General features: G+C 41.9%; 1 protein-coding gene across 4 annotated transcripts; it reads right to left on the reverse strand.

The window, feature by feature from the left end:
• Positions 1-34702: 34702 nt before the first annotated feature.
• On the reverse strand, positions 34703-54872 carry LOC129823018 (polyadenylate-binding protein 2-like). Of its 4 annotated transcripts, none has more exons than XM_055881679.1 (7): positions 54358-54872; positions 52649-52757; positions 52368-52435; positions 50605-50711; positions 41379-41466; positions 40731-40885; positions 34703-35314 (listed from the first exon to the last, which is right to left on the reverse strand). In XM_055881679.1, the coding sequence occupies exons 1-7, from the start codon at positions 54502-54504 to the stop codon at positions 35134-35136; spliced, it is 855 nt and encodes a 284-aa protein (XP_055737654.1). In that variant the 5' UTR covers positions 54505-54872; the 3' UTR covers positions 34703-35133. The 4 variants fall into 4 exon arrangements, 3 of the variants coding, with proteins under 3 accessions (XP_055737654.1, XP_055737655.1, XP_055737656.1); XM_055881680.1 differs by lacking the exon at positions 54358-54872 and adding an exon at positions 53956-54061; XR_008754555.1 differs by having other exon boundaries at positions 35230-35314; positions 38855-40885; positions 54358-54871.
• Positions 54873-55307: the final 435 nt, after the last annotated feature.

Genomic DNA, 55307 nt, shown 5'->3' on the forward strand with positions numbered 1-55307 from the left:
GCGGTAAAGTTGGTAATACTCGCTGTTTACTCATGGAATTTGTAGTTCAGATCAAAAGATGAATATGACAGGCAAATATTTAGACAGCAAACTGTTTTAGGATATTTTCTAACCCAGAAACAACAACTATACATTTGCCTCATATTAATCCTTTGATCTGAAATACAAATTAGCCTACATGAGTATACTGTAAAAATGACCTACTTTACTTCACTGTCGCAATACTTATGACACTACCTGTGATGTGGAGAGAGAAAAAATATACCATTGAACTCGGCTTGGAAAAGCAGCTGATCATTTTAACCTTGACTGCTGCTTTTCTTTGCTGAGGCAGCCTCTTCAGTGTTGGCACCAGGCTCATGGCAAAGAGGGTCTCTTCATCCTCCTTCCTGTGAGCATCAGGTTGGGCTGCATCCCTCTCGACGGCTTGGAGGAGCCTCTGCTGAAATGAGTTGAGTGGATCTAGGGGCTGGTACCTCCGATGACGCCTTGTTCCTCTTCATTTCTCTCTCTGTTTCTCTCCACGGCCACATCCTGTTCAACGAGGTCCTCAGTGGTCACTTCCGTGAGGTTCATAATAATCTCAGGTGGTCCTAGATCCAGAGGTGCTTCCTCCATTTCATCATCTTCCATGGCTGCACCGGTGGTGGTCATACTCGTGGATGATGTAGACGTTGTAGAGGGTCTCGCTGCACCGGTGGAGGCGATGGTCACACTTGTAGGTGACGTTGAGGGTCTTGATGCACCGGTGGCGACAACACTTGTGGATGACGTAGTTGAGGGTCTGACTGTAAAATGGACACTCGTTGCCATAGGCACAAGACATGGATCCAGAAAAGACAGAATGTAGCAGAAGCACCAAGGCTGCTGGCCTGAAGCTGCTGACCCAGACCTCTTCTCTTTCTCTGCCCTTCTCTCTCTAATACCTGTCCCTGAGTCCTCTCCACTTCCTCCTACAGTCTTCTTCTACATAGACATGAACATGATAAGCCAAACCATTACCTAGCATAACTAGAGTTATTAGATAGATATCATGAACATGCCACCTACTGTACACAAAGACACACAGTTATCTGACCAAATTATCAGGGGTACAGTAATATCTACCAATTCTATTTATCTGACATTCACACTCTTTCAAACATGATTATTTGGTAAAGTTATCAGGGGTAGTAACTAGCATAATTTATAGGACTATTTATTTCACACACACACACACACACACCTCATCGGCTAGGTTAGCTAGCTAGCTAACGTTAACTAGCCACGTCTAGCACAAGCTCACTACTAAACTGACGTGGCAATCCTACTATCGTAAACACTTGTCTCCGAGCAGCATTTTTTGTGTTTATGTCCCTGTAGCTGTCAGCAGTTGTGTCAAAAAGACACGGTTTTGAGGATACTGCGAAAATGATTTCTCCTCCATGTGTCCAACCCCATGCGATCATCTGCAAAAGATACCTGCATCAGTATAGTTGCCTAGCTGCGCAAAGCGTTAGGGGAAGGTTTCGCTGGCCGGGATTTCCTTGTACCATCGCGCTCTAGTGACTCCTTGTGGCGGGCCGGGTGCCTGCAAGCTGACAGCGGTTGCCAGCTGGACGGAGTTTCCTCCAACACATTGGTGCGGCTTCCGGGTTAAACGAGCACTGTGTCAAGAAGCAGTGCGGCTTGGCAGGGTTGTGTTTCAGACGCATGGCTCCCGAGTCCGTAGGTGAGTTGCAGCGATAGGACAAGACAGTAACTACCAATTGGGGAGAAATAGGGGTAAAAGTAAAAAAATGAAAACTGAATTAAATAAGTACTTACTGGGATGTAGCCTACTATGTCAGTCCGCAATGGAAATTTATGAATGCCCACCGTTTGTAAAACAGGCCATTAGTCCTGATTCCTGTGACTAATCAATTTGGCTATTTAAGTTCTGAATATCAGCTACCCAACTATATCAGGAGTTATATCGAGTCTACTTGCAATGTGTTTACAGAGTGGGAAATGCAGAAGTATTTATTTTTCACTATGATCAGCTTGTCAAAAATTGACAGATACAAACTTGAAACCACTGATCATGAAAATAGGGTGAAACTCCTGAACAACAATTGTGATTGTCCATTTCACTTTGTCCTGTCCTGTTTTTAGGATATGTTGTTTGTTAACATGACAGCGCATTTCTTATTTGATTTAGCGCCATTTAGGTTAGGCTATTTGATTGGAGAAAGCTGCATGGTGTAAAAAGTGTCCGTCTCATTACATTGTCATACATGTTATCTCCAGCCTGTAGGCTACAGAAAAGGCCACATACTCTTTCTATCATATACTCTCTGCTACATGATTTATGTTAGATTATTTTTCTGATGGAATGTTGGTGGAGGGCTGCAGAGATGCGTCTCTCCAACAGCACGCTGGAGAGGCACGCTGGGAATGGACAAGTAAAATATTTTGTGGGCCTGCCTTTGACAAAGTGGGCACTGCTTATCAAAGGGCATTATCAGCGCTCACCAAAAATGCCCATATGCCACTGGTTGAGAGAAATTGTCATTGTTTTGGGTAGATTTACAGTGCATTCGGAAAGTATTCAGACCCCTTCCATATTTCCACATTTTGTTACGTTACAGCCTTATTCAAAAATTATTTTTTGCCCTAATCAATCTAAACAATATCCCATAATGACAAAGCGAAAACAGTTTAAAAAAAAACAGAAATACCTTTTTTACAGAACTATTCAGACCCTTTGCTTGAGGCTCGAAATTGAGCTCAGGTGCGTCCTGTTTCCATTGATCATCCTTGAGATGTTTCTACAACTTCATTGGACATGATTTGAAAAGGCATACACCTGTCTATAAAATGTCCCACAGTTGACAGTGCGTGTCAGAGCAAAAACCATGCCATGAGGTCGAAGGAATTGTCCGTAGAGCTCCGAGACAGGATTGTGTCGAGACACAGATCTGGGGAAGGGTACCAAAATATTTCTGCAGCATTGAAGGTCCCCAAGAACACAGTGGCCGCCATCATCATGAGTCATGATGGCGCCGGAGGGGAGGGCTGCCTTCTTATTGGCTCTCAACCAACCATGCTATTTTGATTGTTTTTTCGCGTTGTTCGTAACTTGTTTTGTACATAATGTTGCTGCTACCGTCTTTTACGACCGAAAAGAGCTTCTGGACATCAGAACTGCGTTTGCTCACCTCAAACTGGACGAAGAGTTCTTCTTCAATGAGTTGGATGGGAGGGATATAATACAGACACCCGACCAGGCCCAGATCCCTGTGATTCGCTGGAGAAGGAAACTGAGATTTAGTGGAAAAAGATCCGGGTGCCTTGTGAGGATCAGGCAATGAGTGGATAATCTGCCCTTGCCTTCCGTCCTGTTCATACGCTGAAAAATAAATAGGACGAGCTGAAAGCACGTATATCCTACCAACGGGACATTAAAAACTGTAATATCTTATGTTTCACAGAGTCGTGGCTGAACGACGACATTAAGAACATACAGCTGGCGGGTTATACACTCCATCGGCAGGACAGAACAGCAGCCTCTGGTAAGACACGGGGCGAGGGCCTATGCATATATGTGAACAACAGCTGGTGCACGATATCTAAGGAAGTCTTGAGGTTTTGCTTCGCTGAGGTAGAGTATCTCACGATAAGATGTAGACCACACTATCTACCTAGAGAGTTTTCATCTGTATTTTTCGTAGCTGTCTACATACCACCACAGACCGATGCTGGCACTAAAACCACGCTCAATGAGCTGTAAACCGCCATAATCAATCAATCAAATTTATTTATGAAGCCCTTTTTCCATCAGCCGATGTCACAAAGTGCTATACAGAAACCCAGCCTAAAACCCCAAACAGCAAGCAATGCAGATGTAGAAGCATGGTGGCTAGGAAAAACTCCCTAGAAAGGCCAGAACCTAGGAAGAAACCTAGAGAGGAACCAGGCTCTGAGGGGTGGCCAGTCCTCTTCTAGCTGTGCCGGGTGGAGATTATAACAGTACATGGCCAAGATGTTCAAATGTTCATAGATGACCAGCAGGGTCAAATAATAATAATCGCAGTGGTTGTAGAGGGTGGAACAGGTCAGCACCTCAAGAGTAAATGTCAGTTGGCTTTTCATAGCCGATCATTCAGAGTTAGAGACAGCAGGTGCAGTAGAGAGAGGGAGAGTCGAAAACATTAGGGCCGGGACAAGGTAGCACATCCGGGGAACAGGTCAGGGTTCCATAGCCGCAGGCAGAACAGTTGAAACTGGAGCAGCAGAACGGCCAGGTGGACTGGGGACCGCAAGGAGTCATCAGGCCAGGTAGTCCTGAGGCATGGTCCTAGGGCTCAGGTCCTCCGAGAGAAGAGAAAAGAGAGAGAGAGAGCGAGAGAGAGAGAGAGAGTTGGAGGGAGCATACTTAAATTCACACAGGACACCAGATAAGACAGGATAAATACTCCAGATATAACAGACTGATCCTAGCCCCCTGACACAAACTATTGCAGCATAAATACTGGAGGCTGAGACAGACAGGAGGGGTTGGGATACACTGTGACCCCGTCTGACGGGGATTGAGGAGTACACCACATAGGTCACTGGCTTCATCAACAAGTGCATTGAGGACATCGTCCCCACAGTGACTGTACACACACACCCCGAGCAGAAGCTATGGATTACAGGCAACATTCACACTGAAAGGGTAGAGCTGCCACTTTCAAGTAGCGGGACTCTAACCCGGAAGCGTATAAGAAATCCCACTATGCCCTCCGACGAACCATCAAACAGGCAAAGCATCAATACAGGACTAAGATCGAATTGTACTACACCGGCTCCGACGCTCGTCGGATGTGGCAGGGCTTGCAAACTATTACAGACTACAAAGGGAAGCACAGCCGAGATCTTCCCATTGACACGAGCTTACCAGACGAGCTAAATAACTTCTATGCTTCAAGGCAAGTAACACTGAAACATGCATGAGAGCATCAGCTGTTCAAGACAACTGTGTGATCATGGAGGAAGGCCCTAAAAAATGTCAAAGACTCCAGTCACCCTAGTCATAGACTGTTCTCTCTACTACCGCACGGCAAGCGGCACCGAAGCACCAAGTCTTGGTCCAAGAGGCTCCTAAATAGCTTCTACCCCCAAGTCATAAGACTCCTGAACAGCTAATCAAATGACTACCCAGACTATTTGCATTCCCCCCCCCCCCCTTCTGGAATGCTGCTGCTACTTTCTGTTATTATCTATGCATAGTCGCTTGAAAAACTCTACCTACATGTACATATTACCTCAATTACCTTGACACTAGTGCCCCCGTACATTGACAGTGACTCTGTAGAGGTACCCCCTGTATATAGCCCCGCTATTATTATTTACTGCTGCTCTTGAATTATTTGTTATTCTTATCTCATACTTTTTGCGGGGGGGATTTTCTTAAAACTGCATTGTTGGTTCTGGGCTTGTAAGTAAGCATTTCACTGTAAGGTCTACACCTGTTGTATTCAGCGCTTTTTAAATTGAAGAAGATTGGAACCACCAAGAGGCTTCCTAGAGCTGGCCGCCCGGCCAAACTGAGCAATCGGGGGAGAAGAGCCTTGGTCAGAGAGGTGACCAAGAACCCGATGGTCACTCTGACAGAGATCCAGAGTTCCTCTGTGGAGATGGGAGAACCTTCCAGAAGGACTACCATCTCTGCAGCACTACACCAATCAGGCCTTTATGGTAGAGTGGCCAGAAGGAAGCCAATCCTCAGTAAAAGGCACATGACAGCCCGCTTGGAGTTTGCCAAAAGCCACCTAAAGGACTCTCAGACCATGAAAACAAGAATCTCTGGTCTGATGAAACCAAGATTGAACTCTTTAACCTGAAGGCCAAGCGTCACGTCTGGAGGAAACCTGGCACCATCCCTACGGTGAAGCATGGTAGTGGTAGCATCATGCTGTGGGGATGTTTTTCAATGGCAGGGGCTAGGAGACTAGTCAGGATCGAAGGAAAGATGAACGGAGCAAAGTACAGAGAGATCCTTGATGAAAACCTGCTCCAGAGCGCTCAGTACCTCATACTGGGGCAAAGGTTCACCTTCCAACAGGACCACGACCCTAAGCACACAGCCAAGACAATGCAGGAGTGGCTTTGGGACAAGTCTGTGAATGTTCCTGAGTGGCCCAACCAGAGCTGGAGAGACTTGAAATTAGCTGTGCAGCGATGCTCCCCATCCAACCTAACAGAGCTTGAGAGGATCTGCAGAGAAGAATGAGAGAAACTCCCCAAACACAGGTGTGCCAAGTTTTTAGTGTCATACCCAAGAAGAATCGAGGCTTTAATCAATGCCAAAGGTGCTTCAACATAGTTCTGAGTAAAGTATCTGAATACTTATTTTTTTTATTTTTTTTATTTCACCTTTATTTAACCAGGTAGGCTAGTTGAGAACAAGTTCTCATTTACAACTGCGCCCTGGCCAAGATAAAGCAAAGCAGTTCGACACATACAATAACACAGAGTTACACATGGAATAAACAAACATACAGTCAATAATACAAATGTGTAAATGTATAAATGTAAATGTGATGTTTATTTTTTAATACATTTGCAAAAATTTATACAAACCTGTTTTTGCTTTGTCATTATGTGGTATTGTGTGTAGATTGATGAGGGGGAAAAAACAAGTGAATACATTTTAGAATATGGGTGTAATGTAACAGAATGTGAAAAAAGTAAAGAGGTCTGAATACTTTACGAATGCACTGTAAATGTTGTGTTAGTAAAAATAAAAAATCCCTCTTTTTGTACCTTGATTTGAACTGTAAGTCATATGACACAGAATGTTGAGAAATAGCCATCAAAATACTTATTTAAAAGAAATTGAATTGCAAAATTACTTACTTACTTTTGCCTGATATCTACTAAATAATAACACGGTAACAAGGTTATTTCTGGAACTGGTCATTTCTTTCCTTCTAACAAAATTGGTGACAACAGCGTTACACATAGTGGTGACAACAGTCTTATACGTAGTGGTGACAACAGTCTTACACGTAGTGGTGACAACAGCCTTATACGTAGTGGTGACAACAGTCTTACACGTAGTGGTGACAACAGTCTTACACGTAGTGGTGACAACAGCCTTACACGTAGTGGTGACAACAGCCTTACACGTAGTGGTGACAACAGACTTACACGTAGTGGTGACAACAGTCTTACACGTAGTGGTGACAACAGCCTTACACGTAGTGGTGACAACAGCCTTACACGTAGTGGTGACAACAGACTTACACGTAGTGGTGACAACAGCATTATACGTAGTGGTGACAACAGACTTACACGTAGTGGTGACAACAGTCTTACACGTAGTGGTGACAACAGCCTTACACGTAGTGGTGACAACAGCCTTACACGTAGTGGTGACAACAGCCTTACACGTAGTGGTGACAACAGACTTACACGTAGTGGTGACAACAGCATTATACGTAGTGGTGACAACAGACTTACACGTAGTGGTGACAACAGTCTTACACGTAGTGGTGACAACAGTCTTACACGTAGTGGTGACAACAGCCTTACACGTAGTGGTGACAACAGTCTTACACGTAGTGGTGACAACAGCCTTACACGTAGTGGTGACAACAGTCTTACACGTAGTGGTGACAACAGCCTTACACGTAGTGGTGACAACAGTCTTACACGTAGTGGTGACAACAGCCTTATACGTAGTGGTGACAACAGCCTTACACGTAGTGGTGACAACAGTCTTACACGTAGTGGTGACAACAGCCTTATACGTAGTGGTGACAACAGTATTTTTTTCCCCTTTTTTTTCTTCTTTTTTTTCTTCTTTTTTTTGGGGGTGGATCAGCTTAATATTGCGGAAAGAATGTTGCTTCCAATGTAATTGTCTGCATCATTTCCAATCCCCCATATTTTTTTGGGTAAATATATATATCCATTCACGTATGCATACATATACACATATATACATACACATACCTACATAGACATACATACTTTTTTTTAAAGAGTATACCTTTATTTTTATTCCCCGCAAACCCTACCACCAATCCCCCAATTGGAGTAAACTGATAAACATTTCTGTTTTTACCTTCAATTTATACATCTTATACACATTTTACAGACACAGTCTACTTTATAATAGTTCTCTCTTGTTTGTTCTTAGTCCTTCCTCTATTTCTGTTGTCCATCCAGTTTGATTTCCACTTGTAACTGTGCTATTTCACAATAGCTCCGCACCTATACACATTTCACAGATCCCGTATGCCCTACATTGTTTATCTTGTTATTAGTCCCACCCTTCAGCTCCACTCAACCTTTCCCATCTATCTTCCAACATCATCCATTTCGGATTTTTATTTGCCATATATTTTTCAACTGTGCTGTGATGCTTCACAAAAGATTTGAATCTTCCTATTCTCATAGCTTCCACGGATTGTAAATTAAAAATAAACATTTTTGCTAAAATAATTATTATATTATTGATTGATTGACTATGGCTTTTCAAATCCCCCAGTATTGCTATCTGTAGCATTAGTTCTACGCAAATGTTGCAATTCTTCAACCATTCCTGGACCTGTGACCAAAAACGAGCTACATGCGGACAATACCAAAATAAATGGTCTAATGACTCTGCCTCCTCACAGCAGAATCTACAGAGCTGGGAAGATTGTATCCCCCATATATATAACATTCTATTAGTTACAAGAATTTTGTACAATAATTTAAATTGAAAAATTCGAAGTTTTGAATCCGGCGTTGTTTTGCGTATCAATTCATAAACCATGTGCCATGGAATGGGTACATCGAAAATTTTGCAATTTATATGGCACAGCTGTCAGTTTTTTGGTCCTTAAATGAAATTGGTATATGTTTTTATTTATCACACTTTTCTTTAACCATTTATGTTCTTTAATATAAGGCCGACATACAAGTTCCTTACTTTTATCCCCTTCCACCTGCCTCTTCCATTTTTGTGGTAATGCTGCAATTAATTGGTTGTAATTTTGGGTAGAGCAGACATTTCCATATGTCTGTGTTAGCTGCATGTGTGACATTACTCCACCAGTCCTATTTATGATATCATTCACAAAAATTATACCTTTTTTAAACATTTCTTCGATAAAAACAGTTTTTTTTATCTATTACTATATTTGAATTTAACCACAAGATTTGTTGTACTATTTGTTCCGTCCTTTCAGGTGGATTAAACTGAAATTGCAACCAACTTTCTAAGGCTTGTTTAAAAAATAAAGATATTTTGGAGATTATTTCCTTTTTAAGCAACCGAAAGTGAGCAGGTGTAATCTGAATAAAGGGAAAAAGGCCCTTCTTGAACATAGGATGAGACATTCGTACCAATCTACTAGAGAACCAGTTTGGATTTAAGTATAACTTTTGTATGACTGATGCCTTTAGTGAGAGGTCTAATGCTTTAATATTTAATAATTTCTGCCCTCCGAATTCATATTCGTTATATAAATAGGCCCTTTTAATTTTATCTGGCTTGCCGTTCCAAATAAAATTGAATATTTTTTGTTCATATAATTTAAAAAGCAGGTCACTAGGTGTAGGCAAAACCATAAGCAAATAGGTGAACTGTGATATGATTAAAGAGTTAATCAGGGTGATTTTCCCACAAATAGACAGGTATTTTCCTTTCCATGGTAGCAAGATCTTATCTATTTTTGCTAACTTTCTATAAAAATTTATTGGAGTGAGATCATTTCTTTCTTTTGGGATTTGTATACCGAGTATGTCCACATCACCGTCAGACCATTTAATTGGTAAACTACATGGCAATGTAAAATGTGTATTTTTTAGTGATCCAATACGTAATATGGTACATTTATCATAATTTGGTTTTAATCCAGAGAGGATAGCAAATGTATCTAGATCCTCTAAGAGGCCGTGGAGAGATTCTAGTTGTGGTTTTAAAAGAAAACATGAATCATCAGCGTACAATGACACCTTAGTTTTTAGGCCCTGGATTTCTAATCCCTTAACATTAATGTTTGATCTAATTTTAACAGCTAACATTTCGATGGCAATAATAAATAGATATGCCGATAGTGGACAACCTTGTTTTACTCCTCTAGATAGTTTAAAACTTTCTGAGATGTAGCCATTATTTACTATTTTACACCTAGGGTTACTATACATAATTTTTACCCATTTTATAAGAGATTCCCCAAAATTGAAATATTCTAGGCATTTATATATAAACTCCAGTCGTACTTTATCAAAAGCCTTTTCAAAATCAGCTATGAAAACCAGGCCTGGTGTCCCCGATATTTCATAGTGTTCTATTGTTTCCAGTACTTGCCTTATATTATCTCCAATGTATCGTCCATGTAAAAAACCTGTCTGATTAGGATGAATAATATCTGACAAAACTTTTTTTATTCTATGCGCCAAGCATTTTGCTAGGATTTTTGCATCACAACACTGAAGTGTAAGAGGTCTCCAATTTTTTAAATGGACTGGATCTTTATATATACCACTTGGGTCCTGTTTCAATAATAATGATATCACACCTTCTTGTTGCGTGTCTGATAATCTATCATTTATATAGGAGTGGTTAAAACAAGCTAATAATGGTCCTTTGAGTATATCAAAAAAATGTTTGTATACCTCCACTGGTATGCCATCCAGTCCTGGAGTTTTCCCATCCTTAAAGGCCCCAATTGCATCAAGTAGTTCCTCCTCTGTAATTAGGCCTTCACATGAGTCTTTCTGTACAGATGTTAATTTTACATTATTATTAGGGAAAAAATCCATACAATTAGTTTCAGTTAGTGGAGATGGAGGAGCCTGAAACTAAAATATATTCTTAAAGTACTTTACTTCCTCTTTCAAAATATCATTTGGTGAATCATGCGTGACTCCATCATTTGTAACAAGTTTTAATACGTTTTTTTTGGTAGCATTTCTATATTGAAGATTGAAAAAGAATTTGGTGCATTTTTCCCCATATTCCATCCAGTTCGCTTTATTTTTATAATATATTACACTGGATCTTTCTTGAATAAGTTCCTCCATTTCTTTTTGTTTTACCTCTAACTTATTCTGTGCCTCTATGGTACCGTTTTTATTGTTATCTAACTGTACTGTTAGTCCTTCAATTTCCTTTGTTAATATGGACTATTTTGATCTAAATTGCTTTTGTTTTATAGATGAGTACTGAATTGCATGGCCTCTAAAGGCACACTTAAAAGTGTCCCATACAATATGGGGATCTGCTGTACCTATGTTATGTCTAAAAAAGTCAGTTATAAATTCTTCTGTCCTAGTTCTAAACAATTTATCATCTAGTAGGCTTTGATTAAATTTCCAATATCCTCGCCCACGTGGAACTTCTGTAAGAGTAATATATATGCCAATTATGTGATGGTCCGACCGCATTCTGTCCCCTATCAAACACTTTTTAACTTTTGGTGCCAGAGAGAATGATATAAGAAAGTAGTCAAGGCGACTAGCTTGATTAAGCCTCCGCCATGTATATCTCACTAGGTCAGGGTATTTAAGTCTCCATATATCCACTAATTCCAATATATCCATGACATTCCTGATTTCCTTAAGTGCCTGAGGGTGATAGTTTGTAGTGTGATTTCCTTTCCGGTCCATAGAGGTATTTAAGACCGTATTAAAATCTCCCACTATAATAATAGAGTCTAGTGTTGCTTGTAGAGTTGATACATTCTTATATATATTGTCAAAGAAGCTTGGATCATCATTATTCGAACCGTATAGGTTAATAAGCCATATATGTTTTTTGTCCAATAACATATTTAAAATAATCCATCTACCTTGAGGATCTGTTTGGACAAGTTGCACATTTGGATCAAAGTTATTATTAATTAAAACCATCACCCCTTTTGAATTTCTTTGCCCATGGGAGAAATATATTTCGCCCCCCCCAGTTCTTTTTCCACAAAACTTCATCTAAAACTGTCGAATGGGTTTCCTGTAAACAGTAGATATTATAATCCTTCTCTTTTAGCCAGGTAAATACTGATCGTCTTTTCTTATTATCTGCTAAGCCATTACAATTGTAACTGGCTATACTTATTTCACCACTTACCATAATGAGACACACCTTTCAATTATTTTTATCAAAATATATGTTTTGTAAACGTCCTATTAAAAAGTAACATAATGATTGAGTGTCTATATAGTTGTACCATGACATTTGCATCTCCACTAAGCAAACCTCCAATTGGTCCCCACTATTCCACCCGTCAAAAGCCCCCATCTCGAGTTGGGTTGTCATCCCAATGCCCGGCAGACCACCCCCGACCCCCCGCATCGCACAGCCCCGGACCGACTGGGATCCATCCTTCGAAAAGTGCACACAGCGCCATCCACCGAACCGAAGCAGATCCATTGCCAAATGCATTTCCATCGCCCTCACCTCGATTTTTATTACATATTGCTGTGAATCATCCTCTATAGTCCCTAACATCTTTTACTTCTTCCTTCGCAACAGTTGTGGGATACACACATACACCCACACACATTCAGCCCTTACCCCCACACAACCATAAGCTCACCCTCTCAACAATTGCACCATCCCAGAGCCCAACTCAAGATGGGTCATGATTTACAAATGTACTTGCAGTTGCAGCTGCATGAGAAGGCCTGCAAGACCGCGCAAAAAATGAGCATAAATGTAGAGATTTATTTACCATTGTCACATCCTAGATGATGGAGGTCAAATGTACACCTTATTCCTGAAACACCCACAATACGGTCATCCATTTTGACCATGTTCCCAAGCATCTCCATGCAGTCCGATTGGTTTCGTGCCACCAGGGCCACAATAATATACCCCCTCTCTGAATGTCCGAGTGTGACCCCCTCCCCATGGGTTACTGCAGCTAGTGTTGCCAGCACTGCCACTGCCTGGGTGGGGGCACCCCACCGGAATCCCCACCGGCTAGGTACAAGGTCGTCAAGGTTCTCATTAGCAGCTTTGAGAATTTCCTTGTTTATTATGCTCTCCCTTTAGGGGGCTTTGGCTTTGCAGGAACAACCCTGCCAAGCAGGCTCAGAATCTTGAGGGGGCAGTGCTGCTCTTGGTCCCTGACCTCATTTTGGCTGCATACAGACCGCTTACAGCATGCACATAAAACAGTTAGGGACTTCTCCTTAGTATCTGGGCCATTCATGTGGGTGTCTAGGGTATAGGGCCATGGACCGTACCATTAAAATAGGATAATAAATAATTAGATATAATTTATTTTAAAAATGTAGTTCCCCATGATAGGACAATAAATAAATAAGACGTATAATTCATTATAAAAGTATATCCATCATCTGAACAACATTGAAAGCCCTCTCATACCCGGCTCACAGCAATACACTGGCTCTGGGATATGCAACTATTTCATTACTCACTCACTTAACTTTCCAAACATAACAAATAAAAATAAACACAAACCACACCATCCACACATACTGTGCCTTCTCTTTACTTAGTTTTTATCTTCACTATGTAGAAATAGTGCTTGTGTTCAATTAGTTATATGTGAAGATTTATAGAAAAGCTATATTTTGTATTGTATTGTTACAATCAGTAACCGGGCTTGAATTGTGTTTATTTTCCTCATCTATGAGAACTTTGTAATTTTTAAAATAACCATGGAGTAATCTTTGTGTCTCTGAACAACTGGTTATCAATATATAGTTTATCAACGACGAGAGCTACTCGTTTCGCTTTTAATCTATTTTCTTTGAAAATTGGATACAGAACTTTGCGCCGTTCTGCAATTTCTTTCGGAAACTGATCATTCATGACAATTTTGGTCCCAGCAAGTCTTTTACCCAGGCTTTTAACCATTATTTTATCTTACACGTAGTGGTGACAACAGTCTTACACGTAGTGGTGACAACAGCCTTACACGTAGTGGTGACAACAGTCTTATACGTAGTGGTGACAACAGTCTTACACGTAGTGGTGACAACAGTCTTATACGTAGTGGTGACAACAGTCTTACACGTAGTGGTGACAACAGCCTTATACGTAGTGGTGACAACAGCCTTACACGTAGTGGTGACAACAGTCTTATACGTAGTGGTGACAACAGTCTTACACGTAGTGGTGACAACAGTCTTACACGTAGTGGTGACAACAGCCTTACACGTAGTGGTGACAACAGCCTTACACGTAGTGGTGACAACAGCCTTACACGTAGTGGTGACAACAGCCTTACACGTAGTGGTGACAACAGCCTTACACGTAGTGGTGACAACAGTCTTACACGTAGTGGTGACAACAGCCTTACACGTAGTGGTGACAACAGCCTTACACGTAGTGGTGACAACAGCCTTACACGTAGTGGTGACAACAGCCTTACACGTAGTGGTGACAACAGCCTTATACGTAGTGGTGACAACAGTCTTTTTTTCCCCTTTTTTTTCTTCTTTTTTTTTCTTCTTTTTTTTGGGGGTGGATCAGCTTAATATTGCGGAAAGAATGTTGCTTCCAATGTAATTGTCTGCATCATTTCCAATCCCCCATATTTTTTTGGGTAAATATATATATCCATTCACGTATGCATACATATACACATATATACATACACATACCTACATAGACATACATACTTTTTTTTAAAGAGTATACCTTTATTTTTATTCCCCGCAAACCCTACCACCAATCCCCCAATTGGAGTAAACTGATAAACATTTCTGTTTTTACCTTCAATTTATACATCTTATACACATTTTACAGACACAGTCTACTTTATAATAGTTCTCTCTTGTTTGTTCTTAGTCCTTCCTCTATTTCTGTTGTCCATCCAGTTTGATTTCCACTTGTAACTGTGCTATTTCACAATAGCTCCGCACCTATACACATTTCACAGATCCCGTATGCCCTACATTGTTTATCTTGTTATTAGTCCCACCCTTCAGCTCCACTCAACCTTTCCCATCTATCTTCCAACATCATCCATTTCGGATTTTTATTTGCCATATATTTTTCAACTGTGCTGTGATGCTTCACAAAAGATTTGAATCTTCCTATTCTCATAGCTTCCACGGATTGTAAATTAAAAATAAACATTTTTGCTAAAATAATTATTATATTATTGATTGATTGACTATGGCTTTTCAAATCCCCCAGTATTGCTATCTGTAGCATTAGTTCTACGCAAATGTTGCAATTCTTCAACCATTCCTGGACCTGTGACCAAAAACGAGCTACATGCGGACAATACCAAAATAAATGGTCTAATGACTCTGCCTCCTCACAGCAGAATCTACAGAGCTGGGAAGATTGTATCCCCCATATATATAACATTCTATTAGTTACAAGAATTTTGTACAATAATTTAAATTGAAAAATTCGAAGTTTTGAATCCGGCGTTGTTTTGCGTATCAATTCATAAACCATGTGCCATGGAATGGGTACATCGAAAATCTCTTCCCAACTATTTTGACCTGGCAATCCTACTATCGTAAACACTTGTCTCCGAGCAGCATTTTTTGTGTTTATGTCCCTGTAGCTGTCAGCAGTTGTGTCAAAAAGACACGGTTTTGAGGATACTGCGAAAATGATTTCTCCTCCATGTGTCCAACCCCATGCGATCATCTGCAAAAGATACCTGCATCAGTATAGTTGCCTAGCTGCGCAAAGCGTTAGGGGAAGGTTTCGCTGGCCGGGATTTCCTTGTACCATCGCGCTCTAGTGACTCCTTGTGGCGGGCCGGGTGCCTGCAAGCTGACAGCGGTTGCCAGCTGGACGGAGTTTCCTCCAACACATTGGTGCGGCTTCCGGGTTAAACGAGCACTGTGTCAAGAAGCGGTGCGGCTTGGCAGGGTTGTGTTTCAGACGCATGGCTCCCGAGTCCGTAGGTGAGTTGCAGCGATAGGACAAGACAGTAACTACCAATTGGGGAGAAATAGGGGTAAAAGTAAAAAAATGAAAACTGAATTAAATAAGTACTTACTGGGATGTAGCCTACTATGTCAGTCCGCAATGGAAATTTATGAATGCCCACCGTTTGTAAAACAGGCCATTAGTCCTGATTCCTGTGACTAATCAATTTGGCTATTTAAGTTCTGAATATCAGCTACCCAACTATATCAGGAGTTATATCGAGTCTACTTGCAATGTGTTTACAGAGTGGGAAATGCAGAAGTATTTATTTTTCACTATGATCAGCTTGTCAAAAATTGACAGATACAAACTTGAAACCACTGATCATGAAAATAGGGTGAAACTCCTGAACAACAATTGTGATTGTCCATTTCACTTTGTCCTGTCCTGTTTTTAGGATATGTTGTTTGTTAACATGACAGCGCATTTCTTATTTGATTTAGCGCCATTTAGGTTAGGCTATTTGATTGGAGAAAGCTGCATGGTGTAAAAAGTGTCCGTCTCATTACATTGTCATACATGTTATCTCCAGCCTGTAGGCTACAGAAAAGGCCACATACTCTTTCTATCATATACTCTCTGCTACATGATTTATGTTAGATTATTTTTCTGATGGAATGTTGGTGGAGGGCTGCAGAGATGCGTCTCTCCAACAGCACGCTGGAGAGGCACGCTGGGAATGGACAAGTAAAATATTTTGTGGGCCTGCCTTTGACAAAGTGGGCACTGCTTATCAAAGGGCATTATCAGCGCTCACCAAAAATGCCCATATGCCACTGGTTGAGAGAAATTGTCATTGTTTTGGGTAGATTTACAGTGCATTCGGAAAGTATTCAGACCCCTTCCATATTTCCACATTTTGTTACGTTACAGCCTTATTCAAAAATTATTTTTTGCCCTAATCAATCTAAACAATATCCCATAATGACAAAGCGAAAACAGTTAAAAAAAAAACAGAAATACCTTTTTTACAGAACTATTCAGACCCTTTGCTTGAGGCTCGAAATTGAGCTCAGGTGCGTCCTGTTTCCATTGATCATCCTTGAGATGTTTCTACAACTTCATTGGACATGATTTGAAAAGGCATACACCTGTCTATAAAATGTCCCACAGTTGACAGTGCGTGTCAGAGCAAAAACCATGCCATGAGGTCGAAGGAATTGTCCGTAGAGCTCCGAGACAGGATTGTGTCGAGACACAGATCTGGGGAAGGGTACCAAAATATTTCTGCAGCATTGAAGGTCCCCAAGAACACAGTGGCCGCCATCATCATGAGTCATGATGGCGCCGGAGGGGAGGGCTGCCTTCTTATTGGCTCTCAACCAACCATGCTATTTTGATTGTTTTTTCGCGTTGTTCGTAACTTGTTTTGTACATAATGTTGCTGCTACCGTCTTTTACGACCGAAAAGAGCTTCTGGACATCAGAACTGCGTTTGCTCACCTCAAACTGGACGAAGAGTTCTTCTTCAATGAGTTGGATGGGAGGGATATAATACAGACACCCGACCAGGCCCAGATCCCTGTGATTCGCTGGAGAAGGAAACTGAGATTTAGTGGAAAAAGATCCGGGTGCCTTGTGAGGATCAGGCAATGAGTGGATAATCTGCCCTTGCCTTCCGTCCTGTTCATACGCTGAAAAATAAATAGGACGAGCTGAAAGCACGTATATCCTACCAACGGGACATTAAAAACTGTAATATCTTATGTTTCACAGAGTCGTGGCTGAACGACGACATTAAGAACATACAGCTGGCGGGTTATACACTCCATCGGCAGGACAGAACAGCAGCCTCTGGTAAGACACGGGGCGAGGGCCTATGCATATATGTGAACAACAGCTGGTGCACGATATCTAAGGAAGTCTTGAGGTTTTGCTTCGCTGAGGTAGAGTATCTCACGATAAGATGTAGACCACACTATCTACCTAGAGAGTTTTCATCTGTATTTTTCGTAGCTGTCTACATACCACCACAGACCGATGCTGGCACTAAAACCACGCTCAATGAGCTGTAAACCGCCATAATCAATCAATCAAATTTATTTATGAAGCCCTTTTTCCATCAGCCGATGTCACAAAGTGCTATACAGAAACCCAGCCTAAAACCCCAAACAGCAAGCAATGCAGATGTAGAAGCATGGTGGCTAGGAAAAACTCCCTAGAAAGGCCAGAACCTAGGAAGAAACCTAGAGAGGAACCAGGCTCTGAGGGGTGGCCAGTCCTCTTCTAGCTGTGCCGGGTGGAGATTATAACAGTACATGGCCAAGATGTTCAAATGTTCATAGATGACCAGCAGGGTCAAATAATAATAATCGCAGTGGTTGTAGAGGGTGGAACAGGTCAGCACCTCAAGAGCAAATGTCAGTTGGCTTTTCATAGCCGATCATTCAGAGTTAGAGACAGCAGGTGCAGTAGAGAGAGGGAGAGTCGAAAACATTAGGGCCGGGACAAGGTAGCACACGAGCGTCGGAGCCGGTGTAGTCCATGTAAAAAACCTGTCTGATTAGGATGAATAATATCTGACAAAACTTTTTTTATTCTATGCGCCAAGCATTTTGCTAGGATTTTTGCATCACAACACTGAAGTGTAAGAGGTCTCCAATTTTTTAAATGGACTGGATCTTTATATATACCACTTGGGTCCTGTTTCAATAATAATGATATCACACCTTCTTGTTGCGTGTCTGATAATCTATCATTTATATAGGAGTGGTTAAAACAAGCTAATAATGGTCCTTTGAGTATATCAAAAAAATGTTTGTATACCTCCACTGGTATGCCATCCAGTCCTGGAGTTTTCCCATCCTTAAAGGCCCCAATTGCATCAAGTAGTTCCTCCTCTGTAATTAGGCCTTCACATGAGTCTTTCTGTACAGATGTTAATTTTACATTATTATTAGGGAAAAAATCCATACAATTAGTTTCAGTTAGTGGAGATGGAGGAGCCTGAAACTAAAATATATTCTTAAAGTACTTTACTTCCTCTTTCAAAATATCATTTGGTGAATCATGCGTGACTCCATCATTTGTAACAAGTTTTAATACGTTTTTTTTGGTAGCATTTCTATATTGAAGATTGAAAAAGAATTTGGTGCATTTTTCCCCATATTCCATCCAGTTCGCTTTATTTTTATAATATATTACACTGGATCTTTCTTGAATAAGTTCCTCCATTTCTTTTTGTTTTACCTCTAACTTATTCTGTGCCTCTATGGTACCGTTTTTATTGTTATCTAACTGTACTGTTAGTCCTTCAATTTCCTTTGTTAATATGGACTATTTTGATCTAAATTGCTTTTGTTTTATAGATGAGTACTGAATTGCATGGCCTCTAAAGGCACACTTAAAAGTGTCCCATACAATATGGGGATCTGCTGTACCTATGTTATGTCTAAAAAAGTCAGTTATAAATTCTTCTGTCCTAGTTCTAAACAATTTATCATCTAGTAGGCTTTGATTAAATTTCCAATATCCTCGCCCACGTGGAACTTCTGTAAGAGTAATATATATGCCAATTATGTGATGGTCCGACCGCATTCTGTCCCCTATCAAACACTTTTTAACTTTTGGTGCCAGAGAGAATGATATAAGAAAGTAGTCAAGGCGACTAGCTTGATTAAGCCTCCGCCATGTATATCTCACTAGGTCAGGGTATTTAAGTCTCCATATATCCACTAATTCCAATATATCCATGACATTCCTGATTTCCTTAAGTGCCTGAGGGTGATAGTTTGTAGTGTGATTTCCTTTCCGGTCCATAGAGGTATTTAAGACCGTATTAAAATCTCCCACTATAATAATAGAGTCTAGTGTTGCTTGTAGAGTTGATACATTCTTATATATATTGTCAAAGAAGCTTGGATCATCATTATTCGAACCGTATAGGTTAATAAGCCATATATGTTTATTGTCCAATAACATATTTAAAATAATCCATCTACCTTGAGGATCTGTTTGGACAAGTTGCACATTTGGATCAAAGTTATTATTAATTAAAACCATCACCCCTTTTGAATTTCTTTGCCCATGGGAGAAATATATTTCGCCCCCCCCAGTTCTTTTTCCACAAAACTTCATCTAAAACTGTCGAATGGGTTTCCTGTAAACAGTAGATATTATAATCCTTCTCTTTTAGCCAGGTAAATACTGATCGTCTTTTCTTATTATCTGCTAAGCCATTACAATTGTAACTGGCTATACTTATTTCACCACTTACCATAATGAGACACACCTTTCAATTATTTTTATCAAAATATATGTTTTGTAAACGTCCTATTAAAAAGTAACATAATGATTGAGTGTCTATATAGTTGTACCATGACATTTGCATCTCCACTAAGCAAACCTCCAATTGGTCCCCACTATTCCACCCGTCAAAAGCCCCCATCTCGAGTTGGGTTGTCATCCCAATGCCCGGCAGACCACCCCCGACCCCCCGCATCGCACAGCCCCGGACCGACTGGGATCCATCCTTCGAAAAGTGCACACAGCGCCATCCACCGAACCGAAGCAGATCCATTGCCAAATGCATTTCCATCGCCCTCACCTCGATTTTTATTACATATTGCTGTGAATCATCCTCTATAGTCCCTAACATCTTTTACTTCTTCCTTCGCAACAGTTGTGGGATACACACATACACCCACACACATTCAGCCCTTACCCCCACACAACCATAAGCTCACCCTCTCAACAATTGCACCATCCCAGAGCCCAACTCAAGATGGGTCATGATTTACAAATGTACTTGCAGTTGCAGCTGCATGAGAAGGCCTGCAAGACCGCGCAAAAAATGAGCATAAATGTAGAGATTTATTTACCATTGTCACATCCTAGATGATGGAGGTCAAATGTACACCTTATTCCTGAAACACCCACAATACGGTCATCCATTTTGACCATGTTCCCAAGCATCTCCATGCAGTCCGATTGGTTTCGTGCCACCAGGGCCACAATAATATACCCCCTCTCTGAATGTCCGAGTGTGACCCCCTCCCCATGGGTTACTGCAGCTAGTGTTGCCAGCACTGCCACTGCCTGGGTGGGGGCACCCCACCGGAATCCCCACCGGCTAGGTACAAGGTCGTCAAGGTTCTCATTAGCAGCTTTGAGAATTTCCTTGTTTATTATGCTCTCCCTTTAGGGGGCTTTGGCTTTGCAGGAACAACCCTGCCAAGCAGGCTCAGAATCTTGAGGGGGCAGTGCTGCTCTTGGTCCCTGACCTCATTTTGGCTGCATACAGACCGCTTACAGCATGCACATAAAACAGTTAGGGACTTCTCCTTAGTATCTGGGCCATTCATGTGGGTGTCTAGGGTATAGGGCCATGGACCGTACCATTAAAATAGGATAATAAATAATTAGATATAATTTATTTTAAAAATGTAGTTCCCCATGATAGGACAATAAATAAATAAGACGTATAATTCATTATAAAAGTATATCCATCATCTGAACAACATTGAAAGCCCTCTCATACCCGGCTCACAGCAATACACTGGCTCTGGGATATGCAACTATTTCATTACTCACTCACTCAACTTTCCAAACATAACAAATAAAAATAAACACAAACCACACCATCCACACATACTGTGCCTTCTCTTTACTTAGTTTTTATCTTCACTATGTAGAAATAGTGCTTGTGTTCAATTAGTTATATGTGAAGATTTATAGAAAAGCTATATTTTGTATTGTATTGTTACAATCAGTAACCGGGCTTGAATTGTGTTTATTTTCCTCATCTATGAGAACTTTGTAATTTTTAAAATAACCATGGAGTAATCTTTGTGTTTCTGAACAACTGGTTATCAATATATAGTTTATCAACGACGAGAGCTACTCGTTTCGCTTTTAATCTATTTTCTTTGAAAATTGGATACAGAACTTTGCGCCGTTCTGCAATTTCTTTCGGAAACTGATCATTCATGACAATTTTGGTCCCAGCAAGTCTTTTACCCAGGCTTTTAACCATTATTTTATCTTACACGTAGTGGTGACAACAGTCTTACACGTAGTGGTGACAACAGCCTTACACGTAGTGGTGACAACAGCCTTACACGTAGTGGTGACAACAGCCTTACACGTAGTGGTGACAACAGCCTTACACGTAGTGGTGACAACAGCCTTACACGTAATGGTGACAACAGTCTTATACGTAGTGGTGACAACAGCCTTACACGTAGTGGTGACAACAGTCTTATACGTAGTGGTGACAACAGCCTTACACGTAGTGGTGACAACAGACTTACACGTAGTGGTGACAACAGACTTATACGTAGTGGTGACAACAGCCTTACACGTAGTGGTGACAACAGACTTACACGTAGTGGTGACAACAGACTTACGTAGTGGTTACGTAGTGGTGCTTATTTCAGTGAATCTTTTTGATACCATATAAAGTATTGGGTAATCAGATTCGTCAATCATTCTTGCCACGTCATTTCCAAAGGAAAACATTGTAAGTAGATAGTGTACTGAAATCTGTGTCACATTTAACCATAGATTTAAAAAAAAATGTCCTACTGTACCTTTTAAAGCACTTGGAATGTTTTGTTCTTTGACTCAACCTTTGTTGACTTTACACTTTACATATATTTAGATAGATATGCCGACACTTCCAGATGGTGTGTGTGTGTACAGTTGGAGTCAGAAGTTTACATACACTTAGGTTGGAGTCATTAAAACTTGTTTTTCAACCACTCCACAAATTTTTTGTTAACAAACTATAGTTTTGGCAAGTCGGTTAGGACATCTACTTTGTGCATTACAAGTCATTTTTCCAACAATTGTTTACAGACAGATTATTTCACTTATAATTCACTGTATCACAATTCCAGTGGGTCAGAAGTTTGCATACACTAAGTTGACTGTGCCTTTAAACAGCTTGGAAAATTCCAGAAAATTATGTCATGGCTTTAGAAGCTTCTAATAGGTTAATTGACATAATTTGAGCCAATTGGAAGTGTACTTGTGAATGTATTTCAAGGCCTACCTTCAAACTCAGTGCCTTTTTGCTTGACATCATGGGAAAATCAAAAATAAATCAGCCAAGACCTCTGAAAAAAAATTGTGGACCTCCACAAGTCTGGTTCATCCTTGGGAGCAATTTCCAAATGCCTGAAGGTACCACGTTCATCTGAACAAACAATAGTACGCACGTATAAACACCATGGGACCACACAGCTGTCAAAGAACGCGTTCCCTTCCTGAGCGGTGTCTCTTAGAGATGAACATACTCTGGTGCGAAAAGTGCAAATCAATCCCAGAACAAAAGGACCTTGTGACGATGCTGGAGAAAACAGGTACAAAAGTATTTATATCCACAGTAAAAACGAGTCCTATATCAACATGACCTGAAAGGCCGCTCAGCAAGGAAGAAGCCACTGCTCCAGAACCGCCATATAAAAGCCAGATTACAGTTTGCAACTGCACATGGAGACAAAGATTGTACTTTTTGGAGAAATGTCCTCTGGTCTGATGAAACAAAAATAGAACTGTTTGGCCATAATGGCCATCGTTATGTTTGGAGGAAAAAGGGGGAGGCTTACAAGCCGAAGAACACCATCCCAACTGTGAAGCACGGGGGTGGCAGCATCATGTTGAGGGGGTGCTTTGCTGCAGGAGGGACTGGTGCACTTCACAAAATAGATGACAACATGAGGATGGAAAATTATGTGGATATATTGAAGCAACATGTCAGGAAGTTAAAGCTTGGTCGCAAATGGATCTTCCAAATGGACAATGACCCCAAACATACTTCCAAAGTTGTGGAAAAATGGCTTAAGGACAACAAAGTCAAGGTATTGGAGTGGCCATCACAAAGCCCTGACCTCAATCCTATAGAAAATTTGTGGGCAGAACTGAAAAGTGTGTGCGAGCAAGGAGGCCTACAAACCTGACTCAGTTACACCAGCTCTGTCAGGAGGAATGGGCCAAAATTCACCCAACTTATTGTGGGAAGCTTATGGAAGGCTAACCGAAACGTTTGACCCAAGTTAAACAATTTAAAGGCAATGCTACCAAATACTAATTGAGTGTATGTAAACTTCTGGAGTGGAATGTGATGAAAGAAATAAAAGCTGAAATAAATCATTCTCTCTCTACTATTATTCTGACATTTCATATTCTTAAAATCAAGTGGTGATCCTAACTGACCTAAGACAGGGAATTTTTACTTGGATTAAATGTCAGGAATGGTGAAAAACTGAGTTTAAATGTATTTGGCTAAGGTGTATGTAAACTTCCCACTTCAACTGTATACGACTGTTTCAATGTATAGGAACAACAAAATACCATGTTTTCATACAGAACCTCACTGAACAAAACTGCTGTAATTCTCTACCACTAATCTCCTGCTGTAAGTCCCTCTGGATAGCAGCTTCTGCTAAATTATTTAACATGTAAAATGTACACTCCCCAACACACTCAACAGCCCTCTTCCCTGGCTACATTCTCACCCCTGGGCCGTAGGTGACGCTGTGACAAGATGTGTTTGAGATGTGTCCAATTGCAGGGTGATTTTCCCGGCGAGTATCTGCAGCCGGTGGTTCTCCTCTTGCAGCTGCAGAGCCCTTTGGTGGGTGAGCTGTATGTGCCGCCTGGACTTGTCTCGGCTCTTCCTCATAGCAATGTTGTTCCTCTCCCGCCGCATTCAATACTCCATGGTGTACTTGGCTTCACAGGGGGGCCGGGAGGAAGGGAGAAAAGTTCTGTAGGAGAGGGAGTTGGGATGTAAGGGTTTGGAGGGAGGAAATAACATTCCCTTTAAGAAGGAGAAAATAGGATGCATTAGAAATTAGAAAGATTTTCAACATTGAACTGCAACATTATGTATTCTGATGAACACAGGAACATAGCGGAGTATCCACATACCTGTTGCAGTGTGAGACTCTGTTGGCCAGGTGTCTCTGTGGAAGGTGCGTCGGACAGGTATGACAATCCCATCATCTGCTCTGCTATTCTGTTACTGCCAGTCCTGACCAATCCCTGAGCCCTCAGCGACTGGTTGTATCAAATCTCCTCCATCTGGTGCATATGATTGGTTAAGGGTGCCGGGGTCGATGGGTCTGGTTTTGAGGCCAGGGTTGTAGTAGCGTGGGTGGTAATGTGACTGAAGGTTGTGAATGGGACAGAAGCAGGACGACTGAATCACAGAAGACTGAGACAACTATTTGGGATTTTAGACTCGTTTTAGAATCACGTCCAGACACAATAATCATCACGTCTATTGTGAATGAATAACTTTAGAACTGTAGGGCTATTGAAATGTTTTAAAATGTTATAAAACAAACTTTAGAACTGTAGGGCTATTGAAATGTTTTAAAATGTTATAAAACAAACTTTAGAACTGTAGGGCTATTGAAATGTTTTAAAATGTTATAAAACAAGCCGAATAAATGCAAACATTCATTAAATGCGAACATTCACTAACATTTAGTCAACATTTCTTTCCATCTCTGATGCAAATGTCTTTTTGCACACGTAGCCTACATTGTTATAAGTGTGTTTCGATATATACACCAGAATACTGACTGACTTACCTCTCTTTTACACCACACATGGGCTGGTATGTATTTTCTTTTAATCTTGTTTTCAATTTGCTTCTCCCTTTTTAGCATCACATCCTGTCATTATTACATGTTTTGGGACATTTTAAAAGTGACATGTGGCTGTACCTGGGAATCTTTAAAAGAACATTCTGGGATATTTAATTCTGTACTGAGTTACAGTTCATATAAGGAAATCAGTCAGTTGAAATAAATTCAATCAGGCCTTAATCTATGGATTTGACATAACTAGGCAGAGGCGCGACAGGTGTGGCATATGACAGGTGTGGCATATGACAGGTGTGGCATATCAAGAAGGTGATTAAACAGCATGATCATTAGAGAGGTTCACCTTGTGCTGGGGACAATAAAAGGCCACTCTAAAATGTGCAGTTTTGTCACACAACACAATGCCACAGATGGCTCATGTTTTGAGGGAGTGTGCAATTGGCATGCTGACTGCAGGAATGTCCACCAGAGCTGTTGCCAGAGAATGTCATGTTAATTTCTCTAGCATAAGCCACCTCCAACGTCGTTTTACAGAATTTGGCAGTACCAACCGTCCTCACAACCACAGACCATGTGTAATTGCAGACTGATTTCCTTATATGAAGTGTAAATCAGCAAAATCTTTGACATTGTAGCATGTTGCGTTTATATTTTTGTTTGGTATACTTTGAACAGATTCTATCATTGCTTTAGCATAAAAATGGCTTATCAGGGATGTAAAAAGAAAGCGAAAAACCAAGCAAACTATCTAACAGGAGGGTATAAAAAGATGACAATAGCCAGGTATACTGAGAAAGAAGCTTTGAAGGAATTTCTTAGTGAGTCAGAGAGATGCTGGGAGCAACCTGGACCAAGATCACTATGACTCGGGTGGAGGAAAATGTTTTCTAGAAGGACTGGATTCAGTTTTAGATCTGTAAGTCAATTATTTTGTATAACTTTCTATAGTTTACTATATGTGTTTAGTATATTTTATATAGTTGTAGTCTGCTTCTTTTTTTATTTCCAGTATAGTGGTGTCCTGTCCTGTCCATCAGGTGTCCTGTCCTGTGTAGTCTATATCCTGTCCATCAGGTGTCCTGTCCTGTCCATCAGGTGTCCTGTCCTGTGTAGCCTATATCCTGTCTATCAGGTGTCCTGTCCTGTGTAACCTATATCCTGTCCATCAGGTGTCCTGTCCTGTCCATCAGGTGTCCTGTCCTGTGTAGCCTATATCCTGTCTATCAGGTGTCCTGTCCTGTGTAACCTATATCCTGTCCATCAGGTGTCCTGTCCTGTGTAGTCTATATCCTGTCCATCAGGTGTCCTGTCCTGTGTAGCCTATATCCTGTCCATCAGGTGTCCTGTCCTGTTTAGTCTATATCCTGTCCATCAGGTGTCCTGTCCTGTTTAGTCTATATCCTGTCCATCAGGTGTCCTGTCCTGTGTATCAGGTGTCCTGTCCTGTGTAGTCTATATCCTGGGTATCAGGTGTCCTGTCCTTTGTAGTCTATATCCTGTCTATCAGGTATCCTGTCCTGTGAATCAGGTGTCCTGTCCTGTGTAGTCTATATCCTGTCCATCAGGTGTCCTGTCCTGTGTAGTCTATATCCTGTCCATCAGGTGTCCTGTCCTTTGTAGTCTATATCCTGTCTATCAGGTATCCTGTCCTGTGTATCAGGTGTCCTGTCCTGTGTAGTCTATATCCTGGGTATCAGATGTCCTGTCCTTTGTAGTCTATATCCTGTCTATCAGGTATCCTGTCCTGTGTATCAGGTGTCCTGTCCTGTGTAGTCTATATCCTGTCCATCAGGTGTCCTGTCCTGTCTATCAGGTGTCCTGTCCTGTGTAGTCTATATCCTGTCCATCAGGTGTCCTGTCCTGTGTAGTCTATATCCTGTCCATCAGGTGTCCTGTCCTGTCTATCAGGTGTCCTGTCCTGTGTAGTCTATATCCTGTCCATCAGGTGTCCTGTCCTGTGTATCAGGTGTCCTGTCCTGTGTAGTCTATATCCCGTCTATCAGGTGTCCTGTCCTGTGTAGTCTATATCCTGTCTATCAGATGTCCTGTCCTGTGTAGTCTATATCCTGTCTATCAGATGTCCTGTCCTGTGTAGTCTATATCCTGTCTATCAGATGTCCTGTCCTGTGTAGTCTATATCCTGTCTATCAGATGTCCTGTCCTATGTAGTCTATATCCTGTCTATCAGGTGTCCTGTCCTGTCCATCAGGTGTCCTGTACTGTCCATCAGGTGTCCTGTCCTGTCCATCAGGTGTCCTGTCCTGTGTAGTCTATATCCTGTCTATCAGGTGTCCTGTCCTGTGTATCAGATGTCCTGTCCTGTGTAGTCTATATCCTGTCTATCAGATGTCCTGTCCTGTGTATCAGATGTCCTGTCCTGTGTAGTCTATATCCTGTCTATCAGATGTCCTGTCCTGTGTAGTCTATATCCTGTATATAATTTCAAAGGAGTTACATATTGTATATATTTCACATTAGTTTGCTGGTAAAAGTTGAATATATTCTGTGGAACTTTGGAGAGGCCATTGTTACTCTGTCTCTAAAGGTAGCCTACCTGTGTCCCACTGTTTGCATTGTTTAGGCTAGTATATTGCTTTTACATTACAGTAATGCTTTTTGTTATAGTTTGGTCTGCTTTTTTTGTGTTTTGGACTGTATGTATAGCCTACACACAGAATAGGCCTGTGTTACTGTGTCCTGCTTGGAAGACTAATTAGAATTATTGTACACTGGGAGGTAGGGATATAGGCATGGGTGAACACAGGCCCTGAAAAGGCCCACCCAAACAGATTTAGCAAAAAATCAAAACAATAATACATTATTATTACAAGAATACTCATGTGGAGGCTGGTGGGAGGAGCTATAGGAGGATGGGCTTATTAATGGCTGGAATGGAATAAAAGGAACGGTCCCAAACACATGGAAACCACAGACTGTTCCATTCCATCTATTACAATGAGCCTGTCCTCCTATAGCTCCTCCCACCAGCCTCCTCTGGTGTATAGTAAATGTGTATTTTGCATTTATGAATTTTTTTTTTATGTGATATGAAAGTACAGTTCTTTATATTTCTAGAACCAAACTGCACTTGAGAATCGATTCATGTTTAGATGAAGTATTCGGCTGTTTTGGCTGCCAGAGCCAATTCACCTCTAAACTGAACATGTAAGTGCCTTATACGGATTAATGTTAGGCTCCTTTAGTCCCTTCTTGGGCTAATAGCTAGCTATCTATTTGTCTTCTGTAGCCTTCTTGCTGATAATATGATATAGCTACGGTAGTGTTGTTTAACAGTTATACTGTATATATATATATAATTCTACTTACTGAGATCTATTACCAGTCACACAGATGTATAAGGTCTGTACACATTCAATCCTAGGTGGCTTCAGTTACAGTGCATGTTTGAGATTTGCACGAGGGTCCAAAACAGAACATTCTAAACATCCAAGGTAAGTACTGTACTAGGTCATTGAAAGTTCACAATGGCGTGGACTCACAGGCAACATTATGTCTCTAAAATTATTAATGACACCGTTAATTTATGAAAAACTTAATTTCCCATTATCTTGTAGGGTTTGTCTTTCCTGGATGTGTGATAGCAGCAGCTGCCGTTTACCTAAGATGTCACTCACCTGATCAGTCTCAAACGAGAAGGAAGTGTTAGACAACGGCGCCCTTCACAGACTGGCCACCGTTGGAACGGTAAGATGCCCTCATTTCCAAAAATGCGATTAAAAAAAAATCAAAAAAGAGACACCGTTTCTCATTTTGTTGTTGCACTTCTGTGCATCTTGGGACCGTATAAAAGTTCAGTAAAGAACAGTAAAATGCCCTCCTTTCCACTTCTAATCTCCTGGCATCTCAATCTGTGTAAAATGAATACAATTATATCATTATTGTTCTTTTCGCTTCTGAATGTCTTCACCTTATGTCTTATTTAATTCCAAAGCTAAATGAATCAGAAGACCGAGGGTAAAAATGGAGAAGGCTGAAGGCGCTTAGAAAAGTTCCATCTAGTGGCAAGAAACATGTTCCCCCAAGATTGCTCCAATGCACTGATGGTAATGTCAATATAACACCATTTCCTCTTCCTGTTAAATCTTATATACTCACCCCCCTCTTAAAAAACATACCCAAATCTTCCCAAAGCTGCCATATTTCTGTGGTGTGCTTTTACAAAACCATGGCTGTGATGTATATTTATTTATCTTTAGCTGACCCACAGAGGGAGACATGAACGACGCAGACAAATATAAAGCAGAGACTTGCCGCCCTCCTTAGCTCTGTGATCCAAAAGCTCCGGTACAGCGACGCTCTCGTAGAGATTCGCCACCACAGAGACGAGAGCAGGTCAGAACATTCATCACACAATCAATAAGATTGTTATTGATACCTTTCTCATTTAAACTGTATAGTACTACAGTAGTTTGTCCTCTCATTTAAACTGTATAGCACTACAGTAGTTTGTCCTCTCGTTTAACTGTATAGTACTACAGTAGTTTGTCCTCTCATTTAACTGTATAGCACTACAGTAGTTTGTCCTCTCATTTAAACTGTATAGCACTACAGTAGTTTGTCCTCTCATTTAACTGTATAGTACTACAGTAGTTTGTCCTCTCATTTAACTGTATAGCACTACAGTAGTTTGTCCTCTCATTTAACTGTATAGCACTACAGTAGTTTGTCCTCTCATTTAACTGTATAGTACTACAGTAGTTTGTCCTCTCATTTAAACTGTATAGTACTACAGTAGTTTGTCCTCTCATTTAAACTGTATAGTACTACAGTAGTTTGTCCTCTCATTTAAACTGTATAGTACTACAGTAGTTTGTCCACTCATTTAAACTGTATAGTACTACAGTAGTTTGTCCTCTCATTTAACTGTATAGCACTACAGTAGTTTGTCCTCTCATTTAAACCTTGTAGCACTACAGTAGTTTGTCCTCTCATTTAACTGTATAGTACTACAGTAGTTTGTCCTCTCATTTAACTGTATAGCACTACAGTAGTTTGTCCTCTCATTTAAACTGTATAGCACTACAGTAGTTTGTCCTCTCATTTAACTGTATAGTACTACAGTAGTTTGTCCTCTCATTTAAACTGTATAGTACTACAGTAGTTTGTCCTCTCATTTAAACTGTATAGTACTACAGTAGTTTGTCCACTCATTTAAACTGTATAGTACTACAGTAGTTTGTCCTCTCATTTAAACTGTATAGTACTACAGTAGTTTGTCCTCTCATTTAAACTGTATAGTACTACAGTAGTTTGTCCACTCATTTAAACTGTATAGTACTACAGTAGTTTGTCCTCTCATTTAAACTGTATAGTACTACAGTAGTTTGTCCTCTCATTTAAACTGTATAGTACTACAGTAGTTTGTCCTCTCATTTAAACTGTATAGTACTACAGTAGTTTGTCCTTGCATTTAAACTGTATAGTACTACAGTAGTTTGTCCTCTCATTTGGTCCCTTTATGTAATTATTTTCCTTTACGAAAAACTTGAGTCAATGATGCATCTGCAAGTGCCCCAAAATGAGAGAAACACTTAGAGGCATGCATGCTAGGAATGTCTGGTCAGCTAAGTGACATCCCACGGTTGAGTGACATCACAGCCCTGAAGGGCAGAGGGGGACAGGTGAGTTGGACACATTTCAGTGACATGCCACTCCTTACTGCCATGCAGTGATCAATACTAGTGTACAAATCATTCAGAACACCAAGTTGCACCCCGCTGTTTCCCCCCTCAGAACAGCCTCAACTCGTCAGGGCATGGACTCCACAAGGTGTCAAGTCAAGCGTTCCACAGGGATGCTGGTCCATGTTGACTCCAATGCTTCCCACAGTTGTGTCAAGTTGGCTGGATGTCCATTGGGTGGTGGACTATTCTTGATACACACAGGAAACTGTTGAGCATGGAACAGCCATCAGCGTTGCAGTTCTTGACACTCAAACCGGAGCGCCTGGCACCTACCATGACCCGTTCATAGGCAATTCAATAGTTTGTCTTGCCCATTCACCCTCTGAAGGGTACACATTAGAGGTCGACCGATTAATCGGAATGGCCGATTTCAAGTTTTCACAACATTCGGAAATCGTTTTTTTTGGGCGCCGATTCTTTATTTAATCCTTATTTAATTAACTAGGCAAGTCAGTTAAGAACACATTCTTATTTTCAATGACGGCCTAGGAACGAGGCAGAACGACAGATTTTTAACCTTGTCAGCTCGGGGGATCCAATCTTGCATTGATTACATTGCACTCCACGAGGAGCCTGCCTGTTAGCGAATGCAGTAAGCTAAGGTAAGTTGCTAGCTAGCATTAAACTTATCTTATAAAAAACAATCAATCAATGACTGTCATTGCTCCAATGTGTACTTAACCATAAACATCAATGCCTTTCTTAAAATCAATACACAAGTATATATTTTTAAAGCTGCATATTTAGCTAAAAGAAATCCAGGTTAGCAGGCAATATTAACCAGGTGAAATTGTGTCATTTCTCTTGCGTTCATTGCACGCAGAGTCAGGGTATATGCAACAGTTTGGGCCGCCTGGCTCTTTGAACTAATTTGCCAGAACTTTACCTAATTATGACAACATTGAAGGTTGTGCAATGTAACGGGAATATTTAGACTCATGGATGCCACCCGTTAGATAAAATACAGAACGAAATAAACGTTTTTTTTTTTCCCGAGGTGATAGTTTCCGGATTAGTCAAAGGTATATGGTTTAGAGAGAAATAGTCGACGCGTTATAATTCCTGTAATAACTTGCGGCTGAATTTGAAAGGGGTTCCTTCGTTATTTTACCATTCATGTCTTCCATAGAGAATGTCTTGATCTACTTGAAATAAGGTCTGTGTTTCGTGCAGGCTTAAACCGCCTCGACGTTTTGATACCCGTGTAAATCTCACTAGGATAAGGTAACGTTTGTCAACATATTTTCATAAATCCACAATTTTTTTTAATCTTCGCTTAGATTTAGCCAATATTGATAAGTTACCTTGTCCTATGGATATCTACAGTTATAAAATTGGCATGGTGATGTAAGCCTACACGAAACACAGACCTTATTTTAAGTGAATCTAAAAATATCCTATGGAATAAATGAAGGAACCGCTTTTCAGATTTTGCTCGGTGTCATGGGAATTATGACTCGCACTTTGGTTGTCAATTCTTACCATGCCCATTATTAAAATAGGATTTCCTGCATATAGAAATTAAAGTTGTTTTCAACATTCATCACAGGTAACTTACTCTATTTTTATTCAAACAGTTGAGAGTATTTGTCTCCTAAGCAGACTCTTCAGTATCATTGTCACTTCAGAGATGTGTGCGTATTTATGTATTATATCAAGTTAAAATAAGTGTTCACTGTTCATTCAGTATTGTTGCAATTGTCATTATTACAAAAATGTGTGTGTGTATGATATATATACAGTATATATATATAAAAAAAAAAAATATATATATATATATATATATATATATATTTTTTTTTTAATAAATCGGCATCGGCTTTTTATGTCCTCCAATAATTGGTATCGGTATTGAAAAATCATAATCGGTCGACCTCTAGTACACATACACAATCCATATCTCAAGGCTGAAAAATCCTTCTTCAACCCGTCTCCTCCCCGTCATCTACACTGATTGAAGTGGATTGAACAAGTGACATCAATACGGGATCATAGCTTTCACCTGGTCAGTCGGTCATGGATGAGCAGGCATTAATGTTTGTACAAGTTCACCATTTATCCACCTCTTTTATCCAAAGTGTCTTAGTCATGTGTGCATATCCTGGGAATAATTGGCACGCTTAGGATTTATTCTCCACAGGGACGCTGGCCCATGTTCAAATCAAATTTTGTGTCACATGCCGCGAATACAACAGGTAATAATACAACTAAGTAGACCATAGTGAAATGTTTACTTAAAAGCCCTTAACACAAAAAAAAACTAGAGCAACAAAATATACAGGGGTACCGGTACTGAGTCAATGTTCGGGGGTACAGGTTAGTTGAGGTAATATGTACATGTAGGTAGGGGTGAAATGACTATGCATGTTGGATAATATTAACCCCAATGTTTTCTGTCCCTCCCTTCAGTACAGAGATAACCCTGGGCCCAAGAAGAAACGAATGAAAAACATACACCTGTTGTGTGGACATAGCCAGGACGTCAGTGATTTCTTTCCTCTGGTGTTTTTAATGATACATTGTGAATTCAGTTTCAATTACTTGAGTGCAGTGATTATGCATCGTTCTTTACCTGCGACTTTCAGAAGATCAATAATTTAATCCTTAAAAAGACAAAGCAGGATGAAGATTTAGGTTTTCGTGCTAAATGAGACGATTCACTTGGAATAGCTTTTCGCAATAATTTAGTGATTGAGGTGCTAAAACTATGTGTACTAGAGGATGAATTTTAAAAATATTTCTCGTTAGTCCATGTTTGAGTCTCATACAGTCCACATTTTCAATATCACGATGCCTAAAATCAATTTGAATAGCCAAATTTCCCCAATTTAGAATGCAGAGCGGATTCATTTTCCTTGGGCATTAACTAAACGTTACTAGCCACACATTTTCAGGATAGAGAATGGGATTACTTTGTTTTTTTAACACGTGAATTACATTTTAGGAACTGAATCAAACACGGTCTAATACAAATATGTTACATATTTATCCCTAGCTAATTCACTCTTGCGCAAATTGTATTGTTGAACTATGTCATCTCAAACATGAACTCATTGTTTTCTAAAGACCTTATGTTGTATAAGAGCCTATTAGCTGACTGTGTTTTTGATTGTTTCATCCTAAGAATCTAATTCACTGCTTTGTAATAATAAATAGTGGAAGGTATGACCACTTTAAAAAAGCAGTTGGCTTGGACACGTTACAGTAATTCATTTACAATGGTTACAATAGTAATTGTACCTCGTGGGGGTGTTAGGCTCCTGCGTGTTATTAAAGAGGGTACTGGAGAAGACAAGCCTAAGACGCCAACACTCAGAGCTGCAATATGTAACCATTTGGGCAAGCCGGACAAAGTCACATTAAAATGTGGAAAATATATTTCACAACCGTTTAGACGGTACAATGATTTCTGCATTTTGCACCTTTAGTTTCAAATGTCTTTCAGTTCTTTATACTGATATTAAAAATACTGCAGAATGTCAGTCATTAGGTTCAGAATTCTCCCAGCTTTACTTTCAAGAACCGATTTTAAAATGCTTTGTAAGTAGGGACAAAATTCACAAACAAAATAATAATTTTTTACAACGTCTTTATTTTTTGTATTTTTTTTCTAATTACAGACTAATGGGTTAAAAATAAAAAAAAGCAAAACATCTTTTTTTTGTTTAACCCACTCTCCCGTTTCAAAAATTCAAACCTCTCCACACAAACCCACCCCCCCTAAAATAAAAGCTCCGCCCCCCCCCGGCTATTAAATTAAATCGATGCCTTTAGCCCCACTCCTAGTCCTCGACAAGCCGTGGCTGCACTACGCACTGTTAAAGACAGGCCCTGGAACCCCCCCCACCCCTCATCTGGTCCGGTCTTTCTCACTCCCAATTAAAACATCTTCTGCCATCTTGACTAGCTCTCGCTATATAAATATGTGTGGTTGTTTGGTTGTGTGGTGTCTGAAGTGTGTGGGCCTAGTATGTGTGAGTGCGTGCCGGGTGAGTAAGTCAACTCAACGCTTGTTGTAGTAAACGCCCCCTGCGGCGGCCCTGTGGTCGCCCTGACCCCCTCCCCCCCACACAGACAGGATGGGGTGAGTGTGCATAGCAGGAGCAGAGAGAGAAAGAGACCCTGCCGAGACATTGGGGGGCGCCGCGGCCGGAGGGGTTGTCAGCCTCCACTGGTCCTGAAACCTGAAACGACAAGAAGTGGTCTAATATACACAGAGAGGAGAGAAGGAGAAAGAGATGAGCAGAAGAGGTGAAGGACAAAATGGTAGGAGCAGCAGCATAGAAAGGCAGAGGGGTGCAAGAAGAGGGGGAAAAAGTTGAGGCCTACAAAAAAAAACTAAACAGAAAAGTTGGCAGAGCTCTGGCCATGCCTTCTTGGGGTGAATGCTACAGACTTAAAAGGAAAGGTACAATAGACAAAAAAACAAACTAAAAATTATATATATAAAAAAATAGCCGACTGAACAGAAGTCACAGCTGTTAAGATACTGAACACAAGAGAGCGTGAGATGGAACCAGAGGGAGAAGATGGTAGCAAAAGTAGTGAGAGTTAAGGAGTGGGGTGAGTTGTAACTGATCAGAGAACAGAGAGAAAATGACAACTCCCAACACCACAACTTAAAAAATAAACAATATTCTTGCTCTTGGAAGTTTAACATATACGGTACATAAAAAAAACAAAAATAAACCTCCTCTCGTCGACATTTGCTTTTCGAATGCAAGCATTTGGGGGCTGTGTTGGGTGTGAGGGTCACAGCCAGACAAAGGAGACAAATCTGCAGCCTGAGATAACATCTTCTCAAAAAAGAAATGCCACCAAATCTCCGACGGCCATGAAATACATTACCAGGGTGACCGCACCACCTGCGCACACGCACGCTCACACACAATCACACACTGTGGCCAGTCAGTCTGTCTGTCCAGGAGAATACTGTTATTTTTTTTTTTGTCTTTTTTTTCTTCTCAGTGTTTTTTTCCTGGGACTTTTTTTTGTATGGGGACATGGGGTGATAGTAGGGGGTGGGGGTATTAGTAAGGGGAATACCACGATGTTGTTCGCCCTCGGCCCCTGGAAAAGAGAGAAAAAGAGGGTGAGTTTCTTGATTGGCTTAAAGACGGATACCAATTTTAGGGTGTGTAGTGTGGTTGTTAGTGTGCAAGTAGGAAAGGGCCTGATGAGAAGTCAATCCGAGGTAAACTCAGGGGTAAAATATATGTATGAATAATAGTTAAGTATACACAAATTGTTGGTAGGATGACATGTATACCATCTTAATGGTATTGTGCCTTTATTTGATAAGTGTTGAATTACCACAATTTCAAATTATTACGATTACGAATTAACAGTACAGAAAGAAGCAGAGAACAGCTTCGCCAACAGTAAAATATCTGATTCTCAGATTATACAGGACTATAGAAATAATGGTGTGGGGTGTGTGGGACAGTGAGGCACTCTCTCCCTCTTTCTCTCTCTCTTTCTCTCTGCGAGAGCGGCCCCCCCCAGGTCGCTGTTGGGAGAGACCCTGAGGACAGAAGCCTCCATCTCACCCCACAGAAGAGTCAAAGTCATTCACATGGCACATGCTAGGAAGGGCAACACATATAGCTTCAGCACGCAGACTTGACTGACCCCTTCTGACAACCTGGACTGCACCATCACTCAAACACAGCATCAAAGCTCAATCACACGTTGCTTTTCCACTCACACAAAAGGGTTTCCATTAGGAAAATGTGGAGCCGGACATTTGACCAGAAACATTTAAAACATTTTTACCGGATGTTTGAGAACTGTACTGGACCCATATGCATTGGGTGAGTGACCTAATTAACACGTTCACCCACAGTGCTCAAAATGACTGAAAGCACATTTAGAACCCGGTAATTCATATCAACAAGACAAATAACTAACAGCAAAATCCCCAGCCTGTGTCAATCTACTATAGTAGACAGGTTTAGGCAACCTATTCTATTGGTCAGCTTGTCAAGAAAGAAACAGCCTATTACAAAACAGATCCTGGGACAGTCCTGGGACGATAGATCCCAAATTCATACAACCAGTAAGCCTAGGCTACATAATACAAACATTCAAAGCAACGAGTCTGATGCAACAGATCAGAACGTTTAGCTTAAAATGTTGATGAACTATTATATCCTCACATTATAAAACGCAGCAATGCGCACAAGGCAGTAGGCTATACATGAATGTTCATCCCATAATGCAATTGGCAGGAAAACGCTGTTGTAAAAATGGCATTGCACAAGCGAGCAGGTTTGATGTGACAGATGAAAATCGGGTAGAGCTTTAGAGAGAGATCTAATAAGCTCATTTGAAGCAAGGTAAAACAGCCCTCATATGTAGCAAAACATTCAGGTCTCAAACAATTGTGTGTGTTTTCAGAATGCATACTGCCTCCAGGCCATCGCAAAGTGGAGCGCCACACTGCTGAAGCCCGCCTTTCGTTGCTGTTTGACGACGCATTTAAAAACTGGGGGAAATACGACCGCCGACTGGGGGCAGGGGAATACGTCCGCAGACTGTGTGTGTGTGTGGGGGGGGGGGGGGGGGGGGGGAGGAATACGACCGCCGAAAAATCGTTTTGCGCGGTCATCCAACTCAGGAACTGAGGAGTCTTTCTAAATCGCTGACGTCATTAATTGACGTCGTCTTGAAAGCACCACAAGATGTAGCATCTCGCTCGGTCCGACAGATTTTACACTCAAAGGCTCCGTATAGGTAGACGTGTGATAAATAAGATACATAAATTTACTGTACACGTGCCAATTTAATTCCACTAAATTATACAAATTAGCCTATAGACCAATAAGAACGACCAGTCAAATGCATTTACATCAATTAATAGGGCAAAAAATAATAATGCATTATCCCACAATGTGATATTTTGTTCTCCCGGACAATTTGTCAACACCAATTTTATTTCGCCTTTTTTCAAAAAAAGAAAAACAAACCAGACAAAAGCTTCCTATTACCAGCTAACAGAAACCCCGTCTCACACACATGACCATCAAACCCAGGCATCCAGTACCCACAAACACACAGGTCATATGAGTAGAAACCAGTGGTTAGAATGCTGTGGTCAAAATCAGGCTGCAGGAATGAACCCTCCATTCTGGAAGTGAAGGCAGTGGGTGGGAATGTCTGACCAAGGGGACATCTAGCCTGTGTGTCTGATGCACCAATGTGTAGTTAACACAGGTGGTTTTAGGAGCAAGGCAAAGCATCCAGACTCATGCTTTTCATCTCCCTATAGTGGGCCACCTGTTCCCAGGCTAGTCTATGTCTGAGCTATGTATATGAGTGTGGTGGGCATACGATTGGGACTGGCACCAAATCATTTACACTCACCAGGATGTCATCCTTACAAAATGTGTTAAATAGGACTTCAAAAGTTGAGCCCCCCTAAAAGATCTTATCGTTCAGTGATTGGCGATCATATCAACTCCCATAGAGTGGCCAATGAGGTACTACTACATAGGACTAAACTGACACCATTGGCTAGTAGTGAGTGGAAAGGTTGGTCCATTGGTCAGAATCTGTCAGTTGGTGAGGATGCTCATTGCGCTTGCTCTGCAGCCCTTCTTCTCAGCAATGCTTATAAAAAATAAAAAAAATAAACAAAAACAGGACATGGGCCCAGAGACAGAGCTCCAGCGTGAGGCCCACTGTGAGCGCTCAATGAGTCATCACGGGAACCCCCCTCTCACCTCACACTGAGAGACACAGCAGGACACACACTCCAGGGAGACACACCAGACTCCCAGTGCACAGCGCTTTGATCCACTCCAGGTTTTACATACATAGGGGGCAAGCTTTTGTACAGATTGAAAACAAATCCAGATACCAGGGGTGTTGCTTTTGAAAAAGGTCACAGGCAAAACACGGCTCTGGAGCACCTGGCCCAGGACAGGTGAACACGCAGCTGGCCCAGGACAGGTGAACACGCAGCTGGCCCAGGACAGGTGAACACGCAGCTGGCCCAGGACAGGTGAACACGCAGCTGGCCCAGGACAGGTGAACACGCAGCTGGCCCAGGACAGGTGAACACGCAGCTGGCCCAGGACAGGTGAACACGCAGCTGGCCCAGGACAGGTGAACACGCAGCTGGCCCAGGACAGGTGAACACGCAGCTGGCCCAGGACAGGTGAACACGCAGCTGGCCCAGGACAGGTGAACACGCAGCTGGCCCAGGACAGGTGAACACGCAGCTGGCCCAGGACAGGTGAACACGCAGCTGGCCCAGGACAGGTGAACACGCAGCTGGCCCAGGACAGGTGAACACGCAGCTGGCCCAGGACAGGTGAACACGCAGCTGGCCCAGGACAGGTGAACACGCAGCTGGCCCAGGACAGGTGAACACGCAGCTGGCCCAGGACAGGTGAACACGCAGCTGGCCCAGGACAGGTGAACACGCAGCTGGCCCAGGACAGGTGAACACGCAGCTGGCCCAGGACAGGTGAACACGCAGCTGGCCCAGGACAGGTGAACACGCAGCTGGCCCAGGACAGGTGAACACGCAGCTGGCCCAGGACAGGTGAACACGCAGCTGGCCCAGGACAGGTGAACACGCAGCTGGCCCAGGACAGGTGAACACGCAGCTGGCCCAGGACAGGTGAACACGCAGCTGGCCCAGGACAGGTGAACACGCAGCACTGCGTTGATGAGATGGAACACAGGATGGATACAGGCTACTGCTCAACACTGGTACATCATTAGAACAACTGAACTATAGATACACATGCCAATTAATGTTTAAGCAACGCATCTACAAAGATGAATGTGTTTGCATTTAAATCTTCACGGCATCTTAATGATCAAATAGAATCTGACCATTAGCACTGAACAAATGAGAACAAACTGACATTTAAGTGAAACTCTTTGCCTGTCACCTTTAGCATTAATGAGCAGCACTGTGGGAGAGATGCCCACTCACAGTCAGTGTGTATATGTAATGTAGCGCCAAGCCATACAAACAGCCTGCCTCCCATACATGTACAGCCTGGGAGGACCTCACTGCTGTGGGCTGAGAGTTTAGCTGCCTCCTCTGAAACAGTTATAGGTGGTGCATGCAACAAGACCACACACACACCCCAACTAACCTACCCGGATCCCTCCCACCGGTCTCTCTCGCTCCACAACCCCACTAAAGGAAACCACTCAACATAATCCCACTCTAAAGGAAACCTTTCCTCCACTCTGCTGTGGAAACACCTTCACTGATATGGCTGTAGTGATGTTCATCAATGTCAGCCACAGATTCAGTCTCCTCCCACTACTGACATGCCTTCTCAATGATTCTCTATATGGCCAGTTTCAGCCCATAGACACATCTTGATGGACAGAGTCTAGGACAGGGGATGCTATGAGCATTCACCCCCCGGGGCTAGCCCCCCCCCCCCCTCCCCCTCCCGGGGCTAACAACACTTCAGGGGGTCCTCTTCTCTCTCCCCGCTAACCATCTCCTGTTCTGATCATCCCCCACTACTTCTATAATCTCACTACTCAGTCTTCTGCCCCTTCACTTCTCCATATTCCTCCTCCCTCCGGCAATGGCCAGCTGTCTCCCAATCTCAGGGTGCTCACCTGAAGGCCCGTCCTCTGCCTCTGGGCGGTGCGTAGCCACTGTAGTAACGTGCACGTGACGAGTTAAAGTTGCCTCCTCGTGAGCGGAAGCGGGCCCGGGGGAACCCGCGGTCTGTGGTGCTGATGCCTGGCCTGTTGGTCCTCTTCACCCCCACCTGCCAGAACCAAGAGCGAGGGGAAACAGGACTCCACAGGTCAGACACTAGCACAGGGTCATATCAGTCTCAGTCAATGTAGGAAATCTAACGGAAATTCACTTCATAGACAGATACATGGGTCAAAATCCTGATATTATCCCAGTTCTTTAGTTGAATCGACACCGGCACTTGAATTTTTCCTACTAGTGCTGACATTGCTGATAACTACTGGAGGAAAATGTACTTACCATGACAGTTTGGTTACTATCTCAAGATGAATACACTAACTGTAGGTCATTCTGGATAAGAGTGTCTGCCAAATGACTCAAATGGAAATGCCATCACAGGAGGCTGCTGGCACCTTAATTGGGGAGGGGTTTGTGGTAATACCTGGAGCAGAATGATCTCAAATTCATGGTTTCTCTGTTTGATGCCATTAGGTTCCAGCTACTGTGAGCCGTCCTCCCCTCAGCAGCCTCCACCTAATGTGTAGACATTGTCGCGTCCTTACCTTAATCTGCCTTCCTCTGAACAGAGACTCGTCCAATGCCATGGCCGTCCTCACAGACTCCTTGTCTGAAAACTCGATATAGGCAAACCTAAAACAGCAGCAGAAATATAAAAATGTGTCAAACGACAATCGCAGAGAACGGAAATATTGACGCTAAAAAAAGTCTCAAAGCACAATCCACTAAACAAACGTAGACATCTCCTTTTTCTCAATTCCCTTAACGAGAATAAACTGTGTGATTAACAACGCTTAAAAGTCGAAAAACCAGCTCACCAGTTTCTACGCACTTCAGAATAGACCCCTCCAGGCTATTAGAATAAGCTATAACTCAACTAATGTGACATTACTGGGAATTGGGAGTCACACAGTGTGCAATTAACTTATTAATTTGCAGTTCTTCAGCAGTGGTGGCAAAGGCCATCATTGTAAATAAGAATTTGTTCTTAACCGACATTAGTTAAAAGGAAAAAAAAAAAAACTTGAAACAGTAAGGTCGAAGCGCCGACACAATGCGTAATATTTTAGCGCGAACGTCTGCACGAGGCCACAAAACAGAGTTCCCCAGGGAAGCTGTGAAGCCAGCTGTAGCCTATTGTATGATTGTGATTTGAGTCTCTTATACAACCTTGTTTCACATTCTTTAAATCTTTAAATGTTAACTACAGCACGATTGTGTTTGAGTCTGTTATTAAAGAATGTGCATGTGTAGGAAGAAAAACGCGCCCATCTTACCCTACAACCCACCCATCTTACCCTACAACCCACCCATCTTACCCTACAACCCACCCATCTTACCCTACAACCCACCCATCTTACCCTACAACCCACCCATCTTACCCTACAACCCACCCATCTTACCCTACAACCCACCCATCTTACCCTACAACCCACCCATCTTACCCTACAACCCACCCATCTTACCCTACAACCCACCCATCTTACCCTACAACCCACCCATCTTACCCTACAAACCACCCATCTTACCCTACAAACCACCCATCTTACCCTAAAACCCACCCATCTTACCCTAAAACCCACCCATCTTACCCTAAAACCCACCCATCTTACCCTAAAACCCACCCATCTTACCCTAAAACCCACCCATCTTACCCTAAAACCCACCCATCTTACCCTAAAACCCACCCATCTTACCCTAAAACCCACCCATCTTACCCTAAAACCCACCCATCTTACCCTAAAACCCACCCATCTTACCCTATCATTAAAAAAACAGCACATCAGCAACATTTATTGTTGTCAGGGAAACAATAGAACATTCTGTCACTCCCATCTGTAGGTGTAGCCTTCATGCACCAGGATGCCCCCCCCCCCACGCACTAAGGATAAATTCAGTTTCCATTGCTTGTTCTGATCCTCTGGGAATAATGAATGCTGAGGGTAGCAGTGCAAGACCTCTTTATTTTGATTATTAGCATATGAACGACTTGCTAGACGATCGAAGACATCAATCTAGTCTTTTTTTTCTTGTAATGTCAGCCTTTTACCAGATCAACCCCCCCCCGGCATGAAATGTTTTATTTTCACAACTGATCAAAATTCAGTATGCTATAATCTACAGAGGCATACAAAAGTATGTGGACACCACTTCAAATTAGTGGTTTCGGCCATTTCTGCCACACCCACAAAAATCGAGCACACAGCGATGCTATCTCCACAGACAAACATTGGCAGTAGAATGGCCCGTACTGAACAGCTGTGACTTTCAACATGGCACAGTCATAGGATACCACCTTTCCAACAAGGCAGTTTCTGCCCTGGTCAACTGCTGCCCGCACCTTTCCGCCCGACTATCATCACTACTCAAGACGGTTCTGACCTAGAACATGTGGACAACTACAAATACCTAGGTGTCTGGTTAGACTGTAAACTCTCCTTCCATACTCACGTTAACTTCTTGAGAATACAGGGGGTGCTGTTTCGCATTAGCATAATTGCCTCTACAGATTAAACTGCCTCTTTTTCAATTATTGCTGTTACTATATGCATATAACCATATAGCATTGGATAGAAAACAAGCTATGGTTTCTAAAACCGTTCCAATTGAGTCTCTGAGTCAAACACAGGTCATTTCACAGCACTTTCCCTGAGCCAGAAGAAAATTGCAAGATGTGTATGCTCGCTTCAAAGCTCTGCCTATATATGGTCACGCGACCTATGACCCGAATCACACTTCCTTCTTCTTCCTCTGGGTGTCTGGAAGACGTCAGAGGAGAAATTTTTTGTTTATCTTGTACTGACGTGAAATAAGACCTATTTCTTTAGCGTGACCGACAACTTCCGGTTTCTGAAATGCGCGTTTTCAGAGGTGGCATTGTATTTTGTTATGCTGACGTTATGGATGAAAACTATCTCCGTGTCGAAGTTTGTTTGAAACATGTGACCATATCACCGTAATGTATGTTTTTTCAATATAGTTTAATCAGATTATTAGAATTTTTTCGGGAGTTTTGCCGTGTTCCGTTCTTTGAGTTTTTTAACTTTGGACATGGACCGTGCCAGTCGACCAGTACCCAGGCTAAATGAAGAGGGGAGGTTGCCATTGTGAATGGATTGAACGACTCATCAGGACTAAGGACACCTTGATCAACATTCTGATGAAAGACCAGCAATAGTAAGACCCAATTTACGATGTTATTTCATATATCTGTCGTGCATGTGAACTGGTCGGGCGCGTCCAGCCGGTTCTGGCTGGCCTCGTTATGCTAATTTAGCGATACATTTTGTTTTCGCTATAAAACATTTAAAAAATCTGAAATATTGTTTGGATTCACCAGATGTTGGGCTTTCAATGTCTGTACGCTGTGCATTTTTTCTGAAATGTTTTAAGACAAGTAATTAGTTATATAACGTTGGTCTCTGTAATTGTTCTAGCTGCATCAGCACTATATCAGATTGCAGCTGCAATGTAGAACTGTGATTTATACCTGAAAAATGCACATTTAAAAAAAAAAAACTATGCTATACCATAAATATGTTATCAGACTGTCATCTTATAAATTTGTTTGTTGGTTTGTGGCTATCAATATCTTAGTTTAGCCGAATTGGTGATAGCACCTGATGGAGTAAGAAACTGTTGGAGTAAGAAAATGGTGTCTTTTGCTAACGTGTTTAGCTAATAGATTTACATATTTTGTCTTCCCTGTAAAACATTTAAAAAATCTGAAATGGTGGTTTTATTCACAAGATCTGTGTCTTTCATTGGGTGTCTTGGACTTGTGATTTAATGATATTTAGATGCTACTATTTAATTGTGACGCTATGCTAGCGATGCTAATCAGTGTGTGGGGGGGGGGGGGTGCTCCCGGATCCGGGTTAGGTACTCTGTAGAGGTTAAGCATCTCCAATCCAAAAATAAATCTAGAATCGGCTTCCTATTTCACAACAAAGCACCCTTCACTCATGCTGCCAAACATATCCTTGTAAAACTGACTATCCTACCGATCCTTGACTTCGGCGATGTCATTTACAAAATAGTCTCCAACACTCTTCTACTCGGCAAATTGGATGCAGTCTATCACAGTCCCATCCGTTGTCACCAAAGCACCATATACTACCCACCACTGCGACCTGTATGCTCTCGTTGGCTGGACCTCGCTTCATACTCGTCGCCAAACCCACTGGCTCCAGGTCACCTATAAGTCTTTGCTAGGTAACGCCCCACCTTCTCAGCTCACTGGTCACCATAGCAACACCCACCCGTAGCACGCGCTCCAGCATGTATATCTCACTGGTCACCCCCAAAGCCAATTCCTCCTTTGGCTGCCTCTCCTTCCAGTTCTCTGCTGCCAATGACTGGAATAAATTGCGCAAAAAAAATACTCACTGAATCTGGAGACTCGTATCTCCCTCACTAGCTTTAAGCATCAGATGTCAGTGCTGTTATTGTAAAGTGATAACTTCTAGAAGCAACAACGGCTCCGCCGCGAAGTGGTAGGCCACACAAGCTCACAGAACGGGACCACCGAGTGCTGAAGCGCATAAACATTGCATGTCCTCTGTTGCAACACTCACTACCAAGTTCCAAACTGCCTCTGAAAGCCACGTCAGCACAAGAACTGTTCGTCGGGAGCTTCATGAAATGGGTTTCCATGGCCGAGCAGCCGCAGATCACAATGCCAAGTGTCAGCTGGAGTGGTGTAAAGCTTGCCTTCATTGGACTCTGACGCAGTGGAAACAACGTTCTCTGGAGTGATGAATCACACGGCACCTTCTGGCAGTCCGACAGACAAGTCTGGGTTTGGCGGATGCCAGGAGAACGCTACCTGCCCCAATGCATAGTGCCAACTGTAAAGTTTGGTGGAGGAGGAATAATGGTCTCGGGCTGTTTGGGGAAGGCCCTTTCCTGTTTCAGCATGACAATGCCCCCGTGCAGAAAGCGAGGTCCATACAGAAATGGTTTGTTCAGATCGGTGTGGAAGAACTTGACTGGCCTGCATAGAGCCCTGACCTCAACCGCATCGAACACCATTGAGATGAATTGGAACGCCGACGGCCTAATTGCCGGCCTAATTGCCGTCGAGATGAATTGGAACGCCGAGCCAGGCCTAATTGCTCAACATCAGTGTCTGACCTCATTAATGCTTGTGGTTGAGCAAATAGGCCTACAAGGAAACTCTACATATTTCAACAAAGTCGAGTGTACGAGGGGGTCTGTGCACAGTGTAGTACCTTCCAAAGTTTGTCTCTACCACAAGACAAGGGTGGCGTGGGGGGGGGGGTGCTAGCTGTTTCCACAGACTTAAGTCATTGAGCGAGCAACTTTTTAAAAGCAGAACTATACACTGTACAGAACCACTGCTCTTATGACCAACTGCCCAGGTGAATACAGGCCAAAGCTACGATCCCTTGTGGCTTTAACAAGTTACATCAATTTCAAATCAGTGTAGATGGAGAAGAGAGAGTGAGAAAAAGAGCCTCACATCAATGATGTGTGCCATTCAGAGGGTGAAAGGGCAAGACAAAAGATTGAAGTGCCTTTAAAACAGGGTATGGTAGCAGGTGCACCGGTTTGAGTGTGTCAAGAACTGCAACGCTGCTGGGTTTTTCATGCTCAAAGGTTTCCCCTGTGTATCAAGAATGGTCCACCACCCAAAGGACATACAGCCAAATTGACAACTGTGGGAAACATCGGAGTCAACATGGACCAGGGATGCTGGACCAATACCTCCCACAGAACAACTTATAGAGTGCATGCCCCGACGAATTGAGGCTGTTCTGAAGGAAAGGGCTGCAACTCAATATTAGGAAGGTGTTCTTAATGTTTTGTTCATGTGGTAATTTGTGTGTGTGTATATTTATTTATTTGTACTTATTTTTGGCAGCGGTGGAAAGAAATTTATAGAGGAATTAAATTAATATAGGGGAAACACTGACACTAGTCATGAATTGTGCATGGCTTGTGTCAGAAAAGAAAACATTTGTGCTCCATCACAGCTGGGACAATAAACGGGAAATTATTGACACCGGCCACTTACCGCAGGCATTTTGCTGATATCGTTCATTGCGATAAGATGCCTAGACTAGATAAATGTGAAGTTCGAAACGATTACACATGGCTTATGGTAGAAAAATTAACAATAGATTTTCCCGGAAACAGCACTGGTGGACATTCCTGCAGTCAGCATGCCAATTGGGCACTCGCTCAACTTGAGACATGTGGCATTGTGTTGTGTAACAAAACTGCACATTTTAGAGTGGACTTATTGTCCCCCAGCACAAGGTGAACCTGGGTAAGGATCATGCTGTTTAATCAGCTTCTTGACATGCCACATCTGTCAGGTGGATGGATTATCTTGTCAAAGGAGAAATGCGTACCATTGAGATGTAAACTAAATTGTGCACAAAGTGAGAGAAATAAGCTTTTTGTGCTTATGGAACATTTCTGGGATCTTTAATTTCAGCTCATGAAACCAACACTTCCCATGTTGCGTTTATATATTTTTTCTGTTTAAAGGATCATTAAAAAAAAGTGTTAGAAACTTGTTCTATTTATCGTTATTGCATAAATTCAGGGAATTTATTGTGAGAATTAGTGATTTCCATAAACAAATATTCGCAACAGGAGTTTGATTTTGGTCACTGTGTCAATTCATCCATGTCTCAAGATTGCACCTTTGTGTTGGAGAATGAACTAGCTTGCTGCTGGTTTTCCCGGTTAGACATTCCTCAGCATTGTGCATGGCTCAGGCGGTGAGTGGCGGCTGGCATAGCAACAGTTTTGCTATGTAGAGGGACTATAAGCAAAGCAAATATTCCAATATTGGCCCGGCCGATTAACAGTCGTTCTCTAGCTGTAGTCGCTGCCAAAAGGTGATTCTAACATGTGTTGACTCAGGAGCTTGAACACTTGGTGTTTTATTTTCCATTTTAAAAAAATCCACCACTATTGCTGACAAAAAAAAATATATATATATATTTATTACTACTTTGTAACAATCAAAGTCAACGGGTGTGAATACTTTAAGGCACTGTACATCCATGTGAATTAAAGTGGGCTACTTTGCTAACCTGCACATTGAGTGTAGACAATTACAATCTAGTAAAGTAGGTTGTGTATACTCATTCCTCTAGACTAGGTCTGTCCAAATTGGGGTACGCAATGCCGTCGGGGGTAAGCCAAATAAAAATGTGATTCACATTCATTTGTTGAAAAAAAGTTTCACATTATCTAACAGCTCATTTATATTTTCCAACGGGGCTATACATTTGGGTGAGGTTTTTCGCTCACCTGAGTATCCTCGTTTCACTGCCAAATATAAAGTAATATCCATCTAGTGTTCAGCAAAACACCACCACAATGTCAAAAACAAGTAGCCTAGTCAAATAATTAACATCCAATCACATTAACCGTTACTCTCTTGCGGGAATTCCACTCACTTATGTAGCCAAACGTAGCTGCTGCTCATTTAGTTTGCGCAAAAAATTTATACAACTGTAAAAAAAAAAAAAAATGTAAGTCTACAGACATATACCAGCTCTATTGGTAGTACAGCTACTACCAGCCGTACTACACCTGCACCTGTCAACGACACAAGTTGTCTTGCTTCCACGAGCACATTCAATGCTAGCATCAGCAATTCTACATTTGTTGTTAGCCCAGCTAGCATGGACACTGACAGGGGTGAATCTGATGCAGCAGAAGAGCTACTAACCCCTCACCCGAAAAAACACAGAACAGATACGGACGTTGGACCATCGAAGAGGCGCAAATATGATGAGAACTACATTGATTTGGGTTCACTTATATTGAGAGTAGTGCCTTTCCTCAGCCACAGTGTGTTATATGTGCCAAAGTACAATCTCACAACTAAATGAAGCCTTGATTGTTGTGCAGATATTTAGGAACAAAACATGCCAATTTGAAAAATAAGCCACGGGAGTTTGAGCGAGAATTAAGACAACTTTCGAGTAGTAAGACATGCATAAAAGCAACAGATACCACTAATAAGAAGGGGCTAGAAGAGTATTATATGGTGAGCTACCGAGTGGCTAGGACAGGCAAGCCCCATACTATTGTGGAGGACTTAATTCTTCCTGCTGCTGCGGATATGGCTGAGACAATGCTGGGGGAAAAGGCCAATAAAACTATACAGACAATGCCTTCATCAAACACTGTTTCACGACGCATCAGTGACATGGCAGGAGATGTTTTGAAGCAATTACGGCTCTTCTGCAAAGCACTGGAAACCAGGAGAGGATATTTTTTAAAGTACTGAACAGCTTTGTGACATCAAAAGGACTTGTGGTCAAGATGTGTTGGTATCTGTACTGATGGAGCAAAAGCCATGACAGGGAAACATAGTGGAGTGGTAACGCGCGTGCAAGCAGTTGCTCCCGACGCCACTTGGGTACACTGCAGCATCCACCGAGAGGCTCTGCTGCCAAGGGAATGCCTGACAGCTTGAAAGACGTTTTGGACACAACAATGAAAATAGTTTACTTTGTTAATGCAAGGCCCCTGAACTCTCGTGTATTTTCTGCACCATGCAATGATATGGGCAGCGACCATGTAACGCATTTACAACACAGAAGTGCTCTGGTTATCAAAGTATTGACATGTCGCTCAATAAATTGTATAAATACAATTTATAAAAACGAGCTTAATGTTCTTTAATGACCATAATTTTCACTTGTCTGACCGCTTGCATGATGACACAACTGGCCTATATGGGTGATGTTTTTCCAAGCCTGAATGATCTGACTTAAGGATTACAGGGATTCTCCGCAACTATATTCAATGTGCGGGACAAACTTGAGGCTATGATTAAGAAGTTGGAGCTCTTCTCTGTCGGCATTAACAAGGATAACACACAGGTATTTCCCTCATTGTATCATTTTTTGTGTGCAAATGAACTCAAGCTTACAGACAATGTCAAATGTGATATAGCGAAGCACCTGAGTGAGTTGGGTGCGCAAATAAGCAGGTTCTTTCCCAAAACGGATGACAAACAACTGGATTCGTTATTCCTTTCATGCCCTGCCTCCAGTCCACTTACCGATATCTGAACAAGAGAGCCTCGTTGAAATTGCAACAAGCGGTTCTGTGAAAATTGAATTAAAAAGCAGAAGCCACTGCCAGATTTCTGGATTGGGCAGAGTATCCTGCCTTGGCAAATCGTGCTGTTAAGACACCGATACCTTTGGCAACCACTTACCTATGTGAGAGTGGTTTCTCAGCCCTCACTAGCATGAAAACTTAATACAGGCACAGACTGTGGAAAATGATGACAGACGCTCCCCAATACAACATTGCAGAGTTATGTGCACCCTTTCAAGCACACCCTTCTCATTAACCTGTGGTGAGTTATTCACAATTTGATGAACAAATAAGGTTTTATATGTAAGATGATTAAATAAAGAACATAATTATGATTGTTGATTGTTATTATAATAATATTTGTGCCCTGGTTCTATAAAAGCTCTTTGTCACTTCACACGAGCCGGGTTGTGACACAAACTCACACTCATTCTTATGTTTTATAAATGTATAATGTAGTGTTCGTGTGGCAGGGTTACAATGATGGCAAAAAAACAAACATTTGAGAGTGCACTGATCCTGGTGCTAGAGGGGGTACACAGCTGGAGGTTGAATGTTTGAAGGGGTAAGGGACTATAAAAAGTTTGGGAATCACTGCTCTAGATGACTGATAGAAGACGCAGGTCTGTAGTGAAAGAGCACATGGAGGAACGTGGTGTAGATACGTACCCTTTGGGATGCCCTGTGAACTTGTCGCACAGGATGGTGACTCTGTTGACGGAGCCGCAGCCGTGGAAGTGGGCTTCTAGCTCCTCCGCCGTGGCGCCGTAATCCACCTGTCCACAGAGAGGGAGAACAAGTGAGATACCTCTGACAAACACAGACTGGCTAGTCGATTCCATATAGAGAATTCACTCAGAGCCAAACCCCAAATTAAAAGTTTCTGCACAATTGCATGTGAAAATCATGCACTACGGGACATCATGGTTGCACTAATGTCAACGAGACATGTGGAAATTTGAGTCAGCCCTTTGAAACTGATAGTAAATGCAAACTGATAGGCCTGACAAGGAGAATCACCACATACACATCCTTGGTTGCTCTGTTTGCATGCATCTCCTTTCATGAACTATTCGATAAATATCTAGATACATGGCCTTAAGTTTGAAATGAACGCGTGATTCGGTTTGATTAGGGGAACGAATTGATGCGATTTAGTTCAATAGGAGTCTATGCACTTTTGTGTGGAATGAAGACATTTATTTTCCATTTTTAATTAAAATCTGCTGCTGATGGGAGCTCAGGAGCTGGGCCTCTGAGCTGGATCTGTCAGCTTACTTCTCTAAACTAAATGGCTGTGTGTGTCTCAATATCAATTGTGTATGTAGGTACCTGAGCTGACCCATACAGCAGACTGAGCATCTACCACCCAACTATCAGATATGGGGTGGGGAATGTATGCTTTTTATCCCCCCACTTATCTGAAATCACCATCACGACTGATTAAAATTGTGAGCTGGTACTACGGCAATATTTATTAGCAAAAAAAAAAAATGGAAAATTACCCTGCTCATGGAAAAATGACCAAACACACTGACTGTTTAAAGCAAACCTACCAAAACTATGTATTATGTGAACCTGGACAATTGAAAACCCCAATCAGCAGCAGCGTCCACTCAGACTACACACAACCCCGGTAAAACAATTTTCTACAGCCTACTTGCTAACTATTAGTTAAGTGACAAGCAAATGACATTGCTTGTCACGACTAAATAAAGCCTACGATTTGACATTGCTTGTCACGACTAAATAAAGCCTACGATTTGACATTGCTTGTCACGACTAAATAAAGCCTACGATTTGACATTGCTTGTCACGACTAAATAAAGCCTACGATTTGACATTGCTTGTCACGACTAAATAAAGCCTATGATTTGACATTGCTTGTCACGACTAAATAAAGCCTATGATTTGACATTGCTTGTCACGACTAAATAAAGCCTATGATTTGACATTGCTTGTCACGACTAAATAAAGCCTATGATTTGACATTGCGAAAGCCATTTGAGAAGCATCGGAATGCTTTAGGTGCCGCACAGATGTTCGAACAGCCTATCAGGACAGAGAAAGGCCTGCCTCTTGTTGGCGCGAGCAGCTGGGTCTCCCGAACAGTTGTTATGTGACAGTCATACACAGTGACATGCATAAAAGCTTGATAGGTTACTGAACTGAAGGAGAGGACGCATCAATTCCGTCACAACAGATAAAACGATGAGTAAAAACATTAGTGAATTGGGCGATTTGTAAAAGTGAGAATAGGTTTTCTGATCGATGCATGCTTGTATTTGGATTGGTTTGGGGCTAAACCCTGACCAAATGCATTGGTATGTTAAACATTTTTACCTGGGACCGATGCATATTGGTGAATCGTTACATCCCTAAGAGCAACCCAAAACAACATGCAGGGAGGTTAAGGGGCGGCGAAGCCTTACGTTTCCAACGTAGATTGATCTTGCGTCGGCTTCCATTTTCTCCTCGATGGACATGATGACGGGACCGGCTATTGAGAGCAAAATTGAGCAATGAGTGAAATTTAAAATGGTGAACTAAAGAACAAAAAGATATACATTTGGATGAGTCTGATAATAATCTCTGTCTTGCATCTGCTCTCTGGAAACCTCAGTGAAATACAACATTCAGTCGGTGTTCTCAAACGTATTTTTGGAAGACATTCTCCGAGGCACTTCATTACTATTTCCTCCCACAAACTCACCTGGTGGAGGGCTAAGGTTCATCTGTTTCTCCACCTCGTTCTGTAACTCCTTCAGCTTTTCTGCTTCCTCCTCCATCTCTCGCACCCGGGCTTTGATTGCCTCCAGCTCCTGAAAAAAATAACACATATTAATATATATTAATAAAACAAAGAGAAACCCATCAATTACAAAGAACATCACATCAGTCAGGACAGAAATCACAGCTGAAAAAAAGAAACCAAAGGAATATATTCATCATATCCATCCGTGACTTGCATGCACATAACACAATTGAAATTTCAGCAGCCTGAGCTGACCCCGTTTCTACACTGGCTTCTGAGTGGAACAGCCTGGCACATGACCACTGGCTGGGTCTTTGTAACAGGCAGGATTTATTCACCATTCATTTCAGACACAGCTGCATTCTCGTTCCACATCCTCAACTAGATAACGATAGACATGCACTCACTGAATGACAACATTTGTATTGCAGTGAAATCCATTCCAGGTCTTGACACCCACAACCAAGACGAATTCAACAGCTCTGACAGGCTTCAAAATGACACTGAAATCCATGGAAACATGGCTTATTTGACTCGGTCATCACTGATACCCATCTGTATTTTGTTGCATATTTAGTGTCTCTTACCCCCCTCCCCCTTCTGAAAATATTTTAGGACGCAAGCCCAGCCCTAAAAAAAATACCCGAAGGATGCGGGCCCAGCCCTAAAAAAATAAATAAAAAATAAACACTTCACCCCACAACTGCTTTCGAACACATTCTATGTCAACGAACACAATCACGTGCGTATAAAATCTGAAATATTGTAGCTATAAAAACATTCAAACGCAAACCAAAAGCTTTAATTTCAAAGTATTGGCAATCCATATCTTTCCACACAACTACAGTAATATCCATGACCCACAAATGTATTAACAGAATACTTGTACTCAAAGAGTACATCAAAGACTAACCGTTCGCACAAAAGTGCTTGTGTTGTGCATATCCCTCTAACGTTAAATTCCTTAAGTGGAAAGATGAACGTGTGTCAAAGGGCATGTCATGATAGTCCCAATTAGCGAAGTTAGAAAATCGGATACCTCCACTATATCAAGCCTAAATGTCCATATCAATCGTACCTACAATAGCGCAAGTGCCACATACCCTTTGCTAGCAGTTTAGCTATATGCGGTTAGAAGGATGGCTAACAGCACATTACAACGCTTGCTTGTAGCTCGCAATGACTGTTAATTGACTATCATATTATGTATACGCTTCTATTTCAGCAGGTGTCAGCGTATGAGAAAATAAAAGAGGCGTGTTTACCGTGAGCTCTCTCCGTGTCTGCAGATAGACTCGCAATGCCGCGGCTAATGGCGCCTGTCCTACCCTCGCCCCTGTCCACATCTCGGTCTCGCATTTTAGCGACGAATATTTTTCCCCCCCACTAGGTCGACAACTCTGCTGCAGAGAAACTACCACCGCTGCTGCGCCAACATGGCCGCCAAAACCACGCATGTCACCACCCATTTATACTGCACTGCGTGAGCCACAATGGCGGTCATAATCGACCAAGAGATAAGTCACAGTCGCATACCACCACGGGGTAAATAAATATAGCTAAATCCATCTTAAAATAACGTGTCTACATCCGCAATACATACCGTACAATACACATTTGTCTCAACTTTAGAGAGGCTTTGGGCATAAACTATGCCCTTCACTTACCGGGTCCTCAATTGCAGCTTCTCCTTCCTCTAATCCCGGCTCCTCATCGCCAACACCCGGGTCTTCTAGTTCTGGGTGCCCTGGGTCTGAGTCCAGTAGGGATTCCTCCGTCATTCCTGAGTCCAGTCCGTTACCGAACTCCGCCATCGCCCAATTCCGGTTGATCCGACCCGCCTCGTGGCTAAATCAACGTTACAGGCCACTACTCACACAGGGGGGAGAGTGAGCGGGGCAAAGGAAGAAGAAAAAAAACGGCTGAACACGCCGCTTAGGAAAGTTAAACGTGAAATAAAAGGCGAGCTTCAACTCTTGCCTCTGTCCGAACGGGTTCAACGGATAATATATGCTACTATTTCACAGACTAGTGGCTACTTTAGTTTTATGTCGCGAATTTTCTGAAGATAATCTACAGTGATATACATGAAGAAATATACATAAAATCGAGGATTCTCTTCGCTAGCGCCGTGTACCTCAGTTCAGAAATGGATGCCGGGGGGTGGAGTTACGTTTCACTGCGGGCGTAAACTCGCAATTTTATTAGTCAGTTGATGATTGTAGACACACATCCCTGCGTCTATTGGATATCTGGCAGCACATTATCTCTTTTTAACAATTTTGTCTTACACTTCAAAATCTGATTCGATTAGAAATCTGTCAATCACAAAGCCCACTCCCCCATTTGTTTTGCGACCTATGATTGCATTATCATCAATGGCGTCTTTTTGTAGGCACTAACTCCACAATGGATCGTTGGACAAAGCCTATGAAGGAGGAAAATTGTGTTTTTGGAGGGGTTTTGGCTAAATAACGAAAATGAAGGTGATAAACACAGGCGTTGGAGATCATATTCGTTTTGTTGAGAATCTTCATCAGCTATAGTCACTTTTTGTGAATTTGGAAGAATTTATGTAATAAAAAAAAATCATAGGCTTTGTTAACTGACTGCTATT

This window comes from Salvelinus fontinalis, chromosome 25 (assembly GCF_029448725.1).
Source record: "Salvelinus fontinalis isolate EN_2023a chromosome 25, ASM2944872v1, whole genome shotgun sequence".
NCBI lineage: Eukaryota > Metazoa > Chordata > Actinopteri > Salmoniformes > Salmonidae > Salvelinus > Salvelinus fontinalis.

Bases quoted from the DNA above. Each gene is read 5' to 3' on its own strand.
- LOC129823018 (XM_055881679.1), bottom strand. From the start codon at position 54,504: ATGGCGGAGTTCGGTAACGGACTGGACTCAGGAATGACGGAGGAATCC. The intron at 50,712-52,367 runs GTAAGGCTTCGC...CTCTGTGGACAG, and splicing joins GATCAATCTACGTTGGAAAC to GTGGATTACGGCGCCACGGC. The intron at 35,315-40,730 runs GTGAGCACCCTG...TTGTCGTTTCAG, and splicing joins GGCAGAGGACGGGCCTTCAG to GTTTCAGGACCAGTGGAGGC.